Here is a 72089-nt window from a genome sequence, read left to right on the forward strand (position 1 = left end):
GGTGCCTCCATTGATCAATGAAGGTGCCTCGGGTTTTACTTCCAGCTCACTTTCTCCTTTGCTTTGACTTCCAAAGCTCCATGCATTTGGGTGATTCCGGCCAACCGAAATAGGGCTCACCCGAACCCAATTTCCAGCCTTCTCCTCGAGCAGGCTTCCATCCCGGCTTTACGTCCCTCGAACGTCGCACACGTATTCTCGTCCACCGGTGTACTCTTCCGTAGTTCTCTCGTCCTTCGGACGCACCGAGTCCGTCGGCTTCCTTCCCGTGTCGTTCTTCTCGCTAGCTGTGTCTTCCGCTTGACTTCCTGTGCTCCTAAGTTTCTTCACACTTAGACACAGAGATCAAATAACAAAGCAAGACCTAACTAACTTAGTTGATCACATCAAAATACCCACGGGGTCCAACATCTTGTCACATGGGTACCCAGTTAGTTAGAGAGGAACATATTTACTATAATGGAAAAGAGATTAAATCTCGACAAGCGCATGCCCTCAGGAAAAAATTTCTCCCACACCCCTAACCACTTGATGGTCAACTATAAGCTTGCCTCATGTTTAACCTGTTGGATCGAGATGCGCTAGAGAGGGGGGGTGAATAGCGCTCGTGGCTTTCACGCATTTCGGATTCATAAAACTGACGAGTTAAAGCAGCGGAAATAAAAGACAACAAAAGCGAACACAAGTATTTACTTAGTTCGGAGCCTAGGGTGACTCCTACTCCAAGGTCCGCGATCGTTGATTGCTTTCTGTGGGCAATAACTATATCGCGTAAAGAGAGTACAAATATGTATTACAATAAGTGCGATAATAAAAAAATAATTATACCGATGGCAGAATCAAAATCTCGGAGCTCCGGGTCGTCGGGGACTTGTAACAGCACTTCAGGGTGTCTTTTGGAGCAGCATGTTGTAGTAGAAGCACTTGAGAATTGATATCCTGTTGCTGCCTCGAACACCCCTTTTATGCAGTGCTGGAGGCACCTCCAACAAGTCGAGTCAGCCGCGTGGATCAGAACGGACCTGGTCTCAACTCATCCACTTGAAGGCGCCTTCAAGCTAATCCAACGCGCCTCCAATCTCTGGTCCAAGGCACCTCCAGCTCAGTCCAAGGCGCCTCCAGCTCTGCCGCGTAGACTTCAGCTCCTTTGCACCCGAGGCACCTCCAAACTCCATGGAGGTGCCTCGAACACTGTTCATCCGAGGCTGGTCATGCTCATTTGTCCCTGCAAAGCATGTTAGTTCACAAAACACACACATACACTGCAAGACAAAGTTAGCACACATAAAATATAGTAAAAGCAGTATTTGATAGTCGTCGGATTGTCCGGGTCTGACTTCGAATTTCCGTCCGAAAACCCTAAGTCGACCCGACGCCTACTGTTCCCTCTACGGGGAACACGTCCTCACCTACTCCCCTCAGGAGAGATTACCTGATGTCAGTCCAGTCCTCCAGACCGACTGGACTTTCCGCCTAGGGTTACCACCCCCTAGGACCTAGGGTTACTGCCCCCTAGGGTTTTTTCTCCACCTAGGGTTACCACCCCCTAGGACCTAAGGTTACCCCCCCCTTAGGATTTTCCTCCACCTAGGGTTACCACCCCCTAGGACCTAAGGTTGCCGCCCCTTAGGGTTTTCCTTCACCTAGGGTTACCCCCCTAGGACTTAAGGTTATCACCCCTTAGGATTTTCACCTGCCTAACCTCAGTTAGGTCTTTCCTAAAAACACTTATTCAAGTACGTTAGACAACAATTAATCTTAACTTTGAACTCTTTGCCATTATCAAAACTCGGGTTTGATCGTCGGATGCTTCCTGCACTAACAATCTCCCCATTTTTTATTATGGCAATCGAAATTCAAAGTTAAGAAAAAAATGCAATAATGATCTTCAAAGTTTAAGTAAGACGCATAAGCAGGCTTAAGTAAATAAATGAAACAAACTTAAGCTTTTAACGATTTAAGGTTCCCGACCCCCTTAATAAGAGCCCTTTAATTTGAATAATTTGAATTTTAAGTTCTGCTTTGAATTTTCCTACTCTCCCCCTTTGCCATACATCAAAATAAATAAGGGGGTAACAAGGAATTTGAGATTAATGGCCTTAGCTTTGACTTTTCAAAAAATGTTTAGAAAAGATAACGACCTTAATATAAATAGAGGGATAAAGACTTAGCTTTTTGAAATTAATAGTCTTGTAAAACGTTTAGCTAAGTAAATGTTTAAGGATTCACAAGAGATCTTATAAGATAGCTTTAAAAGATTAAGTTTGACAAGTTAGCTAGATTCGAAAACTTAGATCTTGTAGATTCAAAGTACTTAGGTAAATTATTTTGAAAAGAGTTTAGCTAAGCTTGAGAAACTTTTTCGAAAACTGCTTTATTCCATTTGAGATAGGACTTTTCCAAAATTGACTAAGTTTGAAGGCATTTCTAAAAAGTACTTAATTCAATTCGAAAAAGATGTTTGAGAAAAATATTTAGCTTAGCTAAATTTTGAAAAACACTTAGTTGAAAACATTGAATTTTGAAAAATCCTTTAAAAGATAGTTTAAATTCGAAAATGTTATTGGAAAATATATCTAAAGTTGAAAAGTACTTAGCTTTGATTTTGAACTGAAAAAATATTGAATTTTAAAAAGTGCTTTAAGAAGAGATAGATTGTAAAGTTGTAACTAAGGCCATGTTCACATAATTTCAGGAAGCCCTAAAGTCCAAGCATGAGTAACTTAAAAATATTAAAATTAAACACTTAATTTTCTTGCCCACATGTCTAACTAGTTAGCTTCTAGCTGATTACTTAGAGAGCAACAACTTTCACTTGGTTAGTCAAGTTAAGTCAATTGATCCAGTTTGATTTGACTAGGTCTGGATGACTTAATTTGATTAATGTATTGTTGGTTTTTAATGCATAGACTTACTGCGATGCACAAAAATAAGCATTCTGAAGTCTAGGTTGTACCCTATTCATCTCACGTCATTCTAAGTTTCTTTCAAACACAAGCAAGTTAAGCTTAGTGTGCTTGTGAGATGTTCTGGCTGAAATCTAGGGAAACATGATATCTAGGGGAAATTCCTAGGCTAAGTCCGAATTTGAAAGTCTAGTAAAATTAGGATTTTGAAAATATTATTTTTCCTAAGATTTTGAATGATACAAGAACCAAGCTGATTAAAGATAAGGAACATAAGGTCTATTCTACAAAGCACATTCATATTTATCTTCTAAGTGCACAGAACTCAAGTTCAGGTAAGGGCTTTGTGAATATATCAGCTAGGTTTGATTTGGACTCAATATAGTTAAGTACAATATCACCCCTAGCTACGTGATCCCTTACAAAATGATGTTTTACTTCTATATGTTTAGTTCTTAAGTGGTGAATTGGATTTTTGGTTAGATTAATTGAACTTATGTTGTCAATTGAAATTTTAGTGTTCTGATATTTTAATTGGTAGTCTTTTAGGGTATGCATCATCCATAATAGTTGAGATGCACATTCTCCTATGGTTATGTACTCAGCTTCAGTGATTTATAGAGCAACACAATGTTGCTTTCTATTTGACCAACTTACTATGCACTGACCTAGAAATTGACAGCTACCACTTGTACTTTTTCTGTCTAGCTTGCATCCGACATAGTCTGAGTCAAAATAGCCAGTTAGATCAAGAGTGCAAGTCCTAGGGTACCATAGTCCTACATTTAGGGTTCCCTTAATATATCTAAGTTTCCTTTTAACATGAGTTAGGTGTGACTCTTTCGCACAAGATTGATATCTTGCGCACATGCCTACTGCAAAAAGAATGTCCGATCGACTTGCAGTTAGGTACAGTAGGCTTCCTATCACACTTCGATAGTACTTCAAGTCTACTGGTTTTCCTTCTAAGTCTGAGTCAATTTTAATATTGGTGGCCATTGGTGTGTTAATATTCTTCAAATTTTCCATTCCAAATTTTTTAATTAACCCCTTAGCATATTTAGTTTGAAAAATATATATTCCATCTTTGGTTTGTTTAATTTGTAAACCTAGGAAGAAGTTCAGTTCACCTACCATACTTATTTCAAATTCATTTTCCATTAATTTGGTAAATTCTTTTAAAAATCTTGAGTTGGTTGATCCAAAGATTATGTCGTCTACATAAATCTGAGCAATAAAAATATCATTTTCTAGGGTTTTTACAAACAGGGTTGGATCTATCTGACCTTGGTTGAAGCCTTTTGATATTAGATAGTTAGACAATCATTCATACCAAGCCCTAGGTGCTTGTTTTAGTCCATATAGGGCCTTCTTTAGTCTAAGGACATGGTTAGGATTTTCTAAGTCTTCAAATCCTGGGGGTTGACTAACATACACTTCTTCTTTAATAAATCCATTTAAAAAGGCAGATTTTACATCCATTTGATAGAGCTTAAATCCTTTATGTGCTGCGTAGGCCAGCAGCATCCTAATGGATTCAAGTCTAGCTACAAGGGCATAAGTTTCATCATAGTCTAATCCTTCTACTTGATCAAACCCTTTAGCTACTAATCTCGCTTTGTTTCTAATTATTTCATCTTGATCATTTAATTTGTTCCTAAATACCCATTTAGTATCAATTATAATTTTATTAGTGGGTTTAGGTACTAATTCCCAGACCTGATTTCTTTCAAATTGGGTTAATTCTTCTTGCATTGCTAAGGTCCAATCTGAATCGGGTAGGGCTTCGTCTATAGTTTTGGGTTCAATTTTGGAGATTAGGGTTATTTGGCTAAGGTTTTTGTAGGATGATCTAGTTCTAACTCATAGAGTTGGATCACCCAAAATTTGGTCAAATGGGTGATTTGTGTTTGTTCTAGTTGGTCTTACAATTGGTTCTTCAGATTCATTGGGTTTAGGTTGAATTTCATCATGTCATCTTCTGTATTTGTTGAGTTAGCATGTTCTGGATTATTATTTTCATTTATTATATTGGGTAGATTATTTTCTTCGTCAAATATTACATTTATTGTTTTTTTAACTTTTAGGGTATTTTTGTTGTATACTCTATATGTCCTACTGGTTGTTGAGTATCCTAAAAATATTCCTAGGTTGTTTTTGATGAAAATTTTTCTAAATAGTCTTTAGTGTTCAAAATGAATAATTTACATCCAAACACTTTTAGATAGTTTAAATTAGGAATTTTATTATAGTATATTTCATAGAGTGTTTTATTTAGAAATTTGTTAATTAAAATTCTATTTTGTATATAGTAGACTGTATTAATTGCTTCAACCCAGAATTGATTAGATAAATTGTATTCGTTTAACATGGTCCTAGCGGCTTCTTGTAGGGTTCTGTTTTTACGTTCTACTAGACCATTTTGTTGGGGGGTCCTAGGGCAAGAGTATTCATGTTTATACCCATTAATTTCACAAAATTCAGTAAAGTTATGATTTTCAAATTCTCCTCCATGGTCACTTCTGATTATTTTTATTTGAGTGTCTTTTCCATTTTCTATTAATTTACAAAAGATTTTAAATATTTCAAAAGTTTCATCTTTAGTTTTTATAAATTTTACCCAAGTAAATCTTGAGTAGTCATCGATTATTACTAAGCAATATTGGTTTTTGCTTAGTGACTTGGCTCCATGCGAATCAAACAAGTCTAGGTGAAGGAGCTCAAGTATTGAAGTTGTTTTATTTAGGTTGGTTAACTTATGGTTTGACTTGGTTTGTTTACCTTATTGACAAGCATCACATGTTGAATTAATGAATTTTAATTTGGGCAGACCTCTAACTAGACCATTTTGACTCATTTTTAAAATAAGTCTAGTATGAGTGTGAACCAGTCTCCTGTGCCACAGCTCAGTTTCCTCGTGTTGTGTCAAGAGACACTATATTGAGGATGTTGGTAGGTTAATTGTGTATACATTATTTCTCCTAACGCCCTTAAATATAATTTCAGGGTTATAAGCATTTTTAACTGTACACCCAGATTTAGTAAAGTTAACTAAGTAACCACTATCACATAATTGGCTGATGCTGAGTAAATTAAAGTTAAAATTTTCAACTAATAAAACTTTTCGAATAATAAAGTCTGAATTGAGTTCGATGTTACCTCTTCCGATTACCTTAAGTTTATCGTCGTTGCCGAATGCAACTGAGCCTAAATTCTTTAACTTGAGCTTTGTGAACTTCAATCTATCTCTAGTCATATGTCTGGAACATTCATTATCCAACATCCATTGATCCAATTCCTACACATAAAGTATCTTAATTGGAATCATTTTGATGAAAAGATAGTTCGATTGAAGTTAGCTCCCTAATGAGTGATTGTGAGATGATTTATTGATTTAATCTAATTGGATTTCAATAGGTTTAATTAAATTGGTTAAGGTAATTTGTGAACCCCTTTTTTTTTTAAATGATTTTTCAAAATAATTTTAAATAAGTTTAAAATAATTTTTAAAATAATTTTTAAATAAGTTTTTAAAATAATTTTTTTTAAATAAATTTTTAAAACATAAATTTTTAAAATAATTTTTAAATAAGTTTTTAAAACAATTTTTAAATAATTTTTAAAAACAATTTTTAAATAAGTTTTTAAAATAAATTTTTAAAACAATAAGTTTTTAAAACAATTTTTAAATAAGTTTTTGAAACAATTTTTAAATAAATTTTTAAATAAGTTTTTAAAACAATTTTTAAATAAATTTTTAAATAAGTTTTTAAAACAATTTTTAAAATAATTTTTTTTAATAAATTTTTAAAATAAGTTTTTAATTTGATCATAATTGTTAATTTGATTTAATTTTTAATTATTAATTTAAGTTGAATTTTAATTTGAATTATTAACTATTAATTTAAGTTGAATATTAATTTAATTTGAATTATTAATTATTAATTTAATTTGAATTATGATTTAATTTAATTTGAATTATTAATTTAATTTGAATTATTAATTATTAGTTTAATTTAATCCTTAGTCATCTCATCCGATCTAAATTTCAAATCAAGGAATCCTATAATTTTATGAGATAAATTAGGTTCAATTATAGGGTTTGGTTTAACTTTGTGTTAGATTCAGATTTAGTTTTGGGCTCAACAAATAGGCATTCTTTGAATAAACTTCTGAGCTATGGTGAGTCACTTGGACATCATTAGAGTAACCATGCCTTCGAGGTTTTCCAAATAGTCCTATCCACTGAACTTAATACAAAATCTTGGTCTAACTGGTTAGGATCCATAAAGGGTAGCTTCGGTTAGTTCCACTTAGCCAAATGCACCAGGTCGAAGTCATATCTTCTTAGACATGCATAGACTAAACTTCTCTAACGTACTATCATCCAAAATTTCACCAGTATCATAGGTCAAGTTAACCTTGTTCCCTTTCTAATTAGTCATAATTACCCTGCTGGGTAGCTTGATTTGGGTTATCCTGTCGAGTAAGTTAGTTTTGGAGGTGTCAGCTATTCCAGAGCCTTCTCCTACATTATTGATAATTTTATGTATTTTTATTTATACATTAGATTTATATTTCTTTAATGGTTTAATTTATAACTTAGATTTAAGTTTTTAATTTTAATTTAACTTAATTTAATTTTTAATGATTTATCTTTTTATTAATACAGCTTTTCTTTTGGCTCCCCCTGGATCATAGCCTCGATATGGTATATCAAGGTAGTGTACTTGATCCTTGGGGACCCAATATTGACCAAGTCCAACTTTATTAACTAAGTTGGACTTAAGTACTCATGCTTTGACTATTTTACTATTTGGTCTGTTCACTAAAAATAGATAGAATCGATATTTCTTTTTTGTTTTAAAACCTAATCCAGATTTGTTATAAATGACTCTTTGTGTCCCAAGAATTAGGTCAAGGTTCTTGGAGCCCAAAGAAAATCGTTCCAATGTCTTCTTCAAATCCTTAACCTGAGTTTTCAGACTAGAATTTTCTTCCTCAAACTTTTTGACTTGAGTTGAATTTCCAGTCTGAAATGGGTCAGACAAGGATTTGGAGTTAGTCACTTCTTTAAGGGTTGCTACCTCCTTTAGAAGTGACTTGACCCGAATGTTTGATTTTGCTAATTTTTGAATTAAATAATTTACTAAATTATGTAAACGCGGGATACTTACAGCGGAGTCAGGCCCTTCGGAAACGGATACGGATCCGTGGCTTCTCTCGAACTCGGCTTCCGATTCGTCCTCGCTTCCGGATTCGTTGGTGTGGTCCCGGGCCGTCAACGCGAGAAAACTCGTTTTCTCGAGTTCTTCGTCATCGTCTTCCTCGAAAGAGGACTCGTCCCATGTCGCCTTCAGGGCCTTCTTCCTCCTTGGTTTCTTCGAATCTTTTTGGTTTGGGCAGTTTACCTTGATGTGCCCCTTCTGATTGCACCCGTAGCACGTTACCTCGAACTTCACCTTTGGTTGAACTTCCTTGGTTTGAATTGCCTTCTTCAGGTCCTTCTTGTTGAAACCTTTCTTTTTCTTGTACTTTCTTTACCAGGTTGACGAGTTCCGTTGTTAGCTCATCATCTTCATTGTCTGAGTCAGGTTCTTCTTCTGACTCCGGTTTGATTCTTTGTCGTGATATTGGATTGCGTGTTTTACTTATACCTGTAACCAAAGCTATACCTTTCTCGGTTGGTCGTACATTAGTCTGCTCATATAATTCAAATTCAAAAAAAAGCTCATCTAATTCAATTTAAGACAGGTCCTTAGAAACTTTATAGGCATCTACCATTGATGCCCACAAGGTATTCCTCATAAAAGCATTAAGTGCATACCTTATTACATCTCTATTTTCCACTTTCTGTCGATCGCGTGGAGGTAGTTAAGGATATCTTGTATACGTGCGTGAAGTTGACTAACCATCTCACCTTCCTGCATTTTTAGGTTATACAATTTATTGAACTTTAATAACTATCCATTGCTATATTTAGATTAGCATATTTATTTTATTTTATTTTTGATTTTTGCTATTTATAGGTGACGAACTGCTTATTGTTTTCATTCAAACTACAACTATCTATCTCTTTTTATTACTCATCCAAACTTCTCATTTGATTCTATCATTCTAATTTTTATCCAAAATGGATGAAAATTTTAGTGGATCTTTTAGCATTTTTTTGAATTCATAGAATCTGGAAGAAAATGCAATGCTTCAAAATAACCGTCCTAATTCTCAATTTTCTCAACTTTCCTCGTCTACACAATACCCATCAAAATTTCAAAATCTTCCTTATGCTCCATAATATCCACAAAATTTTTCATATCCTATATAATATCCTCCAAATTTTCAAAATATTCAATATCTTCAACAATACCCTCCTTATATGCATCTTCCTCCACCGCCATCAGCCATGGTCTTGGATGAATCAAGAAGAACGAGTATAGGTGCATCCGGAGTCGAGAAAGAACTCACAACACCACCTTCTCCCCTTGAGTCTCAGTTTCCACCACATTCGACACAAGTCGAGGTGGAAAAAATTGATTTTAATGCTAATGTAGAGATGGGCAGCAAACAAACATTTTGGATAGTAGAAGAAGAGCAACATCTTGCAAAATCATATATCAATATTAGCACTGACTCGGCAATCGGGAATTCTCAAAAGGATAAAGCTTTTTGGAAGCGTATCGGAGATTACTACAACGAGACTCGTCCATACAGAACTAAGAAGAGGGATTACATGGTGCTAAAGTCACATTTCTATGGGTATTATTCGTTGGCAAACTTATTTGGTTCAATGCACAATAATTTTTGGAAGAATCATCAAAGCGGTGAGAGTGATGAGGATATACTTGTAAAAACACATATGAAGTGGAAGGACATGCATAAGAACAAGCCTTTTAAATATGAACATGTATGAAGAATTTTGAAAGAGCAAGTGAAATGGGCTCCACAATCAGAAGGTCATCGTGTTGGAAAAAAAAGCAAGGACATCTGAATCAAGGACACACACATCCTTGTCCAACCCGGATGCTAGTGCTGATGCGGACGACTGTGAAGCACGCAAGCGTCTAATTGGGAAAAAGGCGGCAAAGAAGAAGGGTAAAATCAATCATGCAGTGGTAGAAATAATGGAACAAAGCATTGGCAACATGAGCAACATGTGGAAGGAATTCAAAGGTATTCAACAAGACAAAGTTAGGAAGATTGATGAATTCCATAACAACGAGAAAGTTGTAGAATCTAAAGCATTTCGACATGATTATGAAATCCTGATGAGGGATACTTCAAGAATGACAAAGCAACAAGAGGATATACATAAAAAGGTATGTGAAATAATATCCAAAAGATGGGGAATGCCTTATTAGATGGTTTTTCGTATTTTAGCTTTTTTTTTTTTTAAGATCGAAGTCTCAGATGTAGTTTAGTTTATCTTATTGTTGTTTGTAATTTCTATCTTGGATGGTTATCATTATAGCACTTCAAAATATCCTATTGGAAAGAGGAGATAGTAATGGACGATTTCTATCCTAAAGCATGTGATGTGTCATGCTCACTTCTCAAGTTCTTAAAAGTGTGCTTATCTATGGCAATATAGCTTGAGGAGATTGAAAAATGAATTTGTCAATGGGAGACATATATCTATTTACTAGTGTGGATTTTGTCTTTTTTTTAACATGATATTTCTCATTGTGGATTTTTTTCCCTCTGAAATCACACCTCAACCTCTAATTTTGATGCTTAAACTTGCTTTATCAAACTTCAATTGACTTAAGCACCAAAAGTCGAGCCACCACTCTTGGGTTCATTCTCACTCCAGCCACATGCTAAATTCCACTGCTTGAGCCAGCACTACAAGAAATTTTGGATTCAACAACAATTTTTTACTGTTGTTGTAAGCCCTAAAGAACTATTGTTAAAAGTTATGTTGTTAAAAGGGATATTTAAAGACAACAGTTTTTCACCGTTATCGTTTAGCGCGATCAACAACAGTTTAGCAACAGATTTAAACCGTTGTTTTTGGGTAAAATAGACAACAGTTTGATAAGGAATAAAAACTGTTGTCTTTTATTTTGACGACAACAAAAAAACTATTGTGTTTTCAATAGTTTGACAACAGTTTAAAAAAAATCATTATCTTATATTTAAAAGATAAATTATTTAAATAATTAAAGAATATAGGGATCAATGCAATTCAATAACAACAATAACATTATAAACATACTTCACATTAATAAAAAGTGACAATAACATTAATTGCCCATCATAAACTACAAGATATTGTAACAAAAAATGAGTCATATAAAGATTTAGTTACAAGTAGACTTAACAATAGTTTCTCCAATGAAAACATAAAACATGCAGTATTTGTGACATGCTTCGCCAAACCGATGCCTTTCATGTTCATAATATGACGTGCTTTTTGAAAACAATGCAACATACTTTGCCAAACACTGTTATCTTGTATATAGACACCAAGACTCGACTGTTGCTTATTTGTACAATGCATCCTCCATGAAAAACTAAGGCGTGTCCACTCCAATTCGTCGAATTTCTGAGAAGACAAAAGAACATGGAAAGAGGGAGCGAGTTATTCAAATAAACAGACTTCTACCAACATAATGAATGAGACTCAGAGAACCACATTTCTACCTACAATACCAAAATGAAAATAGTCAAAAGTCATTAAAATAATCAGAGGTATTTTATAGAAAGAAATTTGCATTAAAAGTATATTACAAGGAAGAACATGATCAACCAAATTTACGCAGCAATTGAAAAAGAAACAACTTTTATTCTCACAAAAGTAGATTACCATGAATGGAGACCATTCTGTGCAAACCAAAATAGAATGGATACCATTCTATTTTCCAACGGTGCTCAACAACACTATACATATAAATACAATAGTGCTCAACAACATATGCAATGTTCCCACTTTGTTGAACACTGTGCCGAGGCTAAAGGATTAGGAAAATAACTTATTATGCCATTACATGCAATTTCAAAATATGGAGTCGAACCCGATTGTTCAGTATAATTGCATATTCTAAACTTGATACGAACAAGATACATAATTTTCGAGTATCAATATGGTGACAAGGGGAAGAAATATTCAAAGCATTATCTGTTGGTGCAACATCCCTCAGGTCAAGGTTGACCTGGTTGACCAAGCTGAGTCTTGGTTTGAGTTTAGATGTTTGACAATAAGATGTTAATTGAAGAAGAGTCAAGTAGGTCAAGGTTGACCGAATACTTGACTGGGAAGTCCTAACTGGGATGTTAGGCAGAAGGAAAGTCCTGGTGAGTGAAGCCAGGTGAAAGTCCTAGTGAGTGAAGCTAGGCAGATGGAAAACCCTAGTGAGTGAAGCTAGGTGAAAGTCCTGGTGAGTGAAGCCAGGTGAAAGACCTAGTGAGAGAAGCTAGGCAGATGGAAAACCCTAGTGAGTGAAGCTAGGTGAAAGTCCTGGTGAGTGAAGCCAGGTGAAAGACCTAGTGAGAGAAGCTAGGCAGATGGAAAACCCTAGTGAGTGAAGCTAGGTGAAAGTCCTGGTGAGTGAAGCCATGCAAGGGAAAATCCAGATGGATCAAGGATGATCGGACATCTGGTGTTAGGAAGTCCAAGTAGGTCAAAGGATTGACTGGATACTTGGCACGAGGAAATACAGATAGGTCAAAGGGATTGACCAGACATCTGAATAGAAAAGTCCAAGTAGGTCAAGGGAGTGACCAGATACTTGGCATGACGAGAAAAGTCCAAGTGGGTCAAAGGAATTGACCGGACACTTGGTGGGAAGTCCTGGCAGGTCAAGGGAGTGACTAGATGCTAGGCATGATGTACCAACAGGTCAAGGATGACCGGATGTTGGTTTGGGAGTCTTGGAACTTGGCTTTGGGCAAAAACCAAGTGTTGGATCGATCAGGGGATCGATCCAGGCTTTTCCCAGCGAACAGAAAGCCTCTGGATCGATCCGTGGATCGATCCAGATGTCCCAATCGATCAGTGGATCGATTGGGACGCGGCTGCTTCGCGCGATAAGCGCTGGATCGATCCGTGGATCGATCCAGGCGTTTTTCCTAGAGCACAGAGGCACTCTGGATCGATCCGTGGATCGATCCAAAGCCTCCCCGATCGATTGGGAACATTTGAATTGATCGGGTTCCGACCGTTGGCGTCGATTTAAGCTGCAGGCGTGCGATGGCTGCGGCATCCCTTCACCGATTCACTCCAGATCTCTCGCCAACTCCTCCACAGCGCTCTCAAAGATCAGATCGCCAGTTCTTGAAGGATCTTGGAAGCTTTCCGAGTCAAGAGGCGGATCAAAGACAAGAAGAGAAGCTAGGGTTAGGATTTTCTGTACTCATTGTAAGCTTTGCGCTTGTATTTTGTTTCCCTTTCCTTTCTTCTTGTACTGAGAGTCTTGTAGGGCTTCTCCGCCCTCGGTAGTTACCGAAAAGGAGTGTTTTCATAGTGGAGGGTGCGTGCGTGGTGTGGATCCTTGGACTAGTCACCTCTTGTGAGGTGGATACCAAGTAAACCAACCTTGTTAGCGTTGTGTGATTTGTTTCTTTGTATTTTCCGCTGCACATCTTAGAAGAAACAAGCAACGCCGAGCAACGAGCATGCGACGAGCTATTCACCCCCCCCCCCCCTCTAGCTACTTTTGGTCCTAACAAGTGGTATCAGAGCAAGACCGCTCTTCACCGGAATCATCGCCGGAAGGGTCAAGCATAACAAGAAAAGCTAGAGGGTGAAGAAGTTGGAGCAAATTCTTCAAGTTCAAGACTTTATCAAGCTCAACTTCAAGATGCAATTCCAAGATGGACTTGGATTTGACACAAGGGTGGCTCCACCATACACTTCTACGAGTTTCGATTCTTGGAAATCAAGAATCGAAAATTTTCTTATGATGGAGATAGAGCAATGGTTTGCTCTAATGGAAGGCTTCAAGGCTCCAAGAAATTCAAAGGGCAAAGTTCTCAAGAGGAGCAAGTGGAGCCAAGAGCAAGTCCAAAGGTGCGAGGCCAATGACAAAGTGACCAAGCTTTTGGTCAATTTATTGCCAAGCACCATCCTTTGCAGAATTGGAGAATTTGAAGATGCAAAGGAATTATGGAGCAAATTGGACAAGCTTCATGAAGAGATCCCCTCCACTGTACAAGATCATGAAGAATCCAGAGAGGGTGACTCTTTGGAGCAAGACCAAGAGGAGGACTCCGAGGTTGAGAGATGCTCAACCTCCGAAGAAGAGGAAATCCAAGAAGCTTCATCCTCAAGGGAATGCAACGAAGGGAACAAGGAGGGAGCATACTCCTTGTTTCATGTTCAAGATGATGAAGCCTCCACCTCTAGGATTGAGGGGGAGCAATCTTTGGTGACGCCGGATCAAGAAGAAGGAGAAGCTTCGACATCCGGGTCAAGTGAAGAAGAAGAAGGTGGTGCCACCTCCGAAATTCAAGAAATAGCAAATGGAGGAGGAAGTGTCATCCCTACACAAGAAGGTATAAATGTTTCAATTAAAAATAAAAATCATATAATATGTTTTGAGTGTAGGGAAAGTGGGCACTACAAGAGCAAGTGTCCCAACTTGGCCAAGAAGAAGGACCAAGTGGCAAAAAAGGGCAAGGAGAAGCCTAAGGAGATCATCCCCGGAACAAAAAGGAGCAAGGAGCACATTGTGTGCTTTTCTTGCAACCAAAAAGGGCATTACCGAAGTCAATGCCCCAAGGGGAAGAAGATGGTCAAGGCTCAAGGAGGCATTAGTCAAGGGGGAGCCTCCAAGATAAAGAAGAAGGTAACACTTATTGAGCCTACCCCTTTACATTATGGTAAAAAGCATGATAGTTCTAACTTTTATCATTTTAATGCGATTTACCATAAGAATAGGAAGCATGAGGGCTTTAAGGAAAAGCATGTGGCCCTACATGCCAAAACTACTACACCTAAGGCTAGGAATGTAGGTAAAAGTCTAGGCAAGAACTCTAAGGATTGTAGCTACAAGCCTAGAAACAAAAATGCTCATGAACTTAATGGAAAAACAAAAACTAAGGACTTAGTGATGGAAAATCAAGTCTTGAGGTCAAGACTTGATAAAATGGAAAAGACCCTAAAAAGGATGGAAAATATCCTATTAGGGCAAAAAGAGCATAACCTAGGGTTTAGGGGTACAAAAGTCATCCAATGGTCATAGAGGTTTGGGATACAAACCAAAGGCTAAGAAGGATGTGCCCTCTTACCATAGAGTTCCATATAGTTATGGAACAAACCCTAGGTCTAGTGGTCAAGCCAAAAATACTAGGGAAGTCATCCCTAAGAGTGTTTTTGCAACAAATGTGACTAAGGCTTCTAAGAAGTCTAAGAAAGTCACTAACAAGGTCACAAGGGAGGCTATCCCTAGAGTTGACCTAGAAAGTGTGACCAAGGCCTCCAAGAAGCCAAACAAGGTCACTAGGAAAGTATCTAGGGAAGTTATCCCTAGTGAATACCTGGAGCATCAATAGGTGTTGGGTTCCTAGGAGCATCTTCTCTACCCCATAGATGGGTTAGAGAGTGTCAACTCCGATTAGAAGGGTAGTTAACCCAACTTTGAGGAAATTGACACTCAAGGAGCATTTTCAAGGTTTTTGTTAACCTTTGAAAATGAAATGGAATTATTATTTACTCCTTGAAAGAGTAAAATGTGCCTAATGGTGGAAAAATTGATTTTAATCTTAAATGGCACATATTGGGAAATTCATAAGAACTACCAAGTTGGGATTTTGGTATGTTCTTAGTAAATTTAAGGCAATCCGGGCCTTAATTTAAAAGTGCTACTCTTGTGGAAAAATGAAATATGCCAACATTTGAGGATATGCTTACTTTCGACTGGCATAAATTAATCAAGGGAATTAGAAATGCCAATTTAAGCTTTGGCATTTTCTTAAAGCACTTTAGGGCAAATCTAGGTTTAAGTTGTAAGTTTAGCTAAGGTTTTAAGGATACTTAGATAGGTAATCTAGGTATATTTTATTTATGCTAAACCTTGCCATGATTGTTTGCTCATAATATGCCATGACATCATATTTTATCTTATTTGTATTTTGCATTCATGACTTATCATGAAAAATATAAAAATACCATGTCATGCCATACATACATCATGTAGTTATAGGAATCTTTCTTTTGAAAGCTATTTTATTTTGATGTATGTCATAACATTATCATGCATTATGTTTATTTCCTTAAAAATTAAGGACATATGGCATTAGTTAAACAAGTGGCATTTGTTTACAACAAGTGGAATAAACAAGTGACATTTGTTTAACAAGTAAATCAACAAGTAACATCCTTTGTGGATGTCTACCTCTCAAAATGCCTAGATAGATATGCATGATCCCTAGAATAGGGCAAAACCAAAATCTTACATCTCACAAAGACCTATAAGATGACTTGTATGTGTTTCAGTGCACATTAGATACAAGTGAGATGTTAGGAAGATGAACAAAACTCAAGATGTTGATTTAGTGCATTCTTTTGAGTTTTAGGCTCATCAAAACACATAGTTATGTGTTTTCCCATCATTGGGAAAGCTAATGTACAAGTCATGTGCATTATGCCCAAGGAACATGATGGGATATTGGTTTTGAAAATGTTTTAAAATGTTTTTGGAAAACCTTGGTGAAGGCTATCTTTTGATAGTAATCACCATTGAATAGTTAGACACAAACTTGAAGAAAACACTAAAGTTTTTGCAAGTTTTCAAGTTTGTGTCAATCTTTGAAAATATGATGTATTTTCATAGAAAACTATTTTTCCATGATTAAGTATGCCCTAAATAATGTCTACACGAAATTTCATGATTTTTGGATTTTTGTAGAATTCTCTAGGGGTTTCTGAAGTTGACTGAAATGGAATTTCAGCAACTATCAGAGCTCCGATCGATCCATGGATCGATTGGAGTGCCTGAATCGATCCGTGGATCGATTCAGAAGGCAACTCTTGCGAACAGAAGCTCGCTGGATCGATCAGCCGATCGATCCATACATCCTGAATCGATCAGTGGATCGATTCAAATAGGTTGAATCGATTGGAAACCAACTCCAATCGATCCAGGATGCTGATTTTGGCTGGGAAGGCCTGATCTCAGCAGTCTAAACCTATTTTAGTCTAGGTAACCATTCCAAACCCCTAAAAATACATTTGTATACATAAAACGGGTGTTTTCATGTGAAAACAAGGATGGATTGGTTAAGGAAGGCTAAGTTGAAGTTTAGGTTGAGGTTTGTTTCAAATTTTGAATATTTGAACCTCAAAACTTCTAAATTTGGGTTTCCTAAAGGATTAGGGATTCCAAGTCATTGTTGGTGCAATGACAGAAGTTACCACCATGTCTTTAGGGGGAGGGACTCTTTAAAGACATGAAAAATTATCTTTTCATGAACCTTGGAAGGTGGTTAACCTTCTTTTAAGGAAAATGCTCATGTATGAGCTTTTGAACTTGAAATGGGGAGTGGATATCCTCATTAGTTCAAGTGGGAACTCACGTGGTTAGAAAATGCTCAGGGTTGAGTATTTGTCTACAATGAGGGAGAAGGTACGGATAAATGAAGGGTATGGGACCTTCTTTATCGTGTTGATCACAACGAGTGATGTTGTGAACAACGATGCGCAACTCTTCAGGGGAGAGTCTTTCAACAATGGATTTGTTGAAGTATACCCGAAATTGAGGCATGGGTTGGTGTGTGCCTAAAGATGGGTTGAGTGTGCCCTACAGGGGAGTTTGATGTGTGCCAATAGGGGGAGAATGAAAAGACTAGTGAAAGGGAGTAAGTTAGGCTTTCATTATCTAAGAGGGAGTTTGCCCTCTTAGGGGGAGAATGAAGAGCTTAACTTATGCTTTCATTACCTAGTGGCATGAAGAATGAGGCTATGGGATTAGCCTAACTTACATGTGGTATTGTAAGTGTTATTGTGGTATTGTCAAACATCAAAAAGGGGGAGATTGTTGGTGCAACATCCCTCAGGTCAAGGTTGACCTGGTTGACCAAGCTGAGTCTTGGTTTGAGTTTAGATGTTTGACAATAAGATGTTAATTGAAGAAGAGTCAAGTAGGTCAAGGTTGACCGAATACTTGACTGGGAAGTCCTAACTGGGATGTTAGGCAGAAGGAAAGTCCTGGTGAGTGAAGTCAGGTGAAAGTCCTAGTGAGTGAAGCTAGGCAGATGGAAAACCCTAGTGAGTGAAGCTAGGTGAAAGTCCTGGTGAGTGAAGCTAGGTGAAAGACCTAGTGAGAGAAGCTAGGCAGATGGAAAACCCTAGTGAGTGAAGCTAGGTGAAAGTCCTGGTGAGTGAAGCCAGGTGAAAGACCTAGTGAGAGAAGCTAGGCAGATGGAAAACCCTAGTGAGTGAAGCTAGGTGAAAGTCCTGGTGAGTGAAGCCATGCAAGGGAAAATCCAGATGGATCAAGGATGATCGGACATCTGGTGTTAGGAAGTCCAAGTAGGTCAAAGGATTGACTGGATACTTGGCACGAGGAAATACAGATAGGTCAAAGGGATTGACCAGACATCTGAATAGAAAAGTCCAAGTAGGTCAAGGGAGTGACCAGATACTTGGCATGACGAGAAAAGTCCAAGTGGGTCAAAGGAATTGACCGAACACTTGGTGGGAAGTCCTGGCAGGTCAAGGGAGTGACCAGATGCTAGGCATGATGTACCAACAGGTCAAGGATGACCGGATGTTGGTTTGGGAGTCTTGGAACTTGGCTTTGGGCAAAAACCAAGTGCTGGATCGATCAGGGGATCGATCCAGGAGCTGGATCGATCAGTGGATCGATCCAGGAGCTGGATCGATCAGTGGATCGATCCAGGCTTTTCCCAGCGAACAGAAAGCCTCTGGATCGATCCGTGGATCGATCCAGATGTCCCAATCGATCCGTGGATCGATCCAGATGTCCCAATCGATCAGTGGATCGATTGGGACGCGGCTGCTTCGCGCGATAAGCGCTGGATCGATCCGTGGATCGATCCAGGCGTTTTTCCTAGAGCACAGAGGCGCTCTGGATCGATCCGTGGATCGATCCAAAGCCTCCCCGATCGATTGGGAATATTTGAATCGATCGGGTTCCGACCGTTGGCGTCGATTTAAGCTGCAGGCGTGCGATGGCTGCGGCATCCCTTCACCGATTCACTCCAGATCTCTCGCCAACTCCTCCACAGCGCTCTCAAAGATCAGATCGCCAGTTCTTGAAGGATCTTGGAAGCTTTCCGAGTCAAGAGGCGGATCAAAGACAAGAAGAGAAGCTAGGGTTAGGATTTTCTGTACTCATTGTAAGCTTTGCGCTTGTATTTTGTTTCCCTTTCCTTTCTTCTTGTACTGAGAGTCTTGTAGGGCTTCTCCGCCCTCGGTAGTTACCGAAAAGGAGTGTTTTCATAGTGGAGGGTGCGTGCGTGGTGTGGATCCTTGGACTAGTCACCTCTTGTGAGGTGGATACCAAGTAAACCAACCTTGTTAGCGTTGTGTGATTTGTTTCTTTGTATTTTCCGCTGCACATCTTAGAAGAAACAAGCAACGCCGAGCAACGAGCATGCGACGAGCTATTCACCCCCTCTAGCTACTTTTGGTCCTAACATTATCTACATACCATTAGTTTAAACATATCCATCAAAGCTTCATTTGGACCAATGAAAAGGTGCATCTAAGTATTAATTGAATCAAGTTAGCCATGTTGAGAACAATTAGCATAGTCTTAGGTGAGCTAATGTATTTGTTGGCCTAAAAAGGGAAAATGCATGATGGAGAATAGCTAAACAAGAATAATGAACAAGCTTGGTAAACTAAGATGAATAGCTAAATCCAAGACACTGTTATAATCAGATGCTTTCACGCTTACTTGTTGTAGCATTTACGACATGCTTTGAATTGTCTTCAACTTGCATGTTAAGTCTCCAATAGATAGAAAAGTCATCAAGTCATTTTCTTGATTGATCATTGAAATCGACTAAACATAATCTTTGGTTGGATCAGATCACCCTACTTAACCAGTATCTAACTGATTTTCTTTATTTATTTGTCAAATTGTTAATGACCAATACACACATTAAAATATTTGATTGAAATAGAAGTACAGATACCTTGATTACTTCCCATGTGTACATGCTTTCTTCCTTTCCTTCCTTTGTTCGAATTAAATAATCTAATGCCCTTTTTATATACATTCACATAGTTGATATAGGAGTGTTTTATGACTAAATTAAATGCATAATAAAAAGAATATATGAACTCATATTTCCACAACATATTTCCAATTGAAGTTCTCTTTAGATTATTCATTCATCAAACATAAGCAATAACTTTTTTTCTCAGAAAATTTAAAATTGTAAAGAAAAAAGTCATATATGAACGAGGATGAGGATGAGAAATTCAGTAGTAATTTTATAAAATTTCATAAATCTATTTATCATAAACTTTTTGACGCTATCCACAAGTTGATAATACTTGGATAGTTTGCATACAAGTTTTAATACAGTGAAAACATGTTTTTACAAACATCAAATTTATAAAACATAATATTTAACTTGATTTACTTATTCAATACAAGTTATCCATACCCTTGTATCTTCATAAGGAGATGTAGATCCTTCTACTTCTATGTATGCCTTTAAAACATATTCATAAGGGTTTTGGTATCTTAAATAATTTCCATCTCTGTACATTTATGAAATTCAATATTTCCTGCAAATAAATGTAATAATAACAAAAAAAAAGATAAAAACCTTTTTAACTCCCTTTAATTATTTACATGTAACTAAAGCACTTGTGATTTGAGAAATCAAAGCTATTCATGAGAAATCCTTGCTCAACGCTAATGAACCCTCAAATAAGCTTAACATCAAGCACCAAATTGATAAGAAAATAGAACCTTAAGAAAGACAAGATCATACCAGAGAGAAGCTGAGGTTTTTCTAGTCAGAGATGGAACGTGAATCTCACATCTTGATGTTTGAAGAACTCAAAGATCTACCTTTGAATCTGTATGAAGAAGAGATAAAAGAGGAAAGGAAGAAGATGATAGCTAGAAAAGAGAGAAGAAAGGGAATCAAATCAGTCAAACAGTGATTTTCGTTAAACAAAAATCCATTCTCCCAAAAGAAATATATTCATCTCATTAAAAGTCACACACCATATCGATTGAATGGATCCACACCAGCACAAGAGCCACCATGCATGACTTAGGTGACAATTATCCATGAATTTAGACCTCAGAAAGCACCCTTTAATTTCTCTTCATGGAAATAAAAAGACAAAGTGAACAAAAAGGGAGAATCAGAGCAAGTAATGAAGATCGAGAAAGAGAAACACCTGACAGCTCTTCGACCAAGAGAGCATGAGCACGAGGAAGAGGTGGAGGAGGCGCGGCCAATGTCGCGGAGAAGAGACGGAGGAGGCGTAGAGGGTTTTGGCGGAGGAGGCGCGGAGGAGGGATTTGGCGTCGTGGGGTTTGTTCGTGGAGGCTACCTAGGTTTTGTGTGTAAAAAAAAATAATTAAAGACAAAAGTTTAGTATAACCCAAAATTATTGTTTATTATTATTATTTTTGGGGGATTCAATAATATTCAATAGACAATAATTTAATAAAATCATTGTCTATTACCATATAAGAAACATTAATAGACAACGGTTAATTAAAATCATTGTCATAGGTCCAAAAAATAAACTCAAAGATAACAGTTATAAAACACCGTTGTCTTTGACATACATAAGACAACAATTTTTAAAAAACTATTGTCTTTTATAAAAAAAACGGTCAACAACAACAGTTTTCAATAAAATTGTTGTTAAATGGGTGTTGTTAAATCCCAAATTTCTTGTAGTGCAGATTGATCAGTAAGGTTAATTGAATCAAATCATTATATGGATTAGACCAACCATCAAAACAGGTGTAAGATTGGGACCATCAATCAATTGTATCACATCTTGAACCGATGTGTGTGCATTAAATAATTTTGGTAATGGTAAAGGTTGGGATTGATGAGGCAACGATTCATGAAAAAGATTAAATTTTATATTAAAAAGTAGCCGTTAGAAGCTAATCTATATATACGAGTAATATAGGTAGAATTTTTCAAGCTATCAACAAAGTTCTAATCATCCATTATACAATCCTCCCAATGTCAAACGACGACAATTTAGCTAGAAGTAATAGGATCCTTCAATACTTGCGTGATGAACTGACGGTTGATGTTGATGAAAGATTCATGCTAATGCTTATGCAACAACACCAAATGTTGATGGAAGTAGGTATGAGTTATTTAGCAGGAAGAACACATACGAGAACATATTTGGATCGGGAGCGTGAAGTCGGACATTATCGTCTTTTCAATGATTACTTCTCTGATCAACCAGTTTATACCGATGAAATGTTTCGGCGAAGATTTCAAATGCGAAGAGAGTTATTTTTGGGCATTGTCGAAAAATTACAAAATCATTCAGAATATTTTCCATGGAGAATTGATGCAATGGGAAGGATGGACTTGTCGCCACTTCAAAAATGCACGGCAGCTCTCCTTCAATTGGCATATGGAGCCCCTTCCGACCAATCCGATGAATATCTAAGGCTTGCTGAAACCACTGCTATCGACTATTTGATCAACTTCTGCAAATGTGTATATGAAGTATTTGGGGACCAATACTTGAGAAGACCAACTGTAGCTGACACCCAACATTTACTTGAAATGCATGAGCGAAGACATGGTTTCCCTGACATGTTAGGTAGCCTTGATTGTATGCATTGGGAATGGAAAAATTGTCCCGTCGCTTGGAGAGGCCAGTTTACTCAAGGCGATCATGGACACCCAACAATTGTACTTGAAGCAGTCGCATCTGCTGACTTATGGATATGACATGCTTTTTTTGGAACTGCAGGATCACGTAATGATATAAATGTGCTTTACGAATCACCTCTATTCAACAAAGTTTTGGAAGGAGGTGCACCAGAGGTTTATTTTACAATAAACGATACGACATATACTAAAGGATATTATCTAACAGATGGGATTTACCCAACTTGGGCTACCTTCGTCAAGAGTTTTCCATACCCAAAGGATCCGAAGAGAAAAAAGTTCAAGGAAAGACAAGAGACTGCAAGAAAAGATGTCGAGCGGGTATTTGGAGTTCTCCAAGCTCGTTGGACAATAGTCAGAGGTCCAGTACGATATTGGTCGAGAGATATATTGAGGGATATCATGTATACGTGCATTATTTTGCACAATATGATTATTGAGGATGAGGGGGATGCAGTATCTAATTGGATGGGATATGAAGAAAATCATCCGACGCGGGTAAAACAGGGCTTCACACCCGAATTCCAAGAATACCTCTGGAGAAATTGTGAGTTGTGTGACAGTGAAATACATCATCAACTTCGAGTTGACTTGGCTGAACATATATGAGCACTTGACCAAGGTAATTAATGAAAGATAATGAAAGATGAAGTTAATTTTGTGAAGCATCTAATTATAATATTTTATTTCATGAATGGTTAAATTTGTAGTTTTTTCTTTTAAAAATAAATATATTTGATAAGTTAAAAAAAATTGCAATGATTATAATTAAATTAAAATTCATAAATCAGTTAAATATTAAATAAAGATATTAAATTAAATTAAATTAAATTAAAAATCAGAAATTTATTAATTATAATTTATAAATAAATTAAAGAACAGAATTAATTAAAAATATTAGGTAAAAATCATATAAAGATATTAAATGAAGAAAATAATAAATAAAGATATGTGATTTGTAATGTAAGACCCATAAAAAAATTATATGAAGATTTTTTTGATTGTGGAGAGAATAATAAATTTTTTTATTTTGATGTGACATTGATGTGGCATATTAAAAATTACAAAAAATATTTATGAAAAGATTTAACTATTGGAGATGGCTTAAATGCTGAACGTACAATAGGTGCGGTGCCCGTAGAAGGAATGTTGGATGTTAGAGGATCCGTCCGGTACTAAGCCAGATGGGTGGGCGTTCTCATGCCTGCATCCCAAATGGCTAGACCACCGGTTTCCACCTTAATTAGGATCAAGGAGAAGGGTGAGTCTTGACCCCGTGGGTCATCCGAGATGGCATGGGGCGGAAGTTGTTGCAAGGAGGCTGTTGGGTCGAAACTCAGTGGCAACGGGGGAATAAATCCCCTATCCCTGTATCCCACCCGTTCCGTCCCATGTAGGGCTGCAAACGAATCGAGCCGGCTCGCGAGCTTTTCGAGCCGGCTCGAAAAATATTCGATTCGTATTCGAATTTATCGAATTCGAGCCGAACTCGAACATGTTCGAACTTTTTTTCGAGCCGAACTCGAACCCAAATTATATTGTTCGAGCCGCTCGCGAGCCGCTCACGAGTCTTAATATTTATTAATATAAGTTAAATATATATTAAATAAATAAATTTCAAGCCTTTCGAACCTATTTTCGAGTAATAATTCGAATAGTTCGCGAACATGTTCGAATATTTCGAGCCGAATTCGAACCCGAACCCTAATTCGAACCGAACTCGAACCAAACATTTTAAAATTTTCGAGCTTCGAATCGAGCTCGAACTCGAATATACCTGTTTCAAGCCGAATTCGAGCCTTAAATTTTTCAGCATATTCGGCTCGATTCGATTCGTTTACACCCCTACTCCCATGTTAGCTCGGGTGCTACGATTTACCTCCGTCACAATGATCGTGGGTCCGGTCGGTGGGAGCCCTGGGGACAAGGGTTTCGCCTTTGCTGCAAGGAGAAAGGTGAGTCTTCGTCTTCGTCTCTGGCTTCGCCTTCTCCGGCAACTTTCTTCTGCAAGATCTGCATGGACGCCCCTCCCGACGCCGATATGTTCACTAACGGCGCTGCCCCCACTCCTTCTGCCGTGACTGCCTCGGTCACTACGTCAGCGAAAAGGTTAAGGAGAATATATTGACGGTGAAATGCCCGGAAGTCAACTGCAGGAGCATCCTCGAGCCGCGCGCAGAGTTTCCGCGGCATGATACCCTGCGAGGTGTTTGACTGGTGGGAGGCGGCGGCATGCGAGGCCGCCATCCTCGGAATGAACCGGATTTACTGCCCGTTCAAGGGCTGCTCAGCGGCGCTGTTGGTGGACGATGAGGACGGCGGAGTGGCGACTTCAAAGGAGGCCGAGTGCCCGCACTGCCGACGACTGTTCTGCTTGTTGTGCAAGGCGGGATGGCACGGCGAGTTGAGCTGCTCGGAGTTCCAGAGGCTGAGGACGAAGGAGAGGAGGAGGGAAGACTTGCTGCTGATGGAGGTGGCGAAGGAGAAGGGGTGGAAGCGGTGCCCCAAGTGCAAGTTCTTCGTGGAGAAGACCGCCGGCTGCCTGCACATCACTTGCAGATGTGGGCACGAGTTCTGCTACGGATGTGGATCAAAATGGGCAACAATTCACGCGAGTTGCAGTACTCCAAATTAAGTAAATGCTTTGCTGATAGATGAACCAATGAAGGAAATGCTGAATGAGCATCAACAAGATGGAAGGGAGCTTTCAAGAGCTTCAAAAAAACACAACATTCAGCAATGTTGTCCAATCAAGAGGTGGTTTTCTAATCAATTGAAAATGTTATTGTTCAAGTCTAACATTCATTTTTGGGTGTCTAATCAATTGACAAGAGTTTACAAATAAATGGGAAGAAGACAAATTTGAAACAAATGACCCAAAAAAGAAGGAAAAGGTATTGGATAGAGTTGGAGGGCTTGGAGTAAGAGCAAAATCTTAGCATTGATTTCCTTTTCATTGTTTACTTTCAAATGCATTTCTAGTTCAGCTATCATGATTATTGACACAGATCGAACTGACATTTTTATTTGAGAGTGCTTTTAGCAAGAAAAGTTTTCAGTTGTCATCTCCTCCCTTCTAGTTGGACTATTCGATTTTCTAAACTCCAGGTTGAAGAAGATCTATGGCATGGACCCAGTTGTGGAGATGAAGAAGCCAGGGAGGGCATAGATATTATGGATTGTAACAAGTAGGAACAAAAAGATCTCAAAACATTTCTACAATCTCCCGCCCCATATTAAACCCTTTCTTGCGATAGGAGCCTCCTTTTAAAACTCCGTGTTAGATAATTATCTTTATTGGCCTTACAAAAATAAAAGAAATGAAATTATCTTCATGCAATTGAAGTTACTAAGAGCATCCAGTGGTTAAATCTTACTGTGAACTCCTTCGTTGCTACATCTGCGCCACATCAAAAATTAAAAATCTCATACCTCTTTCCACTATCAAAAAACCTCTCAACAACTTTTTCATGGGTCCCACACTTTTCATTATATATATTTCATTATCTCTTTTTCATATTTACATTTTATATAATTAAATTTTAATAAAATTTAAATTCATAAATTACTAACATAAAATAACCTTCATAATTAAAAAAATTACATAAATATCACAATACATATATCGCAATTAATAAATTATTTTTTCACTGATTACAATTATAGCGTGCCCAGATATACTCAACTAAGTCGGCTCGAAGTTGATGATGTAGCTGATTATCACGTAGCTCGTAATTTCTACGGATATATGCTTGGAATTCTTGAGTGGAGCCTTGAAATATTTGTGATTGAGAATCTCCTTCATCGTCCGACCAATTGACTACTGCATCTCTCTCATTCTCAATAATCATGCTGTGTAAAATAATACAGGTATACATGATGTCCTTCAAATTATCCTTGTACCAAAATCGTCCTGGACCTTTTATCATTGCCCATCGTGATTGGAGCACCCCAAATGCCCTCTCGGCATCTTTTCTCGCAGCCTCCTGTCGTTCCTTAAATATTTTTCTTTTAGGATCCTGGGGACATGGAAAGCTCTTGACGAAAGTAGCCCATTCTGGATAGATCCCATCGGTCAGATAGTATTCTTTTGTATATTGTGTATTATTAATCGTGAAATTAACCTCTGGTGCATTCCCTTGTAAGACGTCGTTGAATAATGGTGATTCATTAAGCACATTGATATCATTGCGTGACCCTGCAATCCCAAAAAAGGCATGTCATATCCACAAGTCCGAAGATGCAACGGCTTCGAGCACAATTGTTGGGACGCCATGATCTCCTCGAGTAAACTGACCTTTCCAAGCGACGGGGCAATTTTTCCATTGCCAATGCATACAATCAAGACTGCCCAACATGCCAGGGAAACCATGTCTCTGCTCATGCATTTCAAGCAAGTGTTGGATATCAGCAGTTAGGTCTTCTTAAATATTGGGCACCAAACACTTCAATTACACATCGGCAAAAGTTGAATAAACATTGGATGACAGTTGTTTCAGCAATCCGTAGATACTCATCATAATGATCAGCAGGGGCTCCATACGCCAATTGACGAATAGCCGCTGTGCATTTCTGAAGTGGTGACAAACCTTTTTTCCCTGCTGCATCGACCTTCCATTGAAAATATTCGGAATGATTTTTCACGGCATCAACTATACGAAGGAATAACTCTTTTTTCATTCGAAATCGACGTCGAAATATGTCATCAGGATATACCGGATCATCAGAAAAGTAATCATTGAAAAGACGAGCATGCCCAACTTCACGATCCCAATTCAAATACCTTCTCCTCTGTGTTCTACTGGAAGAACTTTGAGCTCTTTGATGTACCGTTTGTCGCTGCTCATATAGTTGGAGCATTCTTCGTTCATCTATATCCTCCGCATCTTCCGCCAATTCATTTCTCCAGAATTCCTGAAGCATAGATCGATCTGGATTGTGAGTCATTGGAAATAAATCAATATATTTTTGTGGTTGAAAAATATAGAGAATTGAGGAAAGAAATTGAAAGCAAAGATAACAAGGAGATGAATGAAAAATATAAAATCGATCATGTATTTATAAAAAAAATAAATTAAAAAAAAAATAATTATGACCGTTGAACAACGGCTAAAAATTAGCCGTTGCCCAATGGCTGTTCTCACTAAAATGAGAAGCAGATTTAATTATCAAGTTTTTTGTTTTTTTTTTATTATTAAATAAAAAAAATGAAAAAGATGAAGAAGCGGCTCCACAGCGGCGGAGCCGCTTCTTCATTTTAATCAAAAAACCTCCCTCCACTATGGGAGGGAAGTTTTTCATCCCATCCACGTTACAGTGGGAGCTCGGAAAGAGTGGTTGCTCTAATCAAATGTAACTCACCTTACAAATAATAATAATTATTATTTATAACAGATATAATAATAATAACCATTATAATCGATGCATAATTGGTACACGGAAATAAAGAAGTTAGATGTAACTCACCTTACAAATAATAATTATTATTATTTATAACGAAATAATAATCATTATAATCGATGCATGATGGATGTACGGAAACAAAAAAAGTCCCTATCTATAAAATGAAAGCATAATAATGTCTATTACATGAATGAATTTGTGTGCTTTAGAAAAAAGAAAGAAAAGAAAAGAGAAATCATATATGCAAAATAATTACATTACAATTATTCCTTCATGTATGTAAAATATATTGATTTTAAGATCTATTTCATAAAATAAATTTAAAGATCATGTACATTAACATGTGATATCAAAGCTTCCTTGTGAAATCTATATATTTTCATGCGTGAATTTAGTATGTTAAAATTAATAAATGCATTAATGACATTTAGAATCTTTGATGGATGAGAATTTAAAGAAATGAAATATTTGCACATTAATATTTTATTTATATCTTCAATAATGCTTGACATAATGTATATATAAATTTATATACTGATTAATTAATTACCATTTATGAATTTGGTTAATTATTGTAATATGATCACATTTTAAAGATAATTAAGATTGCTTATGATTATGATATAAATATATGCATGATTTTATGTTAATTAAAATAGTTTGTGATCACTAAAGTGATCAAACTAAAATAATTAATTGTCATAATCATTTATTTATCATATTTATAAAATGCCTAATAAAAAAGGGATAAATAAATGGTGTTTATTTATCATTAAAATTATGGATTTTCCAAAAGAAATTTTATTTTTTAATGATTAGTGGCATAAATAAAGAAAATTAAAATTCTTGAATCAAATATATTTTATTTATCAAAGATGATATTTATATTTAATTGAAGATTTTAATTCTTAATAATATAAGGCATTTAATTCTTTATAGTATATTGTAATATTAGCCCAAAGGTATATTACAATATATTATAATGTTTTATCTGAGTTGTCTGTATATCTAATTTGCATGAATTTTCCTTCATTCGTCGGAAGCTTCTTCTATTTCTATGTTTAATAGTTTGAACTTCTCTAAATAGAGTGAGCAAGTCAATTTTCATTTACGTATATTGGATCTTGACTTGGCATTATTAAAAGAAAAGCACATTGCTATTACTGATTTAAACAGTGAGAAAGAAAAGTTCAAATATAAAGCATGGGAATGATCTAACAAATTAAACCTTATGTTTATGCAAATGGAAAAATGGTTCATCGGTGATTTTCGACGGATATTAAAATTTTGTCAGTAATCTTATTTATTTTCCAAGATTAATGAATTTACCGATATAATTAATAGTCTGACGGTAATATTGAAACTATACTGACGGAATAATATTCCGTCAATATATTCGGTTAGTAAATTAGGATTATACTTAAGAATTTGGAAGATCATTCCATCAACTTCATTATTTAAGGAGTTGGTAAAGCACTAAAAGCCAAAGTCAAAATTTTTAAGACAAAGAAAAGGCGTATTAAAGCTCCTCATGCAATTTAAGGAGTTGGTAAAGCACTAAAAGCAAAAGTCAAAAGTTTTAAGACAAAGAAAAGGCGTATTAAAGCTCCTCATGCTATAAGAAGGAACACAATAATGATAAGTGTCATTTCTATAAGAAAAAAAAGTATAATATTAGAAAGATTGCCCTAAACACAAGACTTGATTCAAAAGAAAGGTATATTAAATACTTATATTTGTTTCGAATCAAACTTGATTGATGTTCCTCAAAATACTTGGTAGCTTTATTCTGGTGCTACTATTCATGTATCCAATATAATGCAAACCATGAACTGAATTGAGAATTTCTTATATATCGAAAATCGTATGAAAGCTCCGATTGAAAGTATAGGGATTTATCGTTCGGTTTTAGATACTGCCTATTATTTAGACCTATTACAGACTATTTATTTACATTCAATTTCAAGGAATTTTATTTCTCTTTCAAAACTTGATATTTGTAGTTTTGATTTTAATTTTGGAAAATTTGATTTTAATTTTGGAAAATTTTATTTTAATTTATATAAGAATTCAAGACTTATTAATTCTGAAATTCTTACTGATAGTTTATACAAATTAAAACTTGATAATAAATTTATCGAATCGTTACTTATTGTGCATCAAAGTATTGGAATTAATTAAAATATGCTTAGTGAAAGTTCGCTTTATTGTGGTATAAACGGATCATATATTCAAATAAAGATTAGAAAATTGATAAAGAATGAGATTCTATAAAGTTTAGCTTATATTTTATCTTGGCTTATAGGATTCTATTAAAGTAAAATAAACTAGACGTCACAAGAAAGGAGCCACACGAAATATTCAGCTTCTTAAAATAATGCATACTGATGTATATATTTAGTCTTTTGATGGGGAAAAGTATTTATCATCTTTATCGATGATTTTCATATTATGAATATGTCTATTTTAAAATATGTATATTTCAAAATCTATTCATGAAATAAATTTAATGAGCATATAAATTAACACTCCAAATATTAGCGATATTTATTTAGAAGGACGGATTTAAAAATTGAGAAAAATATTTCGTAAAGAAAATTTTCTATTGTTTACTTTACGAGGAAGAATGGATTAGTTATTCTTTCGCCGGTTTGCTTTTTATTAAATAATAGACAGATCCGTCATTAATTTTTTTGGCTTTTTTCACCCTCCGAAATCGAGCGGAAAGCCCACATCCGTCCTTGGTCACAGCTCACGGGCATCGTATGAGGCGGTCGCGCGTCACGAAGGCGGCACTGCATGATTCATTCTGCCGCACCGGCGTCAGCAACCAGTGGGCACGAAGATTGTAAGGAGCCAACGTACCCTCACTATCTCCACCCCCTCCACAGGTTCCCCTCTCCCTACTTTTGCCCCCACCATGACCGTCTCCCCTACAAAAAAAACCCTATTAGAAATTTCTCCTTTGATGACGAGAAGAGCATCATCTGGGTGTCATCCCCAATCTCCAAAGCCAAATCTGAACGAAGCACCCTTCCCTGTTCCCAAATCGAGATATCGTTTTGCACTTTTGGTTACTGATAACCACAAAAGTTACAATTTTGGTTCGTTCTTAGAGTAAAAAGTTGCTTGATCTCTGTCTCCAAGACTATGTTTTCGAATGCCACGACTGATCAAAAGTGCGACCTGCCTGTTTCCTCAGATCCAAGCTACCACGTTTCGATTCCAGCTACTAGCATTGCTGGTTACTGATTCCTGCGACTGGCACTTGTTTATCTTTCATTTAGAGATTTCAATGCACACGAAGTTTCTGCTCAAATTTTGTGATCTAGTTAAGATGTTGAATTTAGGAGAAGAAGATCACGCTGCAAAAAGAAAGAACAGCCCTGGCTCTGCTGTAGGGTGATTATGGAAGAAGCATCTGTACCACCATTTGGTTCTATCATTTGATACAATAAAGTAATCCTATATCAAAGAAAGCTCTGCACTAAACAATCCTTAGCAAGTTCAATCCTCTTCTTGGCCTAGAGTAATCAATCATTATGTCCCCTTCAGTTCTAGAGCAATTTACTTCAATAGGCAGCTGTCCCTTGGTTAGTTTGTCACAGTCGTCCTTAATTAGCAAGTTGGATTAAGTTATTCCTCAACCCATCATTTGCTTCTACATTATAAATTTTGTGGTTATGAAAAACAACAAGTTAATCTTATAGATTATCATCAATATATAAAGGTTTGGTGTTTAGTACCCCAAACATTCATATATATATAACCCCTGAACAAGTCGTGGATTAAGAATTTTGGTATAGATCTACAAACTACCTTAGCAAAGTGTTAGGCAACAGAAGAATCCATTCTGAACAGTTAGTGTCTCCCTCACAAATCACAACAGATGCATTCTCAAGGTTGATGTGAGAAGGACTATTCACCCATCCTCTCCACTCTAGCTCCCGTCTATCCCAACACTTATAAGTTGTGCATATTAGAAAATTATGTTCGACAATATTTTCTACACTATCGTAGTTATTTAAAAAAAAATTATGTTCGATCCCAAATATCTCTCTCACTATTAATTGATACTATTATAAAATAATATATTTTTTTTAAATATAGATTTATGTTCCACCTATAGCCAAAAAAAAAAAACCTCCATTTATCTTAACACTGTGATAGTTAAAATAACCTATCACAAACATTACGTAACATCTACTATAATAAATTCTAGGGGTGTGTTTTTATCATGTAAGTTGCTTATTTTGATAACATATCATACATATTATAATTTTCATGTTAAATACTATTAATTTAAGTGGATTCTTTAAAAAATAAATTATTGACCCAAATTCAAAATATTAAATAATAAAAAAGTGATATTTTTTTTTAATTGCTTTCCGATATCATCAGACATTTTGCATATTTTCCGCATAAATTTGGAGTGCCGCGAAGAATGCGGAAATAATAGTATCGGATTAAAAAACAACACTCCAAATAATATTTTCCGCATATTATCATTATTAGTAGTAGTAGTATTGGATTAAAATATGAAGCAGTGAGTGCATGGTGTTGAATGTTCGCCTCCTTTTGGTCAACTTAAGTATATAAATGTCCCTGTTTTTTTATTTATTATACCAAATATCAACATGTTATAATTCTACTAATTATAAGATAGATACCTAGATGATTTTATACATTTGGGAGAAATATCAAGCCTCTTACACCAACCCATTGAACAAATCTTAAATTTAATTAATTATTGATATTAAAACTTGAAGTTGTTAATTGAAGATGGAATTATTATTAACCTCTTCACGGATGACTTTCAGCAAAATGTGTTTAATATGACTGAATAAATTAAAATCTTCTCACCAACCCAAACATTTTTTAATCCGCACTTAATTGCAAAATAATGCTTGTCTTCTAGTATCTTAATTGTTTAACTACATCATCTTTTTAAAGCATCCTAAAACCACCGTCGACTGAAAGAAAAAATATTTTAGAAAAATAAAAGGATAAATAATTTTAAGCCCTCTATGTTTTCTATCCGGTAACCGTTTGCCCCTCTATATTTAAAAACCAATACTTAACCCTCTTTGATCTAAAGTAAAAAAAAAAAGGAAAAAAAAATAAATGATCAAAATAATCTTGACCTATATCATAATTTTAAATATTAAAATTATTCTGACTAAAACATCCTTAGTGAAAAGTAATCTCAGACTTCTAGAAAAAAAGAAAAATAAAAATAAAAAATTCCACATGACCGTTGAAAGCTTAATCTTAACCAAACCTAGATATATAAGCCGAAGATTCCACTTGTTCATAGAAAATAGACTCTAATAAAATTCATATATACATCGACATAAACAACAGAAAAATAACAACTCTGAAAAGAATAATCATCCAAAAATTTATTCTACTATCCTCACAAAATCAAAAAAGAATTAAAATTCTAAATTGATGAACCAAAATCAAATGAAGATGACACAAAGTTCATCATTAAAAATTTCTACTTCATCATCAACTGTGACCTATAATGAAGTAGGAGTGACATGTTGGTGTGACAACATTGCACCAACATACACATCAAATTAAAGATATTACAAAATCTAGGAAGGAAGTTTATAGGATGTTGTTTATAGGATGTTGTGACTACAAGATTAGTGCTCAAACATTTTAATATACCACATAATAAGCCACTAATATCTAATAGATGTCAACTATTATTTGCATGCAGAAAAATGGTGAATGTAAGTTCTTCTGGTGGATGGATGAAATAAAAGAAGAAATACAAGACTTCAACAGTTTCACCTTCTAAAAAGTTCAGATTAAGCTTAACTTACATCGGTCATGTGAGATTTTTTTTTCATTAGAAGTCTGAGGTTACTTTTCAGTAAGAATGATCCAATCAGAATATTTTTAACGTTTAGAATTAGGGTTTAGGTCAGAGTTATTTTGGTTATTTACCATTTTTTTTCTTTTTGACTTTAGATAAGGTGGTTGATCTTATCTGAAAGTGGAGAAGATGACAGGCTGGGGATATGGCTCGAAAGTTGACGGGGCGAAGACTCCACGTGGTCCCGCAACACGAGAGGTGTTAGTGCCGAGCCGAGAAGGGATTCCTGGCATTGACCCTCCGACGCTCAAGTCAGTAATCAGTGGGAAATAGTAAAAATTATAGCAATGAGCGTTTTAAACAGTAAAGTAACGCATACTTTTGCCTATATATGGGAACTTTTTTTTATAGTGTCACTTTAGTGTTTGTGCATACATTTCCAAATGTATGCACATTTTCCAAAGTGTTCTAGGAAAAGATGAGTCAAAAGGTGTCTCTGACGTCTTTCCTTAAGCGAGCACACAAATCACTAATGTGACAGGTTGGAAGCTTCTAAAATACAGTCTAGTTGCTGGACACAAACATCTAAAAAGGTACAATAAGATACGCAGGTGGATCCCACTATAGGCTGACTGGATCCCGCTCGAACGGGTTGTCCCCTTTCAGTCGTGTCGTTCGGAGCTGCTGACTTGTCCCCTTCTCTGCTTACCGACTATTAGTGGTTACCTTTGTCTTATCGGCCGAAACGCTCGATCAGCAAGGACCGGAAGCCTATTGCTTACTGCTTACATCTTAATTCCAATTGCCTGCTACCGGAGGATGGTCGTTCAACATCCTTGCCCGATCGATCGGGGGCTACCAATCGTCACGGTTAATCGATTAATCAGGGCCTTTGACCATTTTTAACTTTGACCTTCATGTTAACAGATTTTTTTCCCCTTTAATCCTTTTTTGGCGGGCCTTCTTTAAGGGTTAAGTAATATTTTTTAAATATAGGAGGTAAATTATTACTAGATAGAAAACATGTTACATGTACACGAGGCTTAAAGTTATTTAGATAATAAAAAGAACCCTCAATTATGAGAATTGTGAAAAGAGCACTGTTTTAAAAAGACAAATGCCCCACTATATTTTTTTACTAAAAATATTTTTATTACAGTATTATTATAGTAATCATAGACTGGGTATTATAACATATTAAATTAAATGATTTTAAAATTTAATCAAAAATATTTTTATATAAAAAATATTTATTAATGTTATCAATATTGTTTAAATTTGAACAAATCAATTTTTTTTTAAAAAAAAATAAAATCATCGTGAAATTATTATAACAGTTGTTTAATGACAGCTATATTATTCTATGATAGTTGCTATAACAAGTTTTTTAAATAATTTAATCAATTTAAATAATTTTGATTAAATGAAAAATATATTAAAGTGTTGTTTTAAAAAAAAAGTAAGACAACTGATTTAGAGTTTTTTTATAATTATTTTTAAAGCTATTCCTTTTATTTTTATTATTATTATTTTATATCTTATCCTTCATAGAGATTATTAAAATGTCTCGTATGGTTACACAATTATTTAATATTATTAATTCACCCTATTTAGAGAGGAATAATGTAGGAAAAGGGGAAGAAGCTTTATTGTCATTAAATCAAAGCATTTTTATACATTTTTTACAATTTCCAAATAGTTGTAATTTATAAATCGGCAATTGCCCTGAAAAGCCGCAGCTACATCTGCATTTTACAGTTTACACAGAAGAATGACTTTTGCGCCGTCCGTCGCCTCGCCGTCGGGCTGCCGCTTCCTCCATCCCACAACCTGACGACGCTTCCGTCTAGCGCCGCCATGTCGAGGCAGCGATACCACCCCAAGTCCCACCGCTGGCGCTCCGCCGCGAGCAGCCCGTCCCACCGCCAGTCTCCTTCCCACGGTGCCGTCCGCCATCGCTCGTCGACTTCGCTATCGTCCTCCTCCGTTCCCGTCACGCCGATGGAGCTCCCGTCGTAGCAAGTCTTGAACCGTCTCTTGCTAGTGGATACTTCACCCAGGTAGCGATTCAGCGGATTCGCGACGGAGGCTTCATCGCTCCGCAGCGGCAGCGATGCCGCTTTCGACTCGTCTTCCGAAGAGGATTGAACCGTCGTCGTCATTGTCGGAGGAGGAGGAGGAGGAGGAGGGGAGAGCGTGGACGCGAACAATCTTGACCCGAAGGCCCGAATCCAGAGGACGAACACCGCCGCAGTAACGGCGACTGCCCACGCCCACGAAAATCCGCCGGCGAGGACGGCACGGGGAACGGAGATGAGCCGGGGAACCACCGCGTCGAGCAGCACCTCGAGCAGGTCCATTTTGGTTGGGAATGGGATTTGGTTTGGTTTGGTTTGGTTTAGGGAAGAGAAAAGGTCGATATATATAGCAAAGGGACAACAGATCTGATCCGTCGATCTTAGCACGATGATACTGGGAATATTTTATATTCCGCTATAATGATAATGATGCCTGAGCCTCATTGGTCCACGTCGGTGTGGGGTCCATCGATTTGCAGGATTCACTGTCCTTACTAAACAGGAAACCAGATAAGTCATCCACGTAAATCAGCGCGACCCATTTGTCAAGGGGTTAATATGCAGGAAGCCGAGTATGCAAGTTGATATATATAACTCATTCTTTTGATAATTTTTTAATTTCAGACTATATCAACTAATTATCCTCGCGAATAAAATTTACAGTTTCATTTTATATTCAATAAACAGTAGTAACAGTCTGACTAATAATTGATACAAATGATTGATATTTTTTTTAACTCAAATTATATTCTGAAACTCAATTTTAGAGATGTATCAAAATTTTTACATACCTCTAAAAATTTTCAAATTTTATGAAAATATCTATTTTACCATTATATACTTAAAAAAAATATATTTATCATTGATCCCAAGATTGATATAAAATTCAAAACTATCTAAATAGTTTAATTGAACTTTAACCTAAAGTCCTAATTTTATCTTCCTCTTGATGTATCTGCCCATATTAAATTATAATGTATCTCGAACATTAATTTATATGATATTTATACATCTAAAACTAATTTTCATGCAATATGATTCTCATTTTATATTTTCATGCATGAAACTCATCTTAATTATGTCAATTCCTTGGATTTGAAACTCAAATCCATCTATAAACCACTTTACAATTCATAACCCTTCTAAAATACCAAATAAAGTCCACTTGAAATCCATTGACCATGGATTCCAACTTAATTCTTTGAGCTCCCCCTAGAACTCTTAACCTAGGGATGTAAATGAGTCAAACCGAGCCGAGCCGAACAATATTAAGCTCGAGCTCGACTCGTTTAAGTTATATTCGGGCTCGAGCTGGAATCAAACTTTTATCAGAAGGCTCGAACTTGGCTCGTTTTGGAATTACTAAACTCGTGAATAGTTCGAGCTTGGCTCGTTATTAGCTCAATTATCATAGTTAATAAGCCTAATTCATTAAGTGAGCTCGAGCTCATTTTTGAGCTCGTTTTAGAGCTCATTTTAAGGCTCATTTTGCAGGCTCGTTAAACGTGTTCGAAAACTCATTTGAATAAATATTCAACAAACCTAATAACTAAAATAATATAAACTCAATACATCATTGAACATCCCAAACTACTATATTAAACTTCTAAACTCAACACACCATTGAACATGTACGCGAGCCCTTTAATCGACCCAAGCTCAAGCCTGAGTTCACGAGCTTATAAACGAACATGTTCTCGAGCCATTTAAACGAGCCGAGCTCGAGCTCGAGTTCACGAGCCTATAAACGAACATGTTCTCGAGCCCTTTAAAAAGTCAAGCTCGAGCTCGAGTTCACGAGCCTATAAACGAACATGTTCTCGAGCCCTTTAAATGAACCGAGCTCGAGCCCGAGCTCACGAGCCTATAAACGAATATGTTCATAAGCTCATGAGACGAATATCCTTAAGCTTGAGATTGGCTCGATAAAACTGTCGAGCTCGAGCTTAGGCTCAATAAGCTAAACGAACGAATTCAAACGAGTTTTTACCGAATCGAGGTTCGAATAGCTCGCGAATCGTTTGGTTCATTTACATCCCTATCTTAACCTTAGCCACCTCTCTAGGTGATTCATCTAAAAATACAAGGCTACAACAGTGCACCTCGGGTGATGATTGATCAACCCATTTAACCTTTTTCTTCTTCTCAACCTTAGACTTTTTCTTGTCTTTGGTTGATCTCTCCTTATCCTTAAATGACTCTCCCTTTCCATTTCTTGACCTCTCCTTGCTATAGTCGTGTGTCACCCTAGCATATGACTTTTCTCTAGACTTAGAGAATTCCCCCCTTACCATTTGCACTTGCAATCATTGCATGTGACCTTTTTTTAGCCATAGGGAACTCTACTATAGCATACCCGCCAAAGTGCTCCATGGATAACTTCCCCTTACCCTTGTTTGATAAAGACCGATATCCCAAATGGGATCTATCAGTATTGGATCTTTGACTACCCAATATCATACCTAATTCCTTAGATTCAATATTGAATCTCTCAAGAGATTTCTCTAACCTATTAAGTGTTTCCTTTAAAACTTAATTCTCCACTTCTAGGTTCCTAATCCTAGAATTAACTTATCAACCATGGATATTCTTAGATCTACCCTTCCTAAGCATGTTTCTCCCCTTATTGGGATTAACTGTAAAGCCCGAAAAAAATTCCCGAATTTATTTTAGAATTATTCTATGATTTTTGTGGAATTTTTAGATATTTTTCCGGAATTTTCCGAGTAGCGGAAGTGACAAAAATAATTGGAACCGTAAAATAGCTTAGGCGGGAATCGAACCCGAGACCTATGGTTTACGGATAAGTTTAGTAACCGGTGAACCCAGCAGGGCCGTGCTGAAAGAAAGGAGAACCAAATATATTTATATTAGAGTTGGGTTCATTAAACCACTTAATATAAATAATAAACTTAAGATGGAGTTGGGTTATTTTATTTTGGTTCGGCAAATCCCTCTTCACCGAGACCATTCACGCCGCCCCCTCCTTTTCTTCCTCCTTCTCTCGGCGCCACATCTAGGAAAGGCTAGGGCTTTCTTCCTAGGGTCCCAAGGTTACCATCCGGCAACGATTTCAACACAAGGAAGTTCCCTCCGCGAGTAGAGCACGTGGACGCGAGCGAATCGTCGAGAAATTTGTCTTCACCGGAATTTCTAGCGAAAGGAATTGTAAGAAAACCTTGCGATTGAGGTAAGAAACCCCTCACCTGCAGTATAATTGCTCTCACTTGTTAGTTTTGGCGTTAGTTCAGTAGTTTTACAGTTTTCAGTTTTAGGGTGTGCGTTTAGTGCACACCAAGCATTCGGTAGAATGCCCAGTTCAGAAGGATGCACCAGTAGGCGTCCTAACAGCATGTAAAATGTATTAGAAACATTTTACTCAGGTTATTATCAGTTATTACAACTATATGGATCAGATATCCATTGGGTGGACTCCCACAGTAGCCTCTAGGTTCAGATAACCTAGACAGCAAAGTAAAATAAAACAGTATTCAGTATTTTACTTTTATTCAGTTGGCACTGTACTTGGATCATATATCCATGGGCTGGACTCCCACAGTCGTCCCTAGGTTCAGATAACCTAGTAACCCTGCTGGATTCGGAACTTGCAATCGCGGGTCTCGTAGGGATGCGCGCACAGTAAGTACAGATGTCAGGGCCCCAATAGCATGTTTAGTATTTTCATCTATTATATGTATAGTTTTCAAATTTGAAACTAGTGATGAGAACACTAATTTAGCTTTCAGTTCAGTTCAGTTCAGGTTCAGTTTACATGATTTGAGTTCATGTACAGATTTAGATATATGCATGACTAGTTCAGTTTCATACTCAGTTTATAAGTATGCCATGTTCAGTTTAAAGCATGTTCAATTTATATGCTATACATGTTTCAGTTCCAGTTTATGCTTTTATATGCCATGCCATGTTGCCATGCTCAGTTCAGTTTTCAAACAGCATGTTTTAAAAACATAATCGCATCGTTGCATGTTTTTGTGAGGTAGATGGTTTCTTACTAAGCTTCTTAGCTTACAGATGCTACTTTTCTTATACTATAGATACCGGTAAAAGAAAAGTGGATTAGCGGAGGCTGGAGGGCGATGCTACAATGATGTGTGTGTGCAAGGGGTTTGGAATAAAGATCCTTGGGATCTATACGCTTTTATTTCAGTTTTAGTACTTAACATGCCTAGTTTTATGACTTAGTCTTGTTACTAGGTGTTACAGTTTAGTAAACTATGTCTTGTTTAGTTTATCATGTTTAGAATGTTAGTATTTACATGCTAGAGTGTTTTCATGTATCTAAAACTTTTGTATGCGATTTTTGGCACGAATCAGTGCTGGAAATCAGAAATTCTGATTTCGTATCAGACTATCAGAACCTGGATCGGTCAGCAGACCGATCCAGTGCTTTTCCTTCTCCTGGATCGGTCAGCCGACCGATCCAGATGGATGCAGTAGCTTACTGTATCTCCCAGGATCGGTCAGCCGATCGATCCCTCCGCGAACAGAAAGTTCGGGACGAATTCAGCAGTCACTGATCGGTCGGCTGACCGATCAGTGAGCCACTGATCGGTCTCACCGACCGATCAGTGAGCAGCTGGATCGGTCGGCAGACCGATCCAGCCAGTGTTCTCGTGGGTGCCAGTGGATCGTTCCACGGACCGATCCAAAGCTCCAGTTTCACCTCCTCAGTATAGCTATGAATATCTAGAAGGTAGTTGGATATGAAATCTCACTCTCACAGAGTTAACAGAGGCAACTACAATAGTTTAGTAAAATTTTATTTTACCCAGTTTCCGCACAGTACAGCACAGTAGTTTCAGTAGTTAATGTAGCGATCCGGCTCACAGCTTAGTACCCAGGAGTTGGGTCGTTACAGAGTGGTATCAGAGCAAGTTCCTTACTTCCTACACACACATCAGCATTGTGCCTACAGCTTCCAAGTAAGAACATCTCTCACTCAGTTTGTTTTCAGCTTTCATATCAGTTATATGTGCTTTCATGTTTGCTCTCATGTTGGTAGTTAATTAATTCATGTTTACAGTGATAGTATTTAACATGTTACCAGTAGTTAACTATAACATGATAGCCTAGTTATATATATGTGTTCTCTGCTATTTAGAAAATGGTACGAGGACGTCCAGCTAAGAAAGCATCAGCGGCTGAGCCCCAGCATGAGGCAGGTAGTTCAGTGCCTCCCCCAGACCTTACAGCAGCAGTTAGCTGAACAGCAGCAGGAGATAGCCTCTTTAAAGGCTAACCAGCAGACTACTCCCCCAGTCACTCCAGTACCGAACCTCACGACTCCAGTAATCACAGAAGTTGTACCATCTCAGCCTGCAGTACCAGTCCCAGTAGCCCCAGTAGCAGGGGCAAAGAGAGAAGCTTACCTTATCCAGTGGCAGAGAATTAAGCCCGAGAACTTCTCAGGCACCAGCGAACCATGGGATGCTCAGGCATGGTTTAAAACACTGGAAAGCACGATGGAGCTTCTAGACTGGCCAGAGCACGAAAAGGTGAAGTGTGCCTCCTTCTGTTTAACAGGAGATGCACGTATGTGGTGGGAGCGGATTAAACCGAAGTGGCCAGTAAACCAGATGACATGGGCCAACTTCGAGAAAGAATTCTTCGAGGAATTCTTTCACATGCAAGTCATGAACCAACACTATGACGAGTTTACAGAATTTCGTCAGGGCAACCTATCAGTTCAGGAGACCGTGAAGAAATTCAACAGGTTGGCCCGTCTATGTCCAGAACTAGTCAGCTCAGAGAAGGAACGAGTACGCTTGATGCTGAAGATGCTCAGACCAGAGATCGCAATGAATGTGGCTGGTGGCGTTCATAGGCCATAAACCACAGAGGAGCTAGTGAGTAGTGCTCTGATCACCGAGCACTATCAGCACAGCATCACCCAGCAGAAGCAGGTTTCCACAGAGCCCAAGGGACAAGCTGGCACAGGTACTCAACAGAAACAACAGGGAGATAGCTCCAACTGGAAGGGGAAACGCAAGGCAAGCAATGATCCAAAAGGAGGACCAGCTGGAAAACATTCCAGACATCCCAAGTGTGCCACTTGTGGGAAACATCATCCAGGAGTTTGCCGCAAGGGTACGCGAGGTTGTTTTGAATGTGGACAGGAAGGGCACATGGCTAAGCAGTGCTCGAACAAGAACAGTCTTCCTCAGCCTCAGCCGATACAGTATGGAGCTCAGCCAGCGCAGCTACTGTTGGTGCTTAGATGGTCCACAGATCAGTCAGGGCAGATTAGAAGCCCCCACAGCTATCACGAATGCTAGGATTTTCTCACTGACCAGAGAGGACGTAGCGAATGCCTCGACAGTTGTCACAGGTCAGATCAGTATTTTACAGCATAATGCAACTGTCTTATTCGATACTGGGGCAACCCACTCTTATGTATCCAGGGCATTTGCCGAGAAATTAGCAACACCTCCAGAGGTACTCAATAGTCAGTTTCTGACAACACTACCCTCAGGAGACATTATGGCATCTACGCACTGGCTCAGAGCAGTGCTAGTCATTATAGCAGACAGGGAACTTTTTGGTGATCTGATAGTGCTAGAAATGACTGACTATGATGTCATCTTTGGAATGAATTTTCTGATCAGATACGGTGCTTCTATAGAGTGCCATAAACAGAAGGTCATATTCCAACATGAAGCAGGAGTACAGTTTGAGTTCATAGGAAAACCAAAGAGAAAAGCCAGGAAGTTTCTCTCAGTATTGAAAGCACAGCAGCTATTGGATTCAGGATGCATGGGATTTTTAGCAAATGTAGTCAACACCAGCCAGGACAAGAACCAACAGCTATCAGAGGTTCGAGTCGTTTGTGACTACCCAGCAGTCTTCCCGGAAGAGCACCAGACAGGGAGATTGAATTTGAGATAGAGCTCATTCCCGGCACAAATCTAATTTCCAAGGCACCGTACCGCATGGCTCCAACTGAACTGAAGGAACTTCAGGAGCAATTACAGGAGCTTCTAGACAAGGGTTTCATACGCCCTAGTCACTCACCATGGGGAGCACCTGTGTTGTTCGTGAAGAAGAAGGATGGAAGCATGCGCCTATGCATAGACTACCGTGCCTTGAACCAGGTCACAATTAAAAACAGGTACCCTCTCCCCAGGATAGATGACCTATTTGATCAGCTAAAGGGAGCCACAGTGTTCTCAAAAATTGACCTCAGATCAGGATATCACCATGTTAGAGTCAAGAAAGGTGATATACCTAAAACAGCTTCCAGGACCAGATACGGACATTATGAGTTCGTAGTCATGCCTTTCGGCGTGACAAATGCTCCAGCTACTTTCATGGACCTCATGAACAGAGTATTCAGAGAATACTTAGACAAGTTTGTCATCGTGTTCATCGATGACATTCTTATCTATTCAGGCACTCAGGAGGACCATGCAGAGCATCTGAAGACAGTTTTGCAGATCCTTCAGCAGAACCAGCTCGAAAAAAATTCCCGAATTTATTTTAGAATTATTCTATGATTTTTTTGGAATTTTTAGATAGTTTTCCGGAATTTTCCGAGTAGCGGAAGTGACAAAAATAATTGGAACCGTAAAATAGCTTAGGCGGGAATCGAACCCGAGACCTATGGTTTACGAATAAGTTTAGTAACTGGTGAACCCAGCAGGGCCGTGCTGAAAGAAAGGAGAACCAAATATATTTATATTAGAGTTGGGTTCATTAAACCACTTAATATAAATAATAAACTTAAGATGGAGTTGGGTTATTTTATTTTGGTTCGGCAAATCCCTCTTCACCGAGACCATTCACGCCGCCCCCTCCTTTTCTTCCTCCTTCTCTCGGCGCCACATCTAGGAAAGGCTAGGGCTTTCTTCCTAGGGTCCCAAGGTTACCATCCGGCAACGATTTCAACACAAGGAAGTTCCCTCCGCGAGTAGAGCACGTGGACGCGAGCGAATCGTCGAGAAATTTGTCTTCATCGGAATTTCTAGCGAAAGGAATTGTAAGAAAACCTTGCGATTGAGGTAAGAAACCCCTCACCTGCAGTATAATTGCTCTCGCTTGTTAGTTTTGGCGTTAGTTCAGTAGTTTTACAGTTTTCAGTTTTAGGGTGTGCGTTTAGTGCACACCAAGCATTCGGTAGAATGCCCAGTTCAGAAGGATGCACCAGTAGGCGTCCTAACAGCATGTAAAATATATTAGAAACATTTTACTCAGGTTATTATCAGTTATTACAACTATATGGATCAGATATCCATTGGGTGGACTCCCACAGTAGCCTCTAGGTTCAGATAACCTAGAACAGCAAAGTAAAATAAAACAGTATTCAGTATTTTACTTTTATTCAGTTGGCACTGTACTTGGATCAGATATCCATGGGCTGGACTCTCACAGTCGTCCCTAGGTTCAGATAACCTAGTAACCCTACTGGATTCGGAACTTGCAATCCCGGGTCTCGTAGGGATGCGTGCACAGTAAGTACAGATGTCAGGGCCCTAATAGCATGTTTAGTATTTTCATCTATTATATGTATAGTTTTCAAATTTGAAACTAGTGATGAAAACACTAATTTAGCTTTCAGTTCAGTTCAGTTCAGGTTCAGTTTACATGATTTGAGTTCATGTACAGATTTAGATATATGCATGACTAGTTCAGTTTCATACTCAGTTTATAAGTATGTCATGTTCAGTTTAAAGCATGTTCAATTTATATGCTATACATGTTTCAATTCCAGTTTATGCTTTTATATGCCATGCCATGTTGTCATGCTCAGTTCAGTTTTCAAACAGCATGTTTTAAAAACATAATCGCATCGTTGCATGCTTTTGTGAGGTAGATGGTTTCTTACTAAGCTTCTTAGCTTACAGATGCTACTTTTCTTATACTGCAGATACCGGTAAAAGAAAAGTGGATTAGCGGAGGTTGGAGGGCGATGCTACGATGATGTGTGTGTGCAAGGGGTTTGGAATAAAGATCCTTGGGATCTATACGCTTTTATTTCAGTTTTAGTACTTAACATGCCTAGTTTTATGACTTAGTCTTGTTACTAGGTGTTACAGTTTAGTAAACTATGTCTTGTTTAGTTTATCATGTTTAGAATGTTAGTATTTACATGCTAGAGTGTTTTCATGTATCCAGAACTTTTGTATGCAATTTTTGGCACGAATCAGTGCTGGAAATCAGAAATTCTGATTTCGTATCAGACTATCAGAACCTGGATCGGTCAGCAGACCGATCCAGTGCTTTTCCTTCTCCTGGATCGGTCAGCCGACCGATCCAGATGGATACAGTAGCTTACTGTATCTCCCAGGATCGGTCAGCCGATCGATCCCTCCGCGAACAGCAAGTTCGGGACGAATTCAGCAGTCACTGATCGGTCTCACCGACCGATCAGTGAGCAGCTGGATCGGTCGGCAGACCGATCCAGCCAGTGTTCGCGTGGGTGCCAGTGGATCGTTCCACGGACCGATCCAAAGCTCCAGTTTCACCTCCTCAGTATAGCTATGAATATCTAGAAGGTAGTTGGATATGAAATCTCACTCTCACAGAGTTAACAGAGGCAACTACAATAGTTTAGTAAAATTTTATTTTACCCAGTTTCCGCACAGTACAGCACAGTAGTTTCAATAGTTAATGTAGCGATCCGGCTCACAGCTTAGTACCCAGGAGTTGGGTCGTTACATTAACACCTAGGTTTTCAACCACCTTCATCTTCTTAAGTAAAGTGGGTTATTTTTTATTAGGTCTAACCTTAGAATACGATTTCATAGGGTTATCCACCTTGTTAATCCTATTCCTATCATTATACTTAAATAAAAAATTATGCATGGGTAAATAACCTACATTGTTATCTTTAGCATACATGTCTCTAAAACTTGAATTAATATTAGAATTAAAAATCAAGTTAGGGATTACTTTGCTACCTATCATTGGAGCTCCCCCTTGACACGAGCATCCACATGACTTCATTCTCCTTCATTGCTTTAATTGCTCCATCTTCATGAGCGTTTCCTTCCTTGGACATTTTGTGTGGTAATGTCTCCTTTCACCACAAGTGAAGCAAATGATGTGTCACTTTTTCTTCTTGGCATCATCCTTCCTACAATCCATATTAGATTCTAAATGAACTTTAGTAGGTTTAGGGTTTACTTCCTTTACCTTCTTGAGAAAAGGACACATACTCTTGTACTATCACATTTTCCCACACTCAAAGCACTTGATGTGGTTCTTCCCGCTCTTCCCGATAGATGAGGTTGAGAGTTGAACTTTCAAGACTTCTTTTTCACCCGTCTTGGATTCTTCTTCCTCCTTCAAAGACATGGACGGTTCCACTTCTTTCCCTCTCTGAAAATGTGGTCGATTCCACATTTTCCTCCTCATCGGATGTTGAACACGTATCAACATCCGATTGATCCTTCTTCTTCTCTTGGACCAATGAGCCCTTCTTCTTGGGCTCCTCCACTTCTTGGACTTGTGTATGGTTTTTATGTAAAGCAACCACCTTGCTCCATAGGTCATGAGCACACTTACCTATACACAATCTACATTATGAGGCAATAAATTAATTAAAACTTTAGTTACCTCCTTGTCTACCTCTGATTGGTCCCTTTGCTTCTCGATCCAATACTGAGGTCAGAAACACTTCCCCTTCTTGTCTGTTGAAGCTTCGAACGACTCCTCTAAAACTATCCAATGGTTTTAATCCATTTGAAATCATGTCTCTAAGTGCTTCCTCCAAGAATTGAAGTCTTCACGCTCATTTGGAGGTGAGATCTAGATATCCCATCCAAGATGCCCTTCCGCCTCCATCTTCTTACTTTAGCACGTGCTTCTTCCAGCAATTAGTCCTTCAAGAGTTTCTTAGCTCTGATATCAATTGTTGGGACCTTTGACACTAGCTAGAGGGGGTGAATAGCTGATCACCTACTTCATTCGCTTTTCTATATTCGTTAGTGCAACGAAAATACAAACGACAAAATAGAAAGCTAATCTAGAAGACAATAAAGACAAGAAGAACAAAACCTAACACGTTTGTTTAACGACATTTGTTTAACGTGGTTTGGAGATGATACTCCTACTCCATGACGTGTCCGTAAGATGGACAATCCCTCACCCCATTGGTGGATTAGTCTCCGATAAACTCCAGCTAATGAGCAACTCCTTCTTAGTGGAGAAACCTCACCACAAACTCGATCACGCACACTTAGATTACAAGAGCTTTGAAGACTCTAATTAGCGGTTAACCACCTCTAATTTTGTCACTCAATCTCCATTATATAGAACTTGGGAGAAAACATTCAAGCTATTTTCCCACTACTAGTCAACTGACTGGTAAAGTCATCAGTTGACTGGACTTTATAGAAAATCACTGTTATACCCCAACAGCTTGATACCAGTTGACAGGTGCCAAGATTAGTAGACTGGTACTAATAGACTGGTCCACTTCGGTTGAGAGAACAAAAATATTCTATTTTCTCACAGTTGACTGGCCCACTTTGTTTGAGAGAACAGAAAGATTCTTTTCTCACTGGTCAGTCGATTGGGACCAGTCGACTGGTCAGTCAATTGGGACCAGTGGACTAGTCAGTCGATTAGGACCAGTCAACTGATGAACATACCAGTCGACTGATCACCCTAGGCTGAGCAAACAGAAGCTCACACCTGCTGTTTCTCAACCATCAGTCAACTGGGACATATACCAATCAATTGCACAACTTGACACTAGGGTTTTTACCCAAAGTAAAATTACTCAGTACTCGTTCTCGCCCGCATAACTTGCCCTTGTCTTTTAACCTCCTCTATTAGTCTTGTGTCCCTCAAATGTTTTATCATCCTTCATGTTTTGTCTTTAAGAGCTTCCTTCAGCCTTGTCCTTATTGTCGAGTCTTTCATTGCTGAGAGATTCCTGACCTCTGAGGCTTCAACCTTGTCAAGAGCTCCTCGCTCTGGAACTTCATTCTTGCTAAGAGCTTATTGCTCCGGGACTCCATCTTTACCAATATCACACTTGGACTTACCTTTTGCCAATATCACACTTGGACTTTTTCTTTTCCAAAATCACACTTGGACTTTTTTATTATACATGCATTTTGCACACTCAAAATCGCATATTAAATATAACAATAACATAACTTGTACCTTTGCCCAAATATTAAAACTTAAGGTCACACCAACTGCCCCAACAAAATTTTTTTTTATATCAACCCAAATAATTATTTATATAGATTCCAAATCTTGAGACACAAACAAAGTTAAAAAAAACCTAATAGAAAGGAAAAAAATTCTAAACGGATTAAAAATTTAAAAATATAAAAGCTAAAAATTATTAAAAATATCATAAATATCAAACTCGATAAAAAATTAAAAAAAAAATTAAAAATTATTTTCACCCGTTGTTATTCTGCCCACATCATCATAGGTGATCTAAAACTTAGTAGATAAGAGATTGAGATCAACCTAAACATCTTATATTGTAGGAAAGTTTAATAGATCAAAGTTTGACTAGGAGCTTGGTGGGTTATTAAATAAGCAAGGGGCCAAGAGGTGCAAAAGGACTAAGAGATCAGTTTAGATTACCCTAAACATCTCACCAGGCCAAGTGAGGTGTTGATTCGATGGCTTAGAAGCTCTGAACGAAGTGGATTTGGAGGGAAGGCAAAGGGTGCGTTGTGCTTGGCCAAACAGGTCGGCGAAGAGGCAATTGGAGATGATGATCAATGATTGTGTGCTATTATATGATATATATTATTGAAGAATAAAGCTGACCGTATATATTTGTGTGTCATTTGGGTCATTTTACCGTTAAAAAGAGTACGGAGTACCTAGGGTAATAATCCAAAGGGCATTTTCTTTAATTGTCAAAAGGCGAAATTTTTATGTTTTATCAATAGGTTGACTCTCCACCGGTTCTCCTTTTAAAATAACACGTCTGTCCTCAAATACACTATTTGGTCCGTTTTGACTTTTTTACTTTTTGACGGATTGATTTCGATTTTTGACGAGATGATTTCAAATTTAAACTTTGAATCATCTCGACGGATTTTACATGTTTAACAGTATTTACATTATTATGATTTTATAATTATTACTATGTATACTTAACATATTCAATAATATATGTTCACGTTATAATAGCTATAAAATTATAATCAATATAATTTTGGCGGCAACATTTAATTTATAATAGCTAGTTTTTTTCATATAATTAGCTATTTATTCAAGATTTAATGTGTATAATAAAAGGTAATAATACCGAACATATATTTGAAGGTTAAACTAATATAATTAATATAACTATGATGGTAATATTTATAGTAACTATAATTTTATAGTTGTTATAACGTAGACTAATTTTGTTTATATAATAGGCTACTTTTTCAAAATTTAATATGTATAATGAGATAATAATATTGAACAATATATTTAAGGAGACTATGCCATTTTATCTAGAAAATTGGTAGAATGGGATTTTTTTTCATAAAAAAATCTTTTGATTTTTACCGCTAAAGGGAATATCAAAATAGTATGTGGTTTGATAGATACCCACCCTTAAATGTGTTGGTAAAATAAAAATAAAATAAAATAAAATAAAAATATTAAAGCAAAAGTTAATATCTTCCCCACTATCTATTATTTTTAGTTCTATGATAAGATATAAATAAATAAATTATGAGAGGTATTTTATCCTAATATAGTGATCTTTTACATGAGAAAATCAGACATGGTATTTTACACCCGATGAAATTGATCTCAAGATTTATTGGAACAAATATCTATGTAAGTACGGACTACGCTAACCCATGAGACAAAATAAAATAAAATCATTATAGCAAAAAGTTAATTTAGGGAGCTATCTTTAAATTATGTGAAGGGAGAACGCTTATAACCGGCCCTAAGTTGGTTAAGAGATGGGAGGATTTTTTTTTCCAGAAGATATACGCCCATTAAAAATTGATCATTTATCTTATTATAGTAAGTATCCTCTAATCGATTATGCATCACATGGCGACAAAATAAAAGAAATTCATGAAAAAAATGGTATGTAAAATGGTAAAAATAAAATAAAAAATGGTATATGGTTTGATAAATACCAATCCTTAAATGTGTTCATTGGTAAAATAAAAAAAATAATAAATAAAATAACGGTGTAGCGGTAGGCTTAACTAGTATGAATCTGAATATATCCATTACGAAAGATCTTGTCAACCTGAATTCCTTAAGATTCTTGCTTGTCTTTACCGCCGTATGCTTGTCCTTTCTACACTATCTTAAATTAGCAAACACCTCTCTCAGTCTTTCTCATTCATTAAAAAAAAAAAAAAAAAAAAAAAAAAGAAATTTCAGTTCAAGATGATTTTTTTTAAAGATAAATAAATAAAAACAATTTTGCTCATCAAATCACAGCATAATTAATTAACACTTGATACTCAGCATTTGTGTTTTCTTCCCACCAATTTATAAATAAACATTTAATTTTGTAATTAGATATTTATTAATATTATTTTTAAACCCTAAAAAAACACAGTAGTGCGGTACGATGACGTAGAGAAACAACATTGGAGGCGTGTTTGGATCAAATTCCCTCTTTTTTAAAAAAATAAAATATTAATAAAATAAAATAAAATATATAAAACGTTTTGTCCGTTCGCTCTGGACTTAAAATGTACCCGCGAGTGAGCAGACCGCCTCCTCGTGCTTTTTAACCGCTTGCCACTCTGCCTCCGGCGCCAGAAACAACAAAACATGCCGCGGCCCGGCCGCACCCACCCCGACAATCTGCTACGGCAGGTCATGCTGTTCCGCCTGCTGCCTCGGAGGAGGAAGATGGTGGTGGTACGTCTGGGCAGGCGGCGTGGGTGGCAGTGGCACGGGCGGCGGCTCCTGACGGGACTCCTGCGGCGGACCAGGCTCCGGTGGCTGGCGGCCAAGTACCGGGAGGCGCTGAAGCGCCTTTCGGAATTGCCGGCGCTGCTGGTGAGGGAACTTCCGGCGGGGGGCATCGCGCCAGTGGAGGCCGCCCAGAGCTCCCGGCTCCTGATGGAGTCCTACTTCGCCGTTCCCTTCTTGCCGGCGGTCGCCATCCATTACTAGCTAGATCTTGTTAATTCAGTCGCTAGCTTTTGTCGACTTCGCCGTCGATTGTCGTGCATCGTGTTGCTTTCTCTCTCCGGCGGTAGAATCGCGCGCCACGCCTGTCATTAATCTGTAATTAACTTCCATATATGGTTTACGCCATTAATTAATTAAACAAGATGCTGGAAAATGAAAGTTGATGTTATCTGATCATGCCTAATCAGAAATCAATGATTAATTTTTACTGTTGCGTCTCCTTGAATTACGTGGATCGTAGTCACACGTTACCGGAATAAATCCTGTATCGATCGTACATTTCGATCGAACTCGCATGGTAAATGATAAGGCCCATAAGTATAGACTCGTACATGAACGCCACAGTCAAAAATCAAGAAATATGATAATTAAAAATTAAGATAATGTAGTAATCAGAAGTTAAGGAAAGATGACGGTTAGACCACCCCACTTGCTGCATAACTCTCGGTCGGACATTGACAGATTGGGTACCCAGATCTACATAAGACCAAGGGGTTCTTGGCATGTCTCCGACCAACTAGCTCTTCCCCGCTCTAGATGTACATGGCTCAGCTCCCATGGTGCAACTCATCTTCCTCATTCAATACCCCTGCCCAGTAGCACAGCTGAGTAGTTTCCCGGGCGGTCCGCAACTGAAATTGAGCAGGTACAGATAGTGCTAAATGACAACAGTGTTAAAAAATCGTAACAGTCCGTCAGAGGATAACTGTCATCAGCAAGGGAATATTCCAGTGATCAGCCATTCTTAGGAAATGAAATCTTCTTTCAACCAATAAGAAGACGCCACTTGCCCTCAGTCATCCGACAGGCTCTGATACCCGACATTCTCTGATATCCGTCAGTCTCCAGAGGTATGCAGTGTCATATAAAAGGGGCGTCCTCCTCTCCCTGGAGCAGGTACGCGCACATTCGCACTCGTCTTTTATAGTTCTTTTTCCTTCATATACTATTCTTCTAGGAAAAAAGTATCTAACTTGAGCGTCGGAGGGCCTACGCCGGGGACTTTTTCTCTGATTTCTGGTCTCTAACATTCCATGCGCTTGTCTGAGTGTGCGTGTGCTTTCCTGAGCGCATACGCTAGGTGTGTCCAAGTTGCCTCTCCGTCAACACCGATGACATCTCAGTCGGTCTTCGTCTAACTCAAATTCTGGACATGATCAATTTGGCGACGTCTATGGGAATTTCCTGTTGGAACCCCAAGGTTGTTTTTGGTGTGATCAACCAAGTTTAGGTTAGGTCCTGTTATGTTCTGATCCCTGTGTCTAAGTGTGCAGGAGCTTAGGAGCACAGGAAGTCGAGCGAAAGACGCAACTAGCGAGAAGACGGCACGGGAGAGAGTCGACGGGCTCGGTGCGTCTGAGGGACAAGATGCTGCGGAAGAGTACACCGGTGGACGAGAAGGACGTGCGCGACGTTTAAGGGACGAGAAGCCGGAGCGGAAACCTACTCGAGGAGAAGGCCGGAAATTGGGTTCGGGTGAGCCCTATTTCGGTTGATTGAAGCTATGAACTGCTAGAGGCGAAAGAGATAAAGTGGAGCTATGAACTGCTAGAGGCGCCTTCAATAGGAGTTGAAGGCGCCTTCGCGACCTTCAGGCAGAAGCCGCCTTCAATGACCGAAGGCGCCTTCAACCAGCCATGGAAGGCGCCTTCCATGGCCGTGGAAGGCGCCTTCGACGAGGCAATTCTGGTCGTTGTGGAAAAGGATAAAGTTTTATCCTTGGCCTCGCTGAAGGCGCCTCCCAGCCCTATAGAAGGCGCCTTCCAGCCCTATGGAATACGCCTTCAGCCTGCAGATAAGATTTTCCAAGGGCTATAAAAAGACCCCTGGACTTAAAAAAATGTAACAACTTCTGTATTCATTTCCTAGCAATAGTCTGAGCTATTAATGAGTGTAAGAGGCTTCTCCACTTTCACCGAAGGAGACTTTTTAAGAGCTTTCATTTGTCTTGGATTAACAACCACCTAGGTTGTAACCAAGTAAATTCTAGTGCCTCTTTCTTTAGTTTCTTATTGTTTAATTTTATTTACTATTGCTGCTAACCTGAGTTGAAAGATCGAGGTGTTTGTTTTTCTGTTTCAGGCAACTCAACCCTCTCCAGCCGGCCTACTCGGTCCAACAAGTGGTATCAAAGTCTAACAGCTTCAAGAGGACTAACCGCTGAACGAAGCACACGAGATCACCGGACCAAGCATCTACCCACCAAAGTTCGAGGGGGAGTTGTAAACTGGAAAAAGAGAATAGAGGTATTTTTCAAGATAGACTTCGATTTATTATTAATAATGGAATTTGATTTTGAAGCACCCAAGGGCAAGGAAAAGTTTCAATGGACGAAGAAGGAACAAGCCGACTTCGTGGCAAACAGCAAAACAGAGTTTCATCTACTGAGAGTTTTACCGTCATAAGAAGTCAACCGGATCGGAGCTTACGAGTCCGTAAAAGAACTCTAGGAGAAATTCTTGGAACTACACGAAGGAACCTCGGAGGCGAAACTTATGAGACGGGACCTACTTCGCAACCAGCTCACCAACCTTCGATTTAAAGAAGACGAAGCCATTGCACACCTTCACTCGAGGATTAAGGAGCTCATCACCGAACTTTTGAATCTCGGAGAAAAGGTAAGCGACCGAGATTCACTAAGGTACGCTCTTAATGCATTCCCTAGAAATACGAAATGAGCATCATTAGTAGATGTCTACTATATCTCTAAGAATTAAGAATCTATTACCTTAGAAGAGTTATTTTCAACTTTTGAAGTTCATGAATCAAGATGTGCAGATTCAAAGAAAGAGCCGAAGCATGACATTGCCCTTAAGGCAAAGATAGATGAACAAGATTCAGAGTCCTCTCTCGACGACAACGAAATGGTAATGATGATAAGACGTTTTAAAAAATTACTTAGATTTAGAAAATCTAACCATCCGTAGAGTAGAAAGAGAAGAACAATCAGATGCTACCACTGCAATGAAGAAGGGCACGTTAAAGACAACTGCCCTAAGTTAAAGATCAACGAGAAGGACAAAGGTAAGAACAAGAAGTATATCCAAAAGAACAAATACAAGACCCCAAAGATGACGTGGGGCAAAACGTCATCTGAATCAGAGGTCGAAGCCTTTTCCGGACTTGCGTTGATGGCAAGTCATCAAGAAGATGAACACGAAGAAAGCTTGTCCGAAATGAGCATCGAGAGCATCGATGAAGGGGGAGCGTCAACAGAAGAAAATAGCAGTTCAGGGGGAGCTACGGACAACGAGATCGACAAGGTAAGTCAGGTACGATCTCTTCCACCTAATAAGTTGTTTAAATGTGTTAAATTATTAACTAAAGACTGTTGCAAACTTGAAAGAGAAAACAAAGAATTAAAAATAATTTTAGCCAAATCTTGTCTGTTAGAAGATTTTGAAAAATTAAAAATTGAGGACACAAGTAGAAACCTTAGAAAACCATACATATTTAACTATTCAAGCTCAAAATTTTAAAAGACTAAGATGGTATCTTAGATTTCACAGGGGTCAAATAAAAAAAGTTCTAAAAAATTATGTACCCCATAAATTTCTAATTAACCTAGTAGGAAGGAACCTATATTGAGTTCCTAAAGAATATTTGAATTGAAATTTCAGTAGACTTTTAGAAAATAAAATTAAATGTTTAAATTCTTTAAGAGGCTTTGTCTATAAGTAGTTGATGATCCAATAACCAAGAAGGTCTAGTGCCTCGTCATAGCCTGGAAGCCAATTACTAAATTAAATATTTAATTAGTAAACTGATAAACATGTAATAGTTAATTAAAATAATACTTTCAATCTATGTCAATTGTTTGAAAACTTCATAACTTAAAAAATTGTTTTGCAATTTTTTTTAAATAACAAAATTATTTTCAAAGTTTGTCAAAAACTTCAAAATTATTTTCAAAAACTTGATAAGTTTTTCTTTTTTTTGAAAACCTAAATTTTTTTAGAAAAGTTATCCTTAGATTTTTTTTGGTACCCTAATTTTTTATATGATCAAAGGGGGAGAAGGAAAGATTAAGTCTAGGGGGAGGTACTAATTAAAATTCAAATTTTAATTTACAATTGAAATTCTTTTTGTACATTATTATAATTTTATTATCTTTACTTGGTATTGCAATTGTTTACTTGGTATTGCAATCTTTAATTTATGGTTAGTTTACCCTAACTTAACTTGGGCTGCTCACATCAAAAAAACGGAGAGATTGCTGGAACTCCAAGGTTATTTTTGGTGTGATCAACCAAGTTTAAGTTAGGTTCTGTTATGTTCTGACCCCTGTGTCTAAGTGTGCAGGAGCTTAGTGTTGGTGCAGTTAGCACTAACGGTCTAACCCAGGTTTTGATGAATGACAAAATAGGTTAAGGTAGTGTTGTTGTTGATCTAACACTTTGACCGAGTGTGCAGGAGAAGCCCAGACAGGTCGACGGACTGATCAGATGTCTGGCATGAAGCCCAGCTAGGTCGACGGGTCGACCGGATAGCTAGCACGAAGTCCAAACGGGTCGACGGGCTGACCAGACGTTTGACACGAAGTCCAGCTAGGTCGACGGGTTGACCGGATAGTTGGCGCGAAGTCCAGACGGGTCGAAGGGCTGACCGAACGTTTGGCAGGTAAATAAAGGTAAGTCACTAGAGGGGAGTGACTGTGAGGACGCATTCCCGGGAAGGGAACTTAGGCGCCGATCTGACTTAGAACCATTTCGGAACTCTAAGTCAAGATCGTGACTAGATTCCGGTCTCGGAAAGACAGAATCTAAGTCATACTCTTTTTATTGAATTATGAACTAAGCTAATAATCTGTTTTGCAGGACATATGCATTATATACTTTGCCTCCGGACTAACGTTTTCTTACAGGAAGGAAGCTGCCGGAAAACAGGGTCCGGGCGCCCGGAGGCAAATTTTTATCCCAACATCACAGTGTCACATGAAGCTCACTGATTGGCTCGGCTACGTCACAACCAGGGCGCCCTGATGGTTCCAGGCGCCCCGAACCTCCTTTATAAGGAGGGTCAAGGCTGAAGCTCAAGAATTAACTCAGAACAAACAACCTGCTCACTTGTGCTCTTGCGACGCTGCGAAGATACTCTGACTATGCGCTACTTTTGTTGTCGGTATTATTTTTAATTTACTTAGCATTCTTGTACTCAATTTGTATTCAGACTTTCAAATTGCTAGTGAATTGTCCACCGAAAGCACCCTTGCGTGCGGGCCTTGGAGTAGGAGTTGCCAAAGGCTCCGAACCAAGTAAAATTGGTCTGTGTTAGCTTTGTCTCATTTTCGTACTTTCTACTGTGTACTCGTTCGAAATTTTAAATCGATATTCACCCCCCTCTATCGACGTTCACGATCCAACAAGTGGTATCAGAGCATGTACCGCTCTGACTTGGTGCAACCACCAGTCAGACAAGGGGGTGACATTTCTTTCCAATTTTTTTTCTCTTCCAGCTTTTCAGTTTTTCGCATAATTCCAAACTGGTATTATTACCTTTTTGGAAAGTTTCTTCGTTGTAATTAAATCTAAATTGGTGCAACACCAATTTGGTTCTTTTTATTCTTAATTCTTCCCGCACTACTAATCCAAGACCAAGTCTTGGGATTATGTTTGTTGCTGCTTTATTGTGTGCAGGGTCATCATGTCTCAGATCGAAGGTTTCAGTATGGTGCGTCCTCCCCTATTCAATGGGGACGACTTTCCGTACTGGAAGAAAAGGATGGAGGTTTACTTGAAGGCGGATTTCGACCAGTAGCTCAGCGTTACGAAAGCCTACAAAACACCCGTTGACAACTCCAGAATTCCGCTAGACCCGGAACAGTGGACTTCGAACTTGAAGAAGAAAGCGTCGACGGAGAATAAGGCGATCAACACGTTACAATGCAGATTGACAAGGGAAGAGCTGAACCGGGTAGGACCGCATCAGAACACTAAAGAGCTATGAGACAAGTTGATCGAGCTGCACGAAGGGACCAGTGACGCAAAGGTAACGAAATGAGATTTACTATTAAATAGAATATTTAATATAAAAATGCAGGAAGGAGAAACGGTGAGTCAGCTTCACGCGAGGATTAAGGACATCCTCAACGGGCTCCACGCGATAGGCCACCAGATGGATAACAGAGATTTGATAAGGTACGCGTTAAACCCCACGCAATAGTTTGTGGGCATCCATCGTGGATGCCTACAAAATTTCTAAATATTTGTCAAAATTAAAATTAGACGAACTCTTTTGTGAATTAGAACTATACAAACAAACTAACGCTGTATCCGAGAAAGGTATAGCTTTGTTTGCAGGTTCCTCCAAAGAAAAGAAGAACAAGCCTGAACCTGAAGAAGATTCTGACCAAAACTCCGACGATGAAGAGCACCTGGTGAACCTGATAAAGAAGATGTTCACCAGGAGAAAGAGGAGCTTCAGCAAGAAGGACCTTCAGAAGATCAATTCTCCAACAGATTCAAGGAATGTGACGTGCTTCGGATGCCACAAGAAGGGCCATTACAAGAATGAGTGCCCGAGATTAAAGAACGACAAACCAAAGACGACCAAAAAGAAGGCCCTTAAAGCAATGTGGGACAACACTTCCTCGGACGAGTCGGAGGCCGAAGATCAGAAGCACCAGAGTCATCTTGCACTGATGGCCCTCGAAGAAGAATCGGAGGATGAATCGGAAGATGGGTCCGAACCCGAATCGAGTCACGAGTCCGTACTCGTTTCCGAAGGTCCCGAAGAGGTATACTTTAATTTGAACAAAAAGATTTTTAAAATTATTTCATATTTAAATAATAAATTAATGAAAATTGAAAAAGAAAATGAATTGCTCCATGTAGAAAATCAAAATCTCAAGGAACAAATCATGAATAACAATCCAACTCAAGATCTAACACTTGAGGAGGAGAATTCCTCATTAAAAATAGAAATTAACAATTTAAAAGGAATTTTAGAAAAATTTACAACGAGATCCAAAAACTTAGATCTAATTTTAAATAACCAAAAAGCTATTTACAACAAAACTAGACTTAGCTACAAGTCAAGTTCAAACAAAACATTTAAATCGTTAATAACCCAACACAAACCAACTAGTAAAGCTTGGGTCCTGAAAGCATACTTAACCATGCAAGTAGGACTTAACTAATTTTACATACCCAAAGACAAAATATATTATGTAATCAAAAGCCAAAATACAAACTAGACCAAAAAATTCAAAATCCAAAAATTCTAAAACTCACCAAAACTTAGAATATCATCAAGTAAATTATAACTATAAAAGAAATAGACATAAACCTAAAACTAAAAATTAAATTAAAAGGCCAATAATTCAGGGGGAGGCTCCAGAATAGCTGGCACCTCCAAAACTAACTTACCCGGAAGGGTAACCCAAACTAATCTACCCGGCAGGGTACTTAGGATTAATTAGAAAGGGATTCAAGTTTAACTTGAAAAATGGTATTGGTGAAGTTTTGGATGATAGTACGTTAGGAAAGCTTAGTCTATACATGTCTAGGAAGATATGGCTTCGACCTGGTGCATTTGGCTAAGTGGTACTGATCGAAGCTACCCTTTATGGATCAAAACCAGTTAGACCAAGGTTTTCTACTAAGTCCAGTGAATAGGACTATTTGGAAAACCTCGAAGGCATTGTTACTCTAATGATGTCCAAGTGACTCACCATAGCCCAGAAGTTTATCCAGAGAATGTCTATCTATTGAATCCAAAGCTAAACCCGAATCTAACACAAGTTAAAACCAAACTCTAAAATTGAACCTAATTCATCTCACTAAATTATAGGATTTCCTGATTGAAAACGTAGATCGGGTGAAATGACTAAGGACTTAATTAAAATTAAATTAGAATTAAATTAAAATTAAAATTAAAATTAAAATTAAAATTAAAATTTAACTTAAAATTTTATTTTAAAATTAAACTTAATTTTTTGTAAACTTAAAAATTTATTAAACTTAAATTTATTTTAAAATTAAACTTAATTTTTTTAAAACTTAAAAATTTATTAAACTTAAATTTATTTTAAAATTAAACTTAATTTTTTTTAACTTAAAAATTTATTTTAAAAATTAAACTTAAATTTATTTTAAAATTAAACTTAAATTTTTAACTCAAGAAATTCCTTTTAAAATTAAACTCATTTTTTTTACCTAAAAACTTATTTTAAAAATTAAACTTAATTTTTGTTTAACTTAAAAAAAACTTATTTTAAAAATTAAACTTAATTTTTTAACTTAAAAATTCATTTTAAAAATTAAACTTAATTCTTTGTTTAACTTAAAAATTTATTTTAAAAATTAAACTTAAATTTTTCTTAACTCAAAAAATTCTTTTTAAAATTAAACTTAATTTTTAACTAAAAAAAAATTCCTTTTAAAAATAAACTCATTTTTTACCCAAAAACTGATTTTTAAAAATTAAACTTAATTTTTTGTTTAACTTAAAAATTTATTTTAAAAATTAAACTTAATTTTTTTGTTTAACTTAAAAATTTATTTTAAATTAAATTTAAATTTCTTTTAACTTAAAAATCTATTTTAAAATTAAACTTTAATTCTGTTTGCTTGAAAATTAACTCAAATTCTCACATAAAATGACCAACCTTAAAGGAATAGAGTTAGACTAACTTTAACTCTTACCTATTGTAAGAAACCAGGTGGATTTTGGACAGTGGTTGCTCCAAGCATATGACTGGAGATCACACCAAGTTCACCCAACTTACCTACAAGAGTCTATGAACAGTTGCCTTTGGAAACAATGACAAACTCAAGGTAATTTGTACAGGTAATATTGAATTTAAAATAGATTTTATTATTACAAATGTCTTACTTGTTGAAATTTTAAATATAATCTTCTATGTATAAGTCAATTGTGTGACACTAGGTATAAGGTTAAATTTTTATCTACAGAATGCTTAATCAAACATCTAGATAATCCTACCATAAGTCTAAAAGGCTTTAGAAAAGACAACATCTATGCAATTAACTTAACCACTTCTTTAGTTAAGTGTTATTTAACACAAAAAGAAGAAACTTGGTTATGACATAGAAGAATGTCACACACAAATTTTAGAAACATAAGCAAATTAAATAGATTAGTTAGAGGCTTACCAAAGTTACCTAACTTAGACTCAACCATATGCAATGCATGTCAACAAGGTAAACAGACAAAATCTACTCACAAATCAACTAATCAATCACAAACCAACTCAATATTAGAACTTCTACACCTAGATCTATTTGACTCCCATGGAGTCAAATCAATAAATGGAAGTCTATATTGTCTAGTTATAATAGATGACTATTCTAGGTTCACTTGGGTCAAATTCTTAAAAAATAAAGATGAAACTTTTGAAATATTTACAAACTTTTGTAAACAAGTTGAAAATGAAAAAGATATTAAAATAAAAAGAATTAGAAGTGATAACGGGGGAGAATTTAAAAATCATAGTTTTAATAAATTTTGCCTTGAAAATGGCTATCATCACGAATTTTCATATCCTAAAACTCCCCAACAAAATAGAATTGTAGAAAGAAAAAAATAGAACTCTACTTGAAGCATCTAGAACAATGCTGAATGAATACAACCTACCTAAATATTTTTGGGCAGAAGATGTTAGTATAGCCTGCTACGTGCAAAATAGAATAACACTAAATAAAATACATAATAAAACCTTTTTCAAGCTTTATTATAATAAACAACCCAATATAAAATATTTTAAAGTATTTGGATGCCCAACCTTCATCCTAAACACAAGAGACCACTTAGGAAAATTCACTTCTAAAGTGGAAAATGGAATCTTTGTCAGATACTCACTGAACAGTAGGGGTTACAGAGTCTATAATAAAGTTATCTTAAGAATTGAAGAAACTACTAATGTAAAATTTGAAGAATCTAAACAAAATCAAAGCCAGCTTCAACCAATTGAATTTGTTCAAGAGAATATCAATTCTGAAGGAACCAATCAACCTCTAAATCACGAAGAGGAAGAAGAACCTCAAGAGAGGCAACCCCCTAGAACAATTAGAGTCAACCCAGATCATCCAACTAATCAAATAATTGGTGATCCAGACCTAAGGGTTCAGACTAGGTCATCCTTTAGAAACCTAAGTCAAATTTCATTAATTTCAAAAATTGAACCCAAAACAGTGAATGAATCGTTACTTGACCCAAACTGGGTAATTGCTATGCAAGAAGAACTAGCTCAATTTGAAAGAAATGAAGTTTGGGATTTAGTGCCACCACCTAAAAATAAAAAGATAATAGAAACAAAATGGGTATTTAGAAATAAATTAAGTGAAACTAGGGAAATCACAAGAAACAAAGCCAGACTTATGGCTAAAGGATTCAGTCAAGTAGAAGGACTTGACTATGATGAAACCTATGCCCTAGTAGCTAGATTAGAGTCCATTAGAATGCTACTTAGTTATGCAGTCCATAAAGGGTTTAGACTGTACCAAATGAACGTTAAGTCAGCCTTCCTAAATGGACTGATAAAAGAAGAAGTCTATGTAGGGCAACCACCTAAGTTTGAAAATTTAGAACACCCTGATTATGTCTTTAAATTAAAGAAAGCCTTATATGGACTTAAGCAAGCCCCTAGGGCATGGTATGAAAGACTAACCTCCTACCTAATTTCTAAAGGGTTCAACCAAGGTCAAATTGACCCAACCCTGTTCGTTAAATTAATACAAAAAGATATTTTCATTGCCCAAATCTATGTAGATGATATCATCTTTGGATCAACAAATTCAGAATTCTTAAATGAATTTACAAGTCTAATGGAACAAGAGTTTGAAATGAGTATAGTAGGAAAACTAACTTATTTTTTAGGATTACAAATCAAACAAACAAATGAAGGCAACTATATTTATCAACAAAAATACACTAAAGAATTACTTAAAAAATTCGAAATGACAAACACTAAAGAAATCAAAACGCCTATGGCCGTGAACACAATTCTAGATAATGACCCAAATGGAAACCTCGTTGACTTAAAATATTATAGGAGTGGCATAGGTAGCCTACTGTACTTAACTACAAGTCGACGCGATATTTTATTTGCAGTTAGTATGTGTGCTAGATGTTGGTGCAGCGGAGGCTGGCAAGAGGGGGTGAATTGCCTGCACAAATTAAAACTACCCTCCTCGGATCTTTCAACTCGAAAGTGCAATAGCAATAATAAAAAGTAACTTAAAAGGATAAAGCTAAACAGAAAAACAGAGAAGACCGGGAGTTAACCTGGTTACAACCAAGAGGGTTGTTAATCCAGAGCGATGAAAAGCGTGCAGTAGAAAAATCTCCTTCTCTGAAGGAGGAAAAACCTTTTATACTCTTACAGCTCAGAACTATTGCTAGGAATTGATTACAGAGTTGATGGAACAATTGATGTCTAATTCCTAGTTCCAGAGGCCTTTATATAGCCTCTGGAAATCCTATCTCAGATGTCCAAGACGCCTCCAATAGGGGTCTAAGGCGCCTCCCTCGAGAGAGTGGATAAAACTTTATCCAAAAGCCCAATGTTCACTTCTGCCAGGTTCGAGGCACCTCCAACAGGCATTGAAGGCGCCTTCAAGCTGGAGGCACGTCCAAGCCTGATGGAGGCGCCTCCAAGATGGCTGGCAGCTTTTTCCAGCTTGCTTGCTTGCTTCTTTGCTTCGTCTTCCGAAGTCCCATTCTTTTGGGTGATTCCGGCCAACCGAAATAGGGCTCACCCTAACCCAATTTTCGGCCTTCTATTCGAGTAGTCTTCCTCCCGGCTTAACGTCCCTCGAACGCCGCGCACATTCTTCTCGCCCACCGGTGTACTCTTCTGCAGCTCTCTCGTCCTTCGGACGCACCGAGCCCGTCGGCTCCCTTCCCGTGCCCGTCGGTGTACCCTTCTGCGCTCCTAAGCTCCTGCACACTCAGACACAGGGAACATAAAGCAGGACCTAACCAACTTGGTTGATCACATCAAAACACTCGCGGGGTCCAACAATCTCCCTCTTTTTTATGTGCATCAAGCCAAGTTCAAGTTAGGGTAAAAAATAGACAAATAGTAATTTTAAAGAGAATTACTAAACTAACATTTTAAGCATAAATTTGCAATAAGTAAAATTACAACTAAATAAAAGTTTAAGAGAATTTATTTTTGAAGAAATTATCTCCCCCTAGACTTGTATTAATCTCTTCTCCTTTGATCACAACAAAACGGGGTAAGAGTATGATATTTAAAAATATTTAGTAGATTTTTAAGTTAGAAGAATTTTGAGTAAGATAAATTTTCCAAAATTTTCTAAACAGAATGGAATTTTTCAAAATAATTTCTAAGTCAAAATTAAAAAAAAAATCTAAGCCAAAATTTTCAAAGTAATTTCTAAGTCAAAATTAATTTTTAGAATTTTCAAAAAAAATTCTAAGTAAACTAAATTTTTAGAATTTTTCAAAAATGTTAAAAAAACTTTCAAAACATTATTTAATTCTAGTTTAATGCTTTTTCAAAAAGTTAATTAAATATTTTATTTCAATATTTCAGCTTCCAGGTCGTGGCGAGGCACTAGGCCTTCTTGGTTATTGGAGCAACAACCACTTCCTTATACAAACTTCATAAAGAAATTCTTTGTTTAATTTTCTCTCTTGAAAGCCTTAATTAAATAAATTAATTTAGCACAGATTTTGGAACCCAATAGAGGTTCCTTCCTACAGGATTATTCAAAAGTTTAGGGGGTACATATTTCTTGGGCACTCTTCTAAGTTGACCCTGATGGTTTCTAATGTACCAATTAAATTTTCCATAAATTCTAATTTTTGATTTTGGAAATTTATTTAAACATGGATTATTTCTTAATCTTTCAACTTCAATTTTTAATTTTTCATTTTCTGATTTTAGATTATCGTACATCTCAAGTGGACATGCTTTTGCTAATTTCATTTTCAATTCTGTATTTTCTTTTTCTAATTTAAAAAAATCTTTAGAAAGAGATTTGATAAATTTAAACGACTGAGTAGGAGTTAGAGCACGTACCTTACTTACTTGATTTGGTGATGCTCCCCCTTCATCGCTACTTTCTTCTTCTGAGGTTCCTCCCCCTTCATCTATGCTCATCTCTGAGCTTGAGTCGTCTTCGAAGAGATGGTTGTCCATCAGTGCTAATCCTGAGAATTCTTCGACTTCTGATTCAGATGATGAAGAGTCTGACCAAGTGGCCTTCAGGTTCTTGTGCTTGGAGGATTCTGGATTCTTGTATTTTACCTTTTCTTTCTCTTTCTGTTTGCTCTTCAATTTCGGGTAGTCATCCTTGATGTGCTCTTCTTCATTGCAATTGTTGCAACGAACTGTCCTTCTCTTTTGATGACATTTACTCGACTGCAATATAAATTTATTAGATTTGAAAAACTTATTAAAACGTCTTACCATTAATGCAGCTTCGTTTTCCTCAATCGATGCGTCAGAGTCAGAAGCGTTTTTTTTTTGCCTTTAAGGCAATGTTCTAACTAGTCTTCTCTACTCCATTGGGCTCTGCAACTCGAGATTCGTGAAGTTCAAAAGTAGAAAACAGATTTTCTAAAGTAATTACCTCGAAGTCCTTAGAGATGTAATATGCATCTACTAAGGACGCCCATTCTGGAGTTCTGGGGAAGGCGTTGAGCCGTACCGGATCGAATCCTGGTTCGTTACTTCTTCTCCAAGGTTGGTTAGTTGCGTGATCAGCTCTTTGATCCTTGCTTGGAGTTGCGCTACCTTCTCGCCTTGGTTCATTCGGAGGTTCGTAAGTTGAGTCCGGAGGATGTTGCGCCTTGCTAGCTTTGCTTCCGAGGTACCTTCGTGAAGCTCTAGGAATTTTTCCCAGAGGTCTTTCGCGGAGTCGTAGCTTCCGATTCGACTTACCTCTTATGGTGGCAGCACGCTAAGCAGATGGAATTCTACCTTTCCGTTGGCGACAAAATCGGCTTGCTCCTTCTTGCTCCACATGTTTTCTTCTTTATCTTTTGGAATTGCATAGTCATATTTCATAATTAAGCAAATGTCAAATTCTGTCTTGAAAAATACCTCCATCTGGCGTTTCCATGTCGCGAAGTCTCCGTCAAACTTCAGGGGATGAATATTCGCTCCGGCCATCGTCTTGATCGTTGTGCTTCAGTCGGCGGTTAGTCCTTCTGAGGCGATCTGGCTCTGATACCACTTGTTGGTGTAGCGGAGGCCGGCAAGAGGGGGTGAATTGCCTGCACAAATTAAAACTACCCTCCTTGAATCTTTCAACTCGCAAATGCAATAGCAATAATAAAAAGTAACTTAAAACAATAAAGCTAAACAGAAAAACAGAGAAGACCGGGAGTTAACCTGGTTACAACCAAGAGGATTGTTAATCCAGGGCGATAAAAAGCGCACAGTAGAAAAATCTCCTTCTCTGAAGACGGAGAAGCCTTTTACACTCTTATAACTCAGAACTATTACTAGGAATTGATTACAGAGTTGATGGAACAGTTGATGTCTAATTCCTAGTTCCAGAGGCCTTTATATAGCCTCTAGAAATCCTATCTCGGATGTCCGAGGCGCCTCCAATAGGGGTCCAAGGCGCCTCCATCAAGAGAGTGGATAAAACTTTATCCAAAAGCCCAACGTTCACTTTTGCCAGGTCTGAGGCACCTCCAATAGGCATTGAAGGCGCCTTCAAGCTGGAGGCGCCTCCAAGCTGGCTGGCAGCTTTTTCCAGCTTGCTTGCTTTTTTGCTTCATCTTCCGAAGTCCCGTTCTTTTGGGTGATTCTGGCCAATCGAAATAGGGCTCACCCGAACCCAATTTCCGGCCTTCTCCTCGAGCACTCTTCCTCCCGGCTTAACGTCCCTCGAACGCCGTGCACATTCTTCTCGCCCACCGGTGTACTCTTCCGTAGCTCTCTCATCCTTCGGACGCCCTTCCCGTGTCGTCCTTCTCGCTAGCTGCATCTTCCGCTCGACTTCCTGCGTTCCTAAGCTCCTGCACTCTCAGACACAGGGGTCAAACACAAAGCAAGACCTAACCAACTTGGTTGATCACATCAAAACACCCGCGGGGTCCAACACTAGATACCAAACCTACGCTAAGGAATCACATCTAACTCAAGTTAAAAGGATCTTTAGATGCCTTAAAGGAACAACTAATGTAGGTATTTGGTATCCTAGAACTAATAACTTTGAATTAATAGGGTATTCTGACTCAGATTATGCTGGGTGCAAATTAAACCACAAAAGCACAAGTGGTGGTTGTCAACTACTAGGTCTATCACTTGTTAGCCGGTTTAGTAGAAAGCAACACTGTGTTGCACTATCTACAACTGAGTCAGAATATATAGCCATAGGAGAATGCGTTGCATAATTATTATGGATGATGCACACGCTAAAAGATTTCAACCTGAACCTTACAAATGTAAAAGTCTTAATTGACAATATCAGCTCAATTAATCTAACAAAAAATCCAGTGCATCATTCCAGAACCAAACACATCGAAATCAGGCATCACTTTATCAGGGATCATGTCACTAAAGGAGACATTGAACTCAAGTACGTTGAGTCAAAGTCTAATTTAGCTGACATATTTACTAAACCTCTCCCTGAAAGTGAGTTCAGTAATCTACGTATAAAATTAGGGATGTGCCTAATAGATTAGGAATTTTAAACTGTTTTCAAAATTAAATATTTTCAAATTCTAAGGTAAAATACTTGTATGTTTTCAAAATTTTCCTATTTGTAGAATTTCAAAACAGTTTTAGCCTTAGACTAGGAATATTTCCTTAGAAATCATGTTCCCCTAGGGCTAGTATTTGAGCATCTCACCAACACCTTAGGTTTACCTTGCTTGTGCTTGACAAACATAGAAAGGGGTGATATGCATAAGCCAATTGTCTGGACTTAAGATGCTTATTTCAGTGCATCGACATGAGTCTGTGCGTTAAATACAAAACAGACATTAATCGGGTTAAGCTATTCAGTTTAGTCAAACACTAACTGATGGCAATTAAACTTGACTTGACTAACCAAGTGAAAGTTGTTATCTTCTGATAGTCAGTAACTAGCTAACTGGTTAGACAGTGGTTCTAGTGTCAGGTTCAGGGGGAGGATTTAGCTAAACTATTTTCTGGTCTCGAAATTTTTTTTCTGTAAAAATTATTTTTGAAAAAGTAATTAACTCTCATACTTAACTTTGAAAATCTAAAGTTAATCTAAGCCTTAAAATCGGATTTAAAAATCAAATTTTATAAACTTAGTCTTGAAAAGTGGGTGCAACGTAATTTGTAAAAGTTGATATTAAAAATTTTACAAAACTAGTTTTGCAAATTACTATCATCTGAGTCTTGAAAATTGCATTTTTCAAAACCTGATTTTACTTAGTTGGATTTCTAAACTCTATTTTGAAATTACAATCTAAGATGGTTTTTCTTTATAGAACCTTTGTAACATTATAGAACTTAAACTTAAAATCCTTTTAGCCTACAAAAGTATTTTGAAACTTTTGTAACATTATCTTTATAGAACTTTAAACTTATACTTAACTTGATTAACTTTTAGAACTTATAGCTGAAAAACTAGCTATCTTTCAAAACTACTAAGTTATGTCGCTAACTCAGCTATCTTTCAAGACTTAGTTATTTTTACAAAAGTTAAGAAATAAAAGAAAAATTATCTATGTTTTAAGGTCTAAACTCCCCCAAGTCAACTTGACATTATTGCTTGCAATTTTTACAAAGTCAGTATTCCTTTTGCAATTTTTTCTCTCTCTCTCTATAAATATGATCATTTGATCTATGTTCATGTTTGATGAATGCTAAACGGGGAGGGTTAGGTGGTTAAGTTAGCTAAAACAAAATTGAAAATAAAAACTAACTTAAAAACTTGTTAATGATTGTTTTACTTACATTTTACACTAACTTAACTAAGTTGTCATTCCATCAAAAAGGGAGAGATTGTTGGTACGGTTAGCACTAACGGTCTAACCCAGGTTTTGATGAATGACAAAATAGATTAAGTTAGTGTTGTTGTTGATCTAACACTCTGACCGAGTGTGCAGGGAAGCTCAGACAGGTCGACGAGCTGACCGGATGTCTGACACGAAGCCCAGCTAGGTCGACGCAACCAGATAGCTGGCACGAAGTCCAAACGGGTTGACGGGCTGACCAGACGTTTGGCACGAAGTCCAGCTAGGTCGACGGGTTGACTAGATAGTTAGCGCGAAGTCCAGACGGGTCAAAGGGGTAACCGGGCGTCTGGCAGGTAAGTAAAGGTAAGTCACTGGAGAGGAGTGACTGTGAGGACGCATTCCCGGGAAGGGAACTTAGGCGCCGATCTGACATAAAATTATTTCGGAACTCTAAGTCAAGATAGTGACTAGATTCTGGTTTCAGAAAGACGGAATCTAAGTCATACTCTTTTTATTGAATTATGAACTATGCTAATCTGTTTTGTAGGACATATGCATTATATACTTTGCCTCCAGACTAACGTTTTCTTGCAGGAAGGAAGTTGCTGGAAAACAGGATCCTGGCTCCCGGGAGGTAACCAAGCGCCCAGAGGCGAATTTTTATCCCAACGTCACAGTGCCACATGGAGCTCACTGATTGGCTTGGCTACGTTACAACTAGGGTGCCCTGATGGTTCCAGGCGCCCCGAACCTCCTTTATAAGGAGGGTCAAGGCTGAAGCTCATGAATCAACTCAGAACAAACAACCTGCTCACTTGTGCTCTTGTGACGCTGCGAAGATACTCCGACCACGCGCTACTTTTGTTGTTCTTCTTTTGTTGTTGGTATTATTTTTAATTTACTTAGTATTCTTGTACTCAATTTGTATTCAGACTTTTGAATTGCTAGTGAATTGCCCACCGAAAGCACCCTTGCGTGCGAGACTTGGAGTAGGAGTCGCCAAAGGCTCCAAACCAAGTAAAATTGGTCTGTGTTAGCTTTGTCTCATTTTCGTACTTTCTGCTACGTACTCGTTCGAAATTTTAAATCGATATTCACCCCCCCCCTATCGACGTTCACGATCCAACACTTAGGAGGACAGGAAGTCGAGCGAAAGACGCGGTTAGTGAGAACGGCAAGAGAGAGCCGACGGGCTCAGTGCGTCCGAGAGACGAGATGCTATGGAAGAGTACACTGGTGGATGAGAAGAATATGCACGACGTTCGAGGGACTAGAAGTTGGAGTGGAAGCCTGCTTGAGGAGAAGGCCATAAATTGGATTTGGTTGAGCCTTATTTCAGTTGACCGAAATCACCTAGGCGATCGGAGCAGCGGAAGAGCTAAAGTGGAGCTATGGAACTGCTAGAGGCATTGAAGGCGCCTCCGTGACCTTCAGGCAGAAGGCACCTTCAATGACTGAAGGTGCCTTCAACTAGCCATGGAAGACGCCTTCGACCAGGCAATTCTGGCCATTGCGGAAAAAGATAAAGTTTTATCCTTAGCCTCGCTGGAGGCGCCTTCAGCCCGAGGATAAGATTTTCCAGGGGCTATAAAAAGACCCTTGAACCTAGGAAAAATGTAACAACTTCTGTATTCATTTCCTAGCAATAGGCTGAGTTATTAACGAGTGTAAGAGGATTCTCTGCCTTCAGCGAAAGAGACTTTTTAAGAGCTTTCATTTGTATTGGATTAACAACCACCTAGGTTGTAACCAAGTAAATTATGGTGCATGTTTCTTTAGTTTCTTATTGTTTAATTTTATTTGCTATTGCTGCTAACCTGAGTTGAAAGATCGAGAAGGTGTTTGTTTTTCTGTTTCAGGCAACTCAACCCTCTCTAGCCAGCCTACCCGGTCCAACATTTCCTTCACCTATTTTGGAGCGTGAAGATGGAGGATACCGGAAGGATCAACATCATCATGATAACAGGAGAGTACGAACTGTTCAAGGAGGCTAAGAGGCAAGCGGATTCCGAAAAACACACCACTGCTTCACATTCACCATCCACACAAGATGTTGGCAGCTTCAAAAGACCAGCCCCATGTTTCTGATAGGGGGTCTAAGAGGAAACAACCCAAGGATTTCCCTCAAGCCTTCTATCGAGAGCCCTGCTCGGCCTATTATAATAAGAAAGAGCAACCGCAGGCCTCCATGGCCGAGAGTTCCCCGCCTAGAGATTCAAAGAAGCGGAAAGCCATAGTCCTCCGGGAGGAGCTCTCCAGTCGATTAGTTCTTCCAAATTATTCTGTAGGTCAATCTGAGCCATCAGAAAGCTTTAGACTATTGACTTGTTCAGAACCCGGGTGGTCAAAGAGCTGGCCATTTTGACTAATTCATTTGCTCTTTGGTTGTTCGCTCGGGGAATCTTGGTGACTGTAATCTCCTTGAAGCCATCCTTCATTTTCTTGTATGTTTCTCTATATAATTGTAGCTTCTCATTGTTGACTTCAAAATTACCAGCCACTTGCTGGGCCACCAGTTGAGAATCTGAGTATATGATTACTTGGGTTGCTCCTATATGCCGAGTTGCCTGCAATCCAACCAATAATGCTTCAAACTTCGTCTCATTGTTGGTAGCTCTGAAGTTAATTAGCCAGACCACTAATTGCATAATATCTTCTTGAGGGGATATAAGGAGTATCCCCACGCCACTTCCCTATTGAATGGATGACCCATCTATATATACCTTCCATGTTTCTTCAGAGTCAGGCTGATGGATCTCTGTCAAAAAATCTGCTAGGGCTTGTGCTTTAATTGTTGTTCGGGGTTGATACTGTATATCATAATCTTCTAGCTCTGTTACCCACTTGATGAGATGGTCGGCTATCTCTATGTTGGTAAGGGCCTTCCCAATGGTACTATTGGTCAGGATCGTGATTGGGTGTGCTAAAAAATAGGGTCTGAGACAGCAAGCCATGAGAACCAATCCGTTAACCAACTTTTCTAGGGTCGTGTACTAAGACTTGACCTCTTTCAATCGGTGGGTGAAGAAGTACACCGGTCGTTGTACATCGTCTTATTCTTTTACCAATACTACCCCCACGACCTCAGGGGTAGCAGACAGATATACCCAGAGCAGCTCCCCAGCAGTAGGTTTAAAGAGCTAAGGTAGGGTCTCCACGTGTTGTTTCAACTCTTCAAAGACTTTGCTGCATTCTCCATCCCACTGAAACTTGGCAGCTCTCCGGATCACCTTAAAGAAGGGAAACACTTGGTTTGCTGACCTGGATATGAATCTGGATAGCGCAGTTATTCTGCCCATCAACTTCTGAGCTTCTTTCAGATTCCGAGGCACCTACATGTCTCGGAGCGCTTGAACCTTTTCTGGATTGGCCTCAATCCCCCGCTCGGTAACGAGGTATCCCAGGATTTACCCCCTCGAGCTCCAAACATGCACTTCATAACTCAAATATAAATAAGTTCTTAGATTTGAATTTAAATTGAAAATAAATTTAACTATCCCATAAAAATTATAAGGTTCCTTGATTGACAATCTAAAAAAGGATGAGATGAATTTAGGTTTAAAATAAAAATTAGTTAATCAAACTCAACCAAAATAAAACCGAATCAAATTAAACTTAATTTATTTTTTTTAGAAACTAACTTTCAAATCATAATTAATTTTAAAAATTTAATTAATTTTAAAATCATACTTATTTTCAAATGTTAATTAGTTTTTAAATCATAATTCATTTTTAAATTTTAATTAATTTTAAAGTATTACTTACTTTTAAATGTTAATTAATTTTAAAATCATAATTAATTTTTCAAATTTAATTAATTTTATTATTTTTAAATATTAATTAGTTTTAAAATCATAATTAATTTTTAATTTATTTAAAAATCTTACTTATTTTCAAATATTAATTAATTGTTAAATTTTAAGTAATTTGAAAATATAATTCAAACCTAAATATTTTTTTTAAAAAAAATCAAACTTAAAAATTTTTAAAATTCAAACTTAAATTTTGAAAATTTAATATTTTGATATTCAATCTTAAATATTTTTTAAAATTCAAAACTTAAATATTTTTCAAAATTCA

General features: G+C 37.5%; 4 protein-coding genes and 1 pseudogene across 4 annotated transcripts; 3 read left to right on the forward strand and 2 right to left on the reverse strand.

Annotated features, from left to right (window-relative positions):
* The first annotated feature begins 9309 nt into the window (after nucleotides 1-9309).
* Nucleotides 9310-10324, forward strand: LOC121978549. The gene is made up of 3 exons (XM_042530879.1): nucleotides 9310-9750; nucleotides 9857-10222; nucleotides 10301-10324. Exons 1-3 carry the CDS (start codon nucleotides 9310-9312, stop codon nucleotides 10322-10324), a joined length of 831 nt encoding a protein of 276 aa, XP_042386813.1.
* An 11722-nt stretch (nucleotides 10325-22046) lies between these two features.
* On the forward strand, nucleotides 22047-23327 carry LOC121978550. Its single transcript, XM_042530880.1, has 2 exons — nucleotides 22047-22647; nucleotides 22801-23327. The coding sequence occupies exons 1-2, from the start codon at nucleotides 22047-22049 to the stop codon at nucleotides 23325-23327; spliced, it is 1128 nt and encodes a 375-aa protein (XP_042386814.1).
* A 1582-nt stretch (nucleotides 23328-24909) lies between these two features.
* On the forward strand, nucleotides 24910-25353 carry LOC121978551 (E3 ubiquitin-protein ligase RNF144B-like). Its single transcript, XM_042530881.1, has one exon. It carries the CDS (start codon nucleotides 24910-24912, stop codon nucleotides 25351-25353), a length of 444 nt encoding a protein of 147 aa, XP_042386815.1.
* A 1012-nt stretch (nucleotides 25354-26365) lies between these two features.
* On the reverse strand, nucleotides 26366-27665 carry LOC121978552 (annotated as a pseudogene).
* Nucleotides 27666-35687: 8022 nt separating this feature from the next.
* LOC121978553 lies at nucleotides 35688-36308 on the reverse strand. Its single transcript, XM_042530882.1, has one exon. It carries the CDS (start codon nucleotides 36306-36308, stop codon nucleotides 35688-35690), a length of 621 nt encoding a protein of 206 aa, XP_042386816.1.
* Between the last annotated feature and the right edge of the window lie 35781 nt (nucleotides 36309-72089).

This window comes from Zingiber officinale, chromosome 4B (genome assembly GCF_018446385.1).
Source record: "Zingiber officinale cultivar Zhangliang chromosome 4B, Zo_v1.1, whole genome shotgun sequence".
In the NCBI taxonomy this organism is placed as follows: Eukaryota; Viridiplantae; Streptophyta; class Magnoliopsida; order Zingiberales; family Zingiberaceae; genus Zingiber; species Zingiber officinale.

Excerpts from the sequence above, each read along its gene's own strand:
- LOC121978549 (XM_042530879.1), top strand. The coding sequence starts at position 9,310 with ATGGTCTTGGATGAATCAAGAAGAACGAGTATAGGTGCATCCGGAGTC. Across the intron at positions 9,751-9,856 it reads AGAGTGATGAGGATATACTT|AAGGTCATCGTGTTGGAAAA; the intron begins GTAAAAACACAT and ends CTCCACAATCAG. Across the intron at positions 10,223-10,300 it reads AAGAGGATATACATAAAAAG|ATCGAAGTCTCAGATGTAGT; the intron begins GTATGTGAAATA and ends TTTTTTTTTAAG.
- LOC121978553 (XM_042530882.1), bottom strand. The coding sequence starts at position 36,308 with ATGGACCTGCTCGAGGTGCTGCTCGACGCGGTGGTTCCCCGGCTCATC.
- LOC121978551 (XM_042530881.1), top strand. The coding sequence starts at position 24,910 with ATGATACCCTGCGAGGTGTTTGACTGGTGGGAGGCGGCGGCATGCGAG.
- LOC121978550 (XM_042530880.1), top strand. The coding sequence starts at position 22,047 with ATGTCAAACGACGACAATTTAGCTAGAAGTAATAGGATCCTTCAATAC. Across the intron at positions 22,648-22,800 it reads TGGTTTCCCTGACATGTTAG|GATCACGTAATGATATAAAT; the intron begins GTAGCCTTGATT and ends TTGGAACTGCAG.